This window comes from Echeneis naucrates, chromosome 22 (assembly GCF_900963305.1).
Source record: "Echeneis naucrates chromosome 22, fEcheNa1.1, whole genome shotgun sequence".
NCBI lineage: Eukaryota > Metazoa > Chordata > Actinopteri > Carangiformes > Echeneidae > Echeneis > Echeneis naucrates.
This window is the reverse complement of record NC_042532.1, coordinates 3,098,160-3,170,248: the sequence shown is the minus strand read 5'-3', so window position 1 is coordinate 3,170,248 and position 72,089 is coordinate 3,098,160. Positions and strand designations below refer to the sequence as shown.

The following is a 72,089-nucleotide window of genomic DNA, read 5'->3' as shown; positions in this document are numbered from 1 at the left end:
GATCGCTACCTGGCTGTGGTCCACCCGTTAAGGTAATCTCCAAAAAGCATTGTCAACATTACTTTTCCTTTTCATTGTACTGTTTACTTCTCACTGCCAAGCTCAGGTCAGATCTGTTGGTAATACAAAACACATGTTTTGCATTTTGTATGTACACCAGACTGGCTCTGAGGAGCCATAAACTGGTATTCTGGTAAAAAAACATCAGGAGGTAATGCGACTGGCTGCCGTGCATTGAAGTCTATGTGAAAATGGGCCTACTTCTCCCTGGATTTATTAGCTCAATAAATGTTTTCCTAATGAGTTTATAGTCCCTGTCTCTAGTTTCAAGTATTCAATATAATATGATGCTTGTTTCTGAAATGATGGTCCATTTAGAGGAAAGTAGACTATAAAGCAGATGATGGATTAGATGGCGTGGCTATTGTGTGACTGACAGACTGAAACACACAATCAGGATAGTGCACAGAGCAGGCCAGATCCAACCCTCACTCCTCCTCAGCTCCACCTTCGCCAAGATATCTGACAGACCAATTACAAACTTCTACCCAATGGGTGGCGTCATGGTGGGCTGGCACTTGTATGCAATACCTAAAAAAGGATTATGTGTATCTTAAATGATACATACAGCTAATATAAAACAGTAATACTAATTACAGTCCCTTGTTTGCAGGTTCAGCTCCTTCCGCTCTATGAAAGCAGCCTGGATTATTAGTGCCATCGTCTGGCTGAAGGAGATTGCCGTAGGCGTGGTTTTTTTCCTCCACAAAGAACTAAGCAAAGACCGCAAGAACCAGTCAGTGTGCTTCGAACACTACCCCATGCAACCCTGGGAGTATCCCATCAACTACTACCGCTTCATTGTTGGCTTCATGTTTCCATTGGCTATTTTATTGGTAGGATAACATCTTCATATATATATATTTTTGATGAGAAAGTTTACACACGGTCACATTTTACTGCATTTCCTCACATTTCAGTTGATTCATGAGAATTTTGAAAATAGATTTTTAATGGTCAGGTATTGAGAGACGCGCTTGGCGGCAGCACCGGTTAGCTGGAAGTCATTTAAACGTCTGTAAACCTCTGTAAACAAGTAAACTTCTGACTGGGAGATGTGAACGACCATGACAATGCAGAAGATCAAGCTGAACATGACTTCTGACAGCTTTAGTTAAAGCAAATCCTGATCTTTTTATTTGGTTCCATGGATGAATCAGTATATATTGGAAAAAGTTGCTCCAGCCAAATTTGAAAGATGTCCAAACCTTAATGTACTTGCATTTTTGTATCTATTATTGATTCAGTATATCCTAATTTTTTTAAGTACTGATGCATTTTTCCGGTCCATACAAATCTGCTAACACTGAGAGAAAGAACCAGGATAAAGTCTCTGACAACATAATTGGTTGGATAATTCTTTCCAACTGGATGTCACATTTCTGGCAATGTTTGTTGTTGAACCTTTGCCCAGTAGTTCATCATCAAATGATTTTTCCAAAGATGGACTTATTATATAATCTCTCCAACTTCTCAAACCTGACAGAATATTTTGCTGATACTCCCTTAGTCAATCACTGCTCCTATCAGTGCGCTGCAAATATTTTCCATTGCAGGCCTGTGTACGCCCCACTCTGATACTGTTCCATTCCATTCCACTCTGAATTGTCCCATTTCATCTTTTTGGACTTATTTATCTCATGTTATGTCCATCTTAACTGTGTAGCAAACCACACACACACCTAAAGACTTTCACTGTGTGTCAACATCTTCCCTTTAGTGGACATCACTTTTTTTTTAACTGAAAGGCTAAAATCCCTCCTATAATTCCCCACTATATTGTTATTGGGAGGCATTCAGAGAGGTAGTTTTCTCCACCATGATCTGAGTGGATTTGTTGACCATATCTAATCTTTTTTCTGTCTAGATCAGCTACCTGTGTGTCCTTCGAGCTGTGGGTCGGTCTGCAGGGACGCAGCCAGTTCAGAAAATAAGGATCCGGCAGCTGGTCAGCAGCACCATTCTTATCTTCCTCATCTGTTTCTCACCCTACCATGTCTTCCTGTTAGTGCGCACCCTGCTGGAGCGGGATTGTCATTTTATTACAGGTACTATGTTATCTCTGCAAAATGTTCCAGTGAGTAAAAATGGAAACCTCTCTTCAACAAGTGTTCTTATTTCCTAGGAATATTTAACTACTACCACTTGTCATTGCTGCTGACCACCCTCAACTGCATTGCGGACCCTGTTCTCTACTGCTTCATCAGTGAAAGTGCTCGTTGGGGTCTGTACAGGGCCATTATTCGACCCTTTGTCAGGATATTCTGCTGCTGCTGTCGCCATGGCAACGCAAGTCCTACCAACCCAGCGACTGATTCAAATGAGGTTGCCATTGAAGGGTACAACGGCCACCCAACTGTTACTCTGCTCACGCACACCAGCACACTGAATAATGTTACATCTAATCACACAGGCAAATGAAAAAGCTATAATAGCCTTAACAGACAAAGACTCATGTGCGGATGCTAATGGAAAGTTCAGCTGTGTGACGGTCCAAGTGGAGCAGCCTAAAGACGGACAGGACAGAGGAAACAACAAGAATCAACTAGACCCAGGACCTGATCAGAAACCTCATAGCAACAGAAAAAGACTGAATGAATGACGGACAAGATTTTACCACTCATCTTGTCAGATGACCAGAGCATGCATTCATGTTAAGACCACATCCTGCTGGTGAATCAAAGCAGTGACTTTGAGGCTTACTTAGTAAACCAAGATTTATTTTCACTCCTGTTTTTTTTTTTTATTCCTGGTTTATTAATGATCTCTAAAGCACAGTCTTAGTTATTAATTGTTATCAGTTCAATTTATACTTTTTTAATAAAGGTGAGCTATTACAAAGGTTAAATCTCAGTATGATGACAGCCTTGTTGACATATAGTCAGAAACTATTTAGACCACTTGACTTTTTGTCTGAGTTTATTGTGTCTACATTTAATTTTAAGGAGATTTTATAATGACAAGGTTAAAGCCAAATCTCAGAGTGTGACAATAACTTGCATCCCCCCATCAATTAGGCCTCTGTGGTAGAATAACTCTATTTATCTAGTTCCATTGGACTCACTTTGAGTCCAATGGAACTTTAGACAATCCGCTGATAGAATGAAACTGTCCAAATGCAGCCGTGTGAAGCCTCGTGAACAACTGTTTAACAGCCATGAATTAAATGTTTTGCTATGATACATTTGCATTAACAGTTTCTAATTATGTCTTATTGAATGTGGGTTGATGTACAGACTTTTTTATCCATCTGAAGTGGTTATATTTCTCCCTTCAGTTATACACATATATAATTGGTATATGTGGAAATACAATGCCAGAGCAGGATGTAGGTCTCTGCATAAGTGCAAATTAATATATATATATGTATATATATAAACAAAAGTGCTGATGTTGAAAATTGGATTCACTCAGTAATCAATGAAACCGATCTAGAACAAAGTGGTCACTTCACTAGAAGGAATTACTTTTCTTGTATTTGATGTAACTGCACACAGACTTTAATGGTCATAACTCATGGGTCTATTTTCTGACTTTATCATTACACATTTGTTTCTGATATACCACCCAACAACAGCACGCAACACACAGTCACAGTATTAGAAAAAAGTATAACTTGGCCTTTACTTGAAGTTTAGCTGAAATAACAAATATACATATTTTGAGGGTATGGTGGTTCATTGTTTTTATCAGTATATTGATATGTTGAATTAGAAAGTTGAATATTATACCATATACTTACCGTGCAGCTTTAAAGTTCCTGACATAGTTAATCTGAGGAATTGACTGATGATTGGTAACAAAAGCACATGTACAGAAGAGTGAGGTCTGCCACATGGTGCTGTCTACCTTAGGTTTGGAGCTTCCAGCATCAGCTTTCTCATTCTCCCCATATCATTGCTCAACATAATGAGCACCACGGTTCATTGAACTTATATACTTGTTTATTATTTGGAAGAGGGTGAGTGTTTCCTTTGTCAAAAGTACAAATATGCCTTCCTTATTTCAACAGACTCACTTTCTGAACTTATTGATTTCATAACTTCAACCCTGACTTGAACTTTTAAGATAAGGTTTGCAAAAATGTGTTATTTATTTTATTATTGTATTTTTTTATTTTTTTGTACAAATAACTTACTGGTATCAGATGTGCAGCATGTGCATGTCACTCTGTTCTGTCCTGCTCTGTGTCAGTCGGACAGGATAGATATCAGGAAAACCTCCGATGTTTACATATTGCTATATGCATGAAAGGGAAAGGCGCTATATTGTTCTGGTGTTTATTCTCAACATTATATTACATTACATTATACATAGATATCCACAAATTTCTTAATGAAGCTGTAGTTGTGATGGAACTATATAACATGGTAACCATATATTTTATCGTACTGACAAATGTTCAGATGACATAACTTATGTGATAAATGTGATTTTTTTTATAAAACTCTGCAAAAAAGGACTGTGTATGTTTTTAATGATGTGTTTGCTGTGTAGAACCGTGCATACAGTGTGCATAGGATGTATGTGTGCATGTGTGTGTGGTCTCTGCAGGCAGCAACTGCCAACAGCAGCTCTTGGGGTTTGGAAGCAGACAGAGGGATGCAATTTATACTGAGGACTTCCTGTTGCTGTCAAGTCTTACTGTCTATACAGCTACAACTGAAATCCTCAACCAAATTACAGACTGCATGTGTCACGGTGACGTCTGATGCTTTCACTTTCTCATGCCACAGTCACCTGCCTGGCAATCTCCTTCATTCCCTGCACCTGGTTTGCCCTCCCACATCTCCTCACCCGAAGCTTTCCCCATCAGTCTTCCTGTACATATACCGGTCCATTTTCCCTTGCTCTCTGCCAGATTGTCTAATGTGTTTTTTCTTGCAGAGCATTCCAGCGTTCACTATCTACCTGCCTGTCTGACCCCTGAATCCTGCCTGTTTTTTGAGACTGATTAAAGCCTGTTGGACTCACGACTGTCTCTGTATTCCTGCTTTTGGGTTCCTCTGTTCTGAGTCCTGATAGCATGCAATGAAACTTTGTTTTAGCATTCAAGATCATCAGACCCTTACTGACTTTTCCTCAAATGCCAGCAGCAGGTAAATATGCCTGTCCAGCAGCTCCACAACTGGGCTGATGCAATTTTCAGATCTAGAGCAGATCTAGGTCCGCAGATGAGTTGAAAAAACAGCAGAAGACTTTTGGTCTAGATCTGTGAGTAGCATCTGACATTCACGCTGTATAAGGGATGTATTTGGAACAGAGGACCTAGGATTACACTGTGCCTGAAGAAACACAAGCATGTGGTCCAAGAATCAACCGGATGTATCTTGCTATAAGTGAAAAAAAGAAACATGCCACATGCTTGTGTTCGTTCTGGTCCAAATACAGCCTGATTGTCATATGCTGCTTTCAAATCTGGACCACTTCGCTTCTGTGGGGTTTATTCTAAGTGTCGGAGGCTATGCTGTGTCTTTCTGTCACTGAAATAACTTAGCTTGACTCCAGCATCTGCCTTGTTCTCCAAGATTGCAATTTCATAGTTAATTTAGAGACATAAATTTTAATGGTTTTGAAAAATAACACATCTACTCTAATCTGTGGTGAATTGTGAATTATTAGCAGTCGCTGACTCTTGTGATACATTTGGTATAAACCTGCCAGATAACCCAGGTACAGTTGATCTGAATTACAGGATCTTGTGACTCAAGGTGAGGTACCCATGAAGAAGTCCAGCTCATACCTTCTATGCCACAGTCATTTTGTTGGAAGGATTCTGGTTCTATTACGTCTCTGTATTTCACAGCTTCTGTTTGCTTTTGTTTCACCCACATTTATTAGTTTTGGCAGATTAGTAAATACACTTGTCAGGTGAAAATGAAAATGACTGTGTGAGAAAATTAAAATGTTCTTTGTGTGTCATCATATTTGTTGTTGTAACAGCATCCTTCCTCTGGAGGTACATATGAAACAGTGTGTGTGTGTGTGTGTGTGTGTGTGTGTGTGTGTGTGTGTGTGTGTGTGTGTTTGTGTATGTGTGTGTATTCTGATGGAGGGAGAGAATGCATGTATGTGTGCTTTTATTACTCTTGGCAAAGTCATCTGCTCCTGGCTGCTGCTATCCTCCAGCAGGAAGTTGCATTAACCTTTGCATTAACATTAGGGGTCAGAGGTAACTTCTCAGAGGGAGATTAAGGGCGATGAGAAAAACAGAAACACAGAGGTTTGTTCAAACTGGCTTTACTTTACAGAATATTTATTTCTATTTCAAATGACAAAATTCCTGTTAAATTCAGCCAAACAGTGACATTTCTTGTATTTCCGGTGTGAATTTATTGTAAGAGCAGAGCAGTAGCCAACTTTAGCTTCCAGGACTGGGTTAAGAGCAACAAGAGGAGCATATCTAATGAACTGAGACTGTTCTAGAAGAAATCAGATTCGAAAAGGGAACAACAAAGAACATTTATGCTTACATTTCTCTTTTTATGTAATTTTTAACTTTTGAATGATTCAGCTTTCTTACTTTTCAAATAAATGTTTACTTCTGAGTCTATTCATTCAGCTATTTCACAATTGTTTTCGCAACATCCTTTAATCTTTTGGATCCATGTGCTTTTCCCACAGAAAAAGCACTGGTAGTCTTAAGTTGGCGCTGAAGTTGTTAAGGAGTGTGTGGAATGTGTTCATATATCTGTGTATCCCAGAGGACCACATCCACATCATCAGAGCAGCAGCAAAAACATTTTAAAAATAAAAAAGGGAAACCGGTTAGTTAGTTCAGCCATTTGATTAGTTTCAAGCGCATGGTCCCATACTGCACTTCTTAGACACAAGAATGGCAAGGTGAAGGGAACCACACTGTATTTTGTATAATTAGATAATGTTACATTTATATTGTGTAATACGCTCTTACTACATGTAAAGATCTCTCTTTACTTCAGCTCTTTACTTGAGTATAAATGTAGCCTATTTTTATTAGGATAAAGACTGATGCAAACACAAAAACGTACTTTGTTTAGCCTCATGCCCTGAGAGCACAAAACATCTGCTGAGAATTGACTGAGCCTGAGCAGTTTAGATGGTGGTGTAACAACACTTCCTGAATTCTCCTGAACAACAAGCAGAACTATGTTAACAACATGTTACAGATTTTGAAGGAGCATTACACAAATTACTTGAGGTTTAGTCCTAACTGTACTCACCACCATCTCTCCCTTGTAACTTACTTCTGCAAAGTACAATCCCCAACAGGCAGCATGCGTTTACAGTTTGAAAGCTGAAAGCAAAGGCCAGCTGTGGCTGAACATACGGAAAGGGATTGTGTTGACATGTTAGTGAAGGAAATTTATGATAGCATGCCTCAAAGACATCCTTGGATAAAGGTTTTTAAACTTGATATTTTCATATGCCATTTTTATATCATATGATGATGACTGAGCATTTCCACCTTGAACTGCAATAACCAATCACATCACAGTCTCATAACAACAGACCCAGAGAGTTAGGGGGTAAATAAACCTAAACTCCAACACAGAGGCACTCAGTGAGTGAGTATTCCCACATGGTGCCTCACGTCTTGGGCAAGAAGAAAAGAGTCCAACCCCTATCAAGGAGCACGGTTCCAGAGCCTTGGCTGTGCGTGGAGGCAAGCCCCACCAGATCCAACCAGCAGCGCTCCACCTCCCACACCAGCGTCGGCTCCTTCCCCCACAGCGAGGTGACATTCCATGTCCCCAGGGCCAGTCTATGCCACCTGGGTCCAGTTCACCAGGACCCCCTGCTTCCACCACCACCATTTGGCAGCGCACCTGACCCCATTGGTCTTTCCTGCGGATGGTGGGTCCACAGGGTGGCATTTTCCATGCGGCCTCCCCCGTCGGACCCTTTGGCAGACCCGACCTCCAGGCGCTCGTGTACAGGCTTCCTATCTGGGCCTGGCTCCATACGGGGGCCCTGGACTTCCTCTGGGCAAGTTCCTCTCGTTCCCTTTTTACTTCTTCATGGGTTCTTTGTGAACTATTCTTTGTCTGGCCCTTGCCGGAGACCAATTTGCCATGGGAGACCCTACCCAGGTTCAAAGGGACATGCAAACCTCTCCACCATGATAAGGTGATGCTCCCTGGAGAGGTTAGCTATATAACATTGATTGTTAATGGCATATTGATGGCAAGCAGCCATTATCAATGTGATGAAACTATAAGGTTTTTAATGAACTGTGAACAAACTGCAATAACCTCTTGATGTCTAGACATGTGAGGGTTTCATTAAGGGATACATTTTTTTTTTTTTTCCACACGTCTTCCAACTATTTCACATCAAACTGTTCTGTTCTTATGGGCTTCAAATTATTAGCAAATCAAATTAGCATCTGAGCTCTGACTGTTTCATGGCAGAAAAGGGTCTAACAAAGACAGAGAGAAAGAGAAAAGAAGCAAGAGATGGTTTTATTCAGCTACTGGTTGTCAAGGGAGAGGACTGAAACCATGGCAGCATCTTGAACCACACACAGCTCTCTATTTTATTCTGTTACTTCCTTCCATCAGTCTGAACAGATGGGGAGAAGAGGAGGAACTGGTCATTGTTTTCCAGCAGTGGAGCCAAGCCAGCATTAGTCTGCTGATTATTATGACTGTGTGGGGTAAAAGGTCAGCACATCCAACTCCATGGCCAGGTTACCAGTCTTCCCACTTTGTATCCCAAAATGCACCAGATTGGAAAGGAAGGACAGAGAATGCTGTATGTGTGTAAATGCTTGTGTGTGGGATTTGTTACATTTGGATGTTTTTTCTTAATGTCTTAAAAGGTTTCAGTCAGCTGTGATCTCAACCATGATTATGTGAGCTGCTGTTTAAAGACTTGTTACTAATTTGGATGTGGGACATGTATAGACAGTCTGTGAGTAGGCACTGTTGAACTCACTCACTCAATCACCTATCTTCATCTGCTTCATCCGTATCCGGGTCGCAGGGCTGCTGGAGCCAATCCCAGCTCACATCGGGCGAGGGACGGGGTACACCCTGGACAGGTCGCTAGTCCATCGCAGGGCCAACACTCAAGGACAAACAGAGACAAGCAACCACTCATATTCACACCTACGGTCAATTTAGAATCGCCAATTAACTTATACATGCATCTTTGGCAGGAGCATTTGTTTGCAATGAGAATGCTTTATTCAAAATCAAAAACACAATGGAATACCTAATCAGAAACGCAAGAAACCACCAACAGCACCACCACAACTCACACACACAGCCATGTGCTGCAGTGGGAGGCCCACTCGCCCTGTCTGCTCTGCAATATTTAAGATGCACTGAGTGCTAAATAAACTGCAGGAAGAGGGAGGGACAAGGCAGGAATCACTCAAAGAAGATACAGGCTCTAACACCCATATTATTAGTTGCAAACCTGCAGAAAATAAATCATTGATCTTACACATATACTTGTGAGTACTCTATGAAATACTTCATTACACAGTTCAGAATGTTTCTAAAGGGCAAAAATAAAGGCAATTGTAGCCAACACTCCAAGGGCACAGGTTCTGCTGGCCACGGTCGCATACCAAATGTGTTTCACCTAAGACGATTATGATGTAACTGTAAATGGAAAGGGACACAAACAATTACAGATTACAATTACGGGACTCCTGCAAGCCGCAGTGTGGGACTGCATACTGACCATGGAGAAGCCTGAGATAAAGAAGTGTGTGAGACGGATCAATATTAGGTAGGTCTGTTTCACCTGCCTCTTGCTGGGAATTCACAGATAAGAAAGATGGAGAAAATGTCAACCATCCCCAAATACAGATCTTTGTCACCTCTCTGGCAACAATGCTGCTCAAAAGAAGAAATCTGTGGACATCTGGACCAAAAACAACGCTGTCTCCTTCACCTAACAACTGGTGGACCAAACTTTACAGGGACTCTGCAATTAGTGAAGGTTTCTGCCTGGACAAAAAGGCCTTCAAGAAGATCTCCAAGACGATCTCCAAGGCACCCCAGCTTCCTGCCTCCTCTTCCCAACGCATCTCCTGGACCACCAGCTGGTGCCTCTGAGATGAAGTGGCCTTGCTTCAGACTGATGTGCTGGCTCAAGGCCAAGAACACTCCTCCCTCGCCACTGTCAGCCCACAATGTTACTGTATCTGAATGCTGCCTTTGCCTCCTCAGTTGCAGTCAGTAGAGTTCACTTTCTCCCAGTGGCCAGGAAGGGGACAGCTAGGGCTACCAATGGATGACTTGAATTCAGCTGCATCATCCCCAGTTTGACTTTGGTGCAATTATATTCCTCTGATATTCTGGAAATGGGCTGGTCTAACATCCCTTTGCCGTAGAACACAATACTGCGTGAGGCGTGACAGGAGCAGTATGATGCATGATACTGCATCAAGATGCTGGGATCATCACCTCCACAGCCAAGACAAAGGCCAGGGTTGTTAGAGCAGCTAAGACCCTGAAGTAGTGGACGACACAGGAGGCTGTGAGGGACTGAACCAATGGTATTGGCAAGTTCCAGGAAAGCCACTTGAAAGTCTGCTCCCTCCTTCTTGGCAACCTGGATCTGATGGCAGATGACACTAGCATGTTCCACACAATGAGAGAAGCCTGAGATGCCTGCTTTTCGGATTGACATGACAATCAGTTTGCTTTTTTGCAGGTATCCTTTCTGCCTCTTAGCAACACACTGAAGAAGATTTTTTCCCTCCACATTTAGCAGACTATCTTGGCAGAGTTGGCTGACCTCTGATGAGACCTTCTCCTTGGGGACAAGGATCCCTCTGGCTCTCTGCCAAGATGCTGGTATCTCCGGTTGACACACAACTCTCATCAGCTTCCAGAGGAATCACAGGACATCTGGTGCATTTTTGTAGAGCCTGTGTGGAACTCCATTGGGACCTGAAGCTGATTTGGCCCTTGCTCTACGCATGGTGTTTCCTACTTCAGTCTACTACACAAATCAAAACCAAACGTGTAAAAGTTGCATTCTGTATATTTTTTTATCTGTTACACTTGTTTCACGCTGAGGTAAATTAACTTAAGATGTAAAATAAGTTCATTGACAGTGCCATAATTATATATATATACATCACCCCCAGGGCTGATGCCAAGCAGAGTGACTTCTGACGTACAGTTTTTCTGCTGTCGGCCATAACTGCTGTGAGTCACTTCCATGTTTTCCTTGAAAATGCCTGCAGTAAGAGACAGAACAGAAAGCTGCAGTTAGCTCATTTTCATGCCATAGACGGTACAAGTTTGATAATTATTATGTAGTTCAGCTGTAACTGATGAATACATCATATTTTAATGGTGCATTTTACATTTTTTTTTTTTATTTTTAAAAGTTGAGTTTAGAGTGGCATTATTATGAATCACAATCAAATCAAATCAGATTTATTTGTATAGCGCCAAATCATAACAAAGTTACATCAAGGCACTTTACATATAGAGCAGGTCTAGACCAAACTCTTTATAAATTTATTTAAAGAGACCCAACAGATCCCCCGATGAGCAAGCACTTGGCAACAGTGGCAAGGAAAAACTTCTTTTAAGAGGCAGAAACCTCGAGCAGAACCAGGCTCAGGGGGGGCGGCCATCTGCCTCGACCGGTTGGGTTGAGAGTGGGAGAGAGAGAGAGAGAGAGAGAGAGAGAGAGAGAGAGAGAGAGAGTGAGACAGGCATTGGAGGGGGGGGCGGGGGGGGGGGGTGTAGGCAGGAACATGTTGTTGCATGAAGTTCATGGAGTTGAGCTGTAATACAGAATTCATGCTATATGGGACCAGCAGGTGTTGCATGAACATGGGATGGAGATGAGTCACCACCTGCAGGATGAGGACAGGGAGAGAGAGGAGAGGAACTGGGAGAGACAGAGACTTTGGCAGAACATGGTTAGTAAATGCAGTATAAATGCTTAGAACTGGGTGAAACTGTTGTTTTTATTTTTTGTTTGTTTGTTTGTTTTTTTTAAGAAGGATGGTTTTTATCAGCGGATGCAAGGAGGGAGTTAGAGAGAAAGAGGGAGAGGGGGAGAGAGGGTGACAGGGAGAGACAGAGAGAGAGAGAGACAGAGAGAGACAGAGAGAGAGAGAGAGAGAGAGAGAGAGAAGCTCAGTCCTTCCCCCAGCAGCCTAGGCCTATAGCAGCATACCTAAAGAGTAGAGGACTTTTTAACTGTACGCTCTGTCATACAGGAAAGTTTTAAGCCTGGTCTTGAAAGTTACTAAAGAGTCCGCCCCCCGGACCGATGCTGGGAGTTGGTTCCATAGAAGAGGAGCCTGATAACTGAACGATCTGCCTCCAGATTTACTCTTGGAGACTCTAGGAACCACAAGTAAACCTCCATCTAGAGAGCGGAGTGGCCTGCTAGCACAGTAAGATAGTACTTTATTATGAGATAGTACTTTATTTATCCCACATATGGGAAATTCGTCGTTACAGCAGCAACCACATGTATAGAAAAATAGAAGAATAGAAGTATGAGAAAAATATAAAGTGGCAGTGATAATGATAAAGTGAAAAACTTACAATCAGTGCAAAACAACATAATAGTGTGGATTACTGCATCGACAGAGTGGAGTCTGATAACTGCTGGAACTAATGTCCTATGGTAGTGCTCCTTATTGTGCTGCAGATGCAGCAGTCAGTTGCTGAAGGAAACATAAAGTCAGCAGCAGTTCCAACACTGATTGAGAGCATTAGAAATGTGCGGCCATGTCACAATGAATGGGAAATGGAATCACGCAGGATCTCAATTCCAAGTTTATTCAGACAAAACTAGGCTGGCAGTAAAATCAGACAGAAGTACACAAGGAAAAGAAGGCTGATACCACGAAAGAGACAATCTGGCACAGAATGGAAGGAGATCACAGCTTATATACGTGAGGGAGAGGGCGATAATAAGACACAGGTGAAGCACATTAGGGCGGTGGCAGGGAATCACACAAGAGGAAAGTTTGTGTGGAGGAAGACAGCTAAACACATGGCTTCAAAATAAAGAGGAAGTGAAAAGGCAAATACAAGAACTCAACTAACAGGAAGAAAGAGACCTTTAGGGGATCATGACAAACCTGAGAGGTTCTGACAAAGACTGTCACCAGCTAGAACACAAACATGTCTGACCAAAACAAATCCTTCCTCAGCCAGACTTCTGCTCTTCATTTGGACACAGTTATAAAATTAACAGCCTACATGTGTTACTTGTGAGCAGAACGAACAGAGGGGTTTCCAGAAAACAGGTTATGTGAAAACTCTGAGTATGTTAGCCATGAGATGAGGGAAACTCTGAGTTATCGGTTCCAGAAAGAGGGGTATCTGAAACTTTGAGTCAATCACCGTGGTAACAGACTCTGTGAACATAACCTGCTTGCTGGCAGGTTTTCTTTAAGGGTTAAGAGTTTCTATCTGTCTCCTCCCATACAAAGACAGCAGTTGGACATGGTTTGCCCATTCATTCCCAATCTGATTTATATCAAAGGCTGAGTAATTTGAAATGCTTTATGTGGCGAGATATTAGATGTCCTGTCGTTTCCAGAGGAGCATCTGTCATTTATCTCAATAACATTCTCCGGCCGTACAACACCAACCTCACATACCCTGGACGTGCGCTCATATTCCAGCTAATTTTATAATTTTAGTTCTTTTTTTTTTTCTTTTTTTTTGTGCAAAAAGTAGTTTTCTTTACATCAGTGATGCAGAGCACTTTGGAAAGGCAACAGTGTGTAGAGCTGTGAGAAAAGTAACTCTTGCACTGAAACGGCTGTTCCCAATGATGGTAGTGTTCCAGAGACACAAACCTGTAAGAAACATTGAAGAGGAATTCAACAGGATTGCAGGTGACTGATTTAGAATTCATATATTGTATTATTTTAAATGATATACATTCTGCTGCTCTCCCTATGGCAGCAGACAGCGTTTATTCTTTATCATCACCACCACCATCATCATCCTCCTCCTCCTCCTGTGATGCAGGAAAATATTCCGTTTCAGAATACTTTGAACAGCCATCTGAGGCAAGTTCGGAGTCTGGAATACTTACAGCTACTGGGTGTTCACTTGTTTCAGTCGGAGGCTGAACAAGGCAGATGACACCATCCACAACTGTTCAGGGGTGTGAAGTTTATACTTACATCTGATGTAGGCACTTGTGTTCTGGGGGGGTGACCCCGGGATGCCCTCAGCTCCTCAGCCTCTGTCAGAGGCGGTGGTGGCAGCTCCACTCGTTTTTTGGGCCTCTGCCTTCTACCTGTTGGCTAAGCAGAATCCAACTGTTGTTCTTTTTTTTTTTAATTAGTAGATTTTATTTCGTTAGTGTACACAGCGTCTCTTTTTGAATTACTTCAAAATGGGTAAACATTGTATGATGTGGTTATCTACTCAGTGGGATATTAAATGAGATGACGTTAAAACATTTTGTTAGGGGTTTAAATTAATATTTACTCGTTTCATAGCTTAAGTCAATAAAAAAAATAAAATCAAAGTGAGGTACAATCATAGCCTAACAAAATACCCCTTACCTCTTTGAATTATGTTTTCATATTTATTTTTTTACTGCTTTCAAGTACGCTTCTCTCCTGATGGACTGCACCTAAATGAAAATCAGATTTTATTCCCATTTATATTTATACCTGTAAGCTACGATCTCTCACGGTTAAATGTAAAATCAATCGAAGAGTACATCCAAACTTACGCATTGACTCGGGTAGTAACTTTTTCTCCTGCTGTTTCTCCTTCGCTGCTGCAGCGGTGTTACATTGCTCATCCTCTCCATGGGCCTGCATTAAGACCTCCAACTCCATTGGCTTTTTGTTTTTTTCCTCAGTTGTCATGGCGACTCGTGGTATCGGGGCTCCATTGATGATGACTTTTTATAGAGGTTGTGCACGCGCGCAACTCAAAGTGAACATACTCAGAGTTGACCGAACCAACTGAGATCAGCTGTTCTGGAACCGGATACTCAGAGTTTGCTGAACCTCCTACATGGAATACTCCTCTGGACTATCAAAGCGACAGACATGTCCACTGCACAGACAGCGCAGACAGTAACAATGCTGACGGGCAGTCACCCTGCTGTCATTACACATTTATTGCAAGTGCTTTATCATTTCCAACAATGTATTTAGATAAGTAGATAATTTATATAATAGCAGTCACTTTGCTTAAAGTCCAAACAAGACAGCAAAAGGAAAATGGCCCGTAACTAGTTAAAATAACATATTCGTGATCTACTCCTATCACTTTAACACTTAGCGTTCTTGTGCTGAGAGGTTATAGTCACGATTAACAAAATAGGGCACAAACAGGTTCCTTGCTGAATAAAAAGACAGAGTCGTGTTCTAAACAAATAATAATTTTCATTTAAAATAGCAGGCTAAAAAGGGGAAAAGGGACTAAAAGCACAACAAAAGCCAGGGTGGCAGTTAAAATATATTTATTAGAATTCTTTAAAATGTTATCAAAACATTAACACTGCCGAAAGTAAATTGTGAATAAAGTAAGTAAATTACAACAAATGAAAAAAAAAAAGAGCTAAGCTGAGGTCACTGAGGAAGGCGGTCTACAATGAGGAGTGCCAGGGGTGCCACCAATACTCACCACCTTTAGTGCAGCACACCCTATTTACACACACACACACAAAGTGAGGGGACCCCAACTTAAGTGCCTAGCCTTCCTTCAGATGACCCTCGGCTTGCTGAAAGAAAAATTAAACAAAGTTAATGAAACACTAGAGGTGGACAAGTGAAGCCTCATGAAGCACTGAGGCTTTCCTAACAATTGTGCCGATCAAGATTCAAAACTTCCAAGACTTCAGTGACTGTGACATCTAGTGGACAACTGAAGCCATGCCAACCTTTAAAGAGCACGAATGAAGCACTGGCACTGTTTCAATCCCATGACAGCAATAAAAGTTCAGAAACGTTTGTGTGGGAGTGTTTTATTCATTCATACCAAATAATGATTATATCGTCATTGCAATAAAATATGCAGATGCTCTCCCCCATACACTAAAACACACTCCAGATTTACCCAAAAAATAAATGCAAATTGTATTAAGGGTTTGTTTAAAGCTTTAAACTTTATTTAAAAACTGTACTAAAAGTCCTAACCCTTCTGGCTGACCAGCTCCATGGGATGAGCCATGAGCCATCCTCTGCAGGATGAGGACAGGAGAGGAACTGGGAGAGATGGGAATTTTTTTCTGTTCATGTGAACATAGAAAAGAATTAAGGCCAAAAATCTTGGATAGTCTCCTTCAATGATTTGGTTATTGGGTGTGAAGGCACCCATAACAAGAGTATTGGTCTTTCGTTGAAGGATGCCAAACACATCCTGTATGGAACCACCTTTCACAGGCATCACAAGCGATCTGCAAGAAAAAAAAAAAAAGGGTAGCATAAGGCTAACTCATAAATCTGTGCTAGTTCATATAGGCTGCGTGCCAAACCTAGAGCCACTTACCCATGTAACATTTAACACATCATCAAATGTGTTTGCCTCCTCACAGAAATTGCACAGGTCACTCCAGTCATCTACGGATTTAGTTACATTTTGTGTAAAATAAGGCTAGGTTACACCATTGTCTACATAGTCCCAATTAAGCGGTAGAGCTCGCAACTAATATGCCACTGACATGAGTTGGAATGTTAATCTAAACACTTGCGAGGCCTGCGCTTTGACATAGGCTGAAGTGCTTACCAGGCTCAGTGATTATGGTTGTGGCTTGTTCATCCTGATTCTATTAAGGTCTTCTATGCCTGTGGGAAATTCCATTGGACTGCCAGTGAAGATGTGATCCACAAACTGAAAGTGTGAGAATGAGCCCATAATTCAAAGGTCCTCCAATGCATGATGATGGCACATGTCACGGATGGGCATTGGGACAATAAGAGCATAAACTGGAACTGTGAGTTGAAACAGTGACTGAAAAGGGCATATTGAATGGAGCTTCGGGGCAGAAATTGCGCTGGGATGGGTGTGTTTCTGTTGGATTGTGCTTTTGTCCACAGGTGAGTTAAGTTTGTGAGCAGGGTTCCCCAGTGACGGGACAGCTTGACTGAAGAGCCAGAGGCAGCCCAGCAGCCTGAAGGGATGGGGCTGGAGAGTGTTATGTGCTATGTTAGCCATATGTTGGGTTTCCCTAAAACTCTGCTCTATCCCAGCAGAAATGGACAGTCCTTCTGAGACCCACATTGTGAGTGAGTGAGCTAATGTTGGTGTATACCTGTGTCGGACCGCATGCCCTCTCTGCTTCCCAGCTGTCACCAGCTCCAATTTCAGATGGGTTCCCTCTGCAACGTGGACAAAGGCTGTTTGGAACACTTGCCCTCATCGCTGCAGTCTCAGCAGCGTTATACCCCCCCCAACCTTTGCAACCTAGGCAGAGCTTACCAAGGACTGTAGTGAGGATATTGTTCTTCCTTCCTTTATTCATGTTCACCTGTTGTGATATTTTAAATATTGTAAGTGTTCTGAGCAACTAACTTAGCTATTTTAATTTTGATTAACAGTTCATTGTTTTCTTGAGCGGTGGGGTTGGGGAATGTGGGAGTGGCAGTTGATAATCCTCATACCTGCTTTTGCATATTTTTTGCTCATGTTTGCATGCCGTGTGTACTGAGTTTTTCTAAAAATTATGAGTGTTGCAGTGACCCATGTCTATGTGTGTATATTATTATTATTGTGTCAATTTATGCGTTTCCTTATGGTTTATTGCCGTGGCGTATTACTCAGGTCGAGGCCTATCTCTGGCAAATCTATAGACATTTCCCTGCCACTCTTCTTCTATTTAGTTATTTGCTGAGAACCCAGAGTAAATAGTGAGCCCAGGGAGTTTTATTGTGTTTTATAAACTTTTGTAATAAAGAGGATTAGTTATTTACCTCTGTGGTCTATTGGGGAATTGAAAAGAACTCTCACCTTCTTGTGACACATTTACCAGAATGTGATTTAATTTGCCATGTCACAGAGCTTTCTTTCAGCGCAAACACTCCACAAGATGTGTCTTGCTGCAGCGGGTGAGGCACAGTGTCGCAGGTCCACCATGACACATTGACACCCAATTTTCTCATCAGGGAAAAATTATTTAATTTGTTCTGAAACAACCAATTCAGTTACAGATGAACAAGAATGTGACCCAATGTCACTGGTGTGTGTAAATATAGTATACCATGTCTACAAACACCTTTTTTATCTTTGTAAGTGACTTTCCCATTGAGTCAACAAAGCTAGATTTCTTGCCTGGAAATAAATAAATAAATAAATATATTTATAATTAATAATGTAATTTGAATGCAAAAGTAACCTGGCATAAGCGAGACACTTCATATGGATAACATGCCTCAAAGCCAAACATTAAGTTGGGGGAGAACATTGTGGTAAGGTGTGGCTTGGTGCGTAGCCCAAACTTAACTGCATCCAAGTAGTTGTCCCATACCTTGGGCTCGTCAGCAACAGCTTGTCGTTTGCATAATGCAGAGTCAAATACAAGTAGTTGTCAGTCATGATTTTCAAAATGACATCAATATTGTCGAAGAGTTACTTTTAGACTGTTCTGATACCATTCTTTAAATTACAGATTCGCCTCTGAATTGTCCCATTCAGGTTTTCAACAAGTCCATTTGTCTGTGGGTGGTTTGGAGCACAGAGACTCCTATCCACATCCAAGAATTTGCATATCTTGGGGTTCAGCTGTTTAAAAAACATGAGTACAATTTAGCAACAAAGCATTGCACAGAATGTAGACAGTACCATTGTGGTTCTTTCACCAAGCCAACACTCACCTCACTGACAAATTCTGTGCCCTGATCAGCCAATATACGCTGTGGTGCACCAAATCTATAAAAAATGTAATAATGCACTTTTATGTAGGATAGCGTACACCTCTGCCCATTTGGAGTAGTAATTCACCATCACACATGTAGCAGTTGCCATCATCAGTGGCCGCCAGTTGTCCCACTAGGTCCATTCCGACCAACTCTAGAGGACGGTCCACCTGAAAATCAAAAAATATATGCAATTGTTATCACAAAATAATCATGTTTGTTTTTAAGTATTCAGTAAAATGAAAGTCTTGTTACATACATGTATTGGGTTATATTCCTGCTCCTTTTTGATGGAGAGCCTGCTGAATTGGCATTTCACACACTGTGAAACCTGATGGTTCAAAGGCAGACATGGGCAATGCAGTCCGAAGAGCTACAATATATGAATAAGCTCAATATATCATACATCTCAATCAAATAATTCCATTTACCCATTTGTCCAAATCATCCCCCATTCCAAGCCAGTAAAACCTGGCACTGATGGCATAATTGATTTTTTGGGTTCCACAGTGGCCTCCCTCAGCACTATCGTGGAATTGCTTAAAAATTTCATTGGCCTCCTCCACGCCAACCACCACTCTCCTTAGGACCTCCATATCATTTTTAGATTAAATGTAATGCATAGTATCAACATGAAACAGCATGAAACGCCCATCCTGGCCACCTGAATTTATCACCTCTGAACACCTGCAAAATGGGAATGAAGTTACGCCCTTGCTCATGTCACAATTCTATTGTATCAATCAGACAAAACAGACAAGAGCAGAATAATTGGTTATGATAATTAATCATAATAAGTTATAATTTATACAATTTCAAAGGATCTAAGCAGCACAGAAGGCTACAGGGGTAACTTGTTCCCTGTATCACTCAATCAGTAACATGACTTGTATCTATATTCCTATTGCCAAATTTTATTTCTGTTTGTATGTCCCATGTTGATAACAGAGAAGGCCTACACCCCATTCCATTATGTTGGGCCTTAATATTGTACCTACTCATTCATGGTCACCCAAATCAATGATCCATTCACTGAACACTTTTTTCCTGAAAGCCAAACCATGTCTGCTGCACGACATGCCCATAATAAGGCTATAGGCCTACGTAGATACCACTGATAAATTAAACTGTTGCATAGACAAAATCACAATTCAACAACAAAAATTAATTCTAAATTATGAACAAAACAGGTGTGAACTTGAAGCTAAGAAATCACAAATTTGCAACTAACTCTTTTCCATTAAAAACAATGACTGGCAGTACCGAATTAAATAACAAATGATCAAACCAAGAGGGAAGTCTCGTTTTCGCTGCAATCTCACGCATATTTTCGATCTTTTCGTAGCACTAAGCTTTCCGTAGATCCAGTTGTTCTGGGTTGGTTCTGTGGGCGGCGCCAGTTAACAGGGCTTTTCGAGCGGGAACAGGAATTGCTACGGTGAACCGAATCGGTTGACGCACCGCCCACACACGTGCAGCCTCGGCCGGAAAAGCAAATGCCCTCCGATTTCAGCAAGCCAGGCAATTAATGCGCCGGACACGTATCGAAGAAGGTAGGTGATTTGCTGCAGCAGGAGTCAAGCTGTCTGAAAAAGTCTAACCGAGTCAAAGCAAATTCCCCTCAACATCCCCGGTAGCCCGCCCAGAACCAGGCTTCAAGCCGAATTAAAGCCAAATTAAAATGGGCTGACAGCCCACAGACTCTGGATAGTATTAGGAGCATGTTAACACAGCTAGGTAAAACACAGACATATGGCCAGCGGCACCATTCAAAAGGCTCGTCGCTGTATCAACTTTATTTAGGAGCAAAACATTTAAAACATGTAAAAACACCGTGGGTAAAGTAAGACTAAGACATACCGATGAATACGAAAGCCTTACTTAGCCAAAGTAGGAATGGAGAGTGATGTGTACCTCACCTAGCAGGTGTCCACAGCAAACAGGCTAACGGACCCGAGCGCCCGAACATCCTAAATTGGTGGAATGTGTTTGCGCATGCGTGAAATTCACCCCCCCCCCCAAACAGGATGTTACACGCAAATTAGGACGAACGTAATTTTTTTCATTGAATGTAATTGAATACATTACGATTGCCGCAATTTTGACATTTTATGTTGGAATTACTTATATTTTATAACTGTGATCAATGAACACATATATTTCTCCTAAAATATGCTTGATTTTTACTAGGGGTCAGAATCACTTTTTTCAGTGTAGATATTGCCTTTTTGTTATCTTTACAGTGCCTTTATTGCTTTCTAAATAATTTACATCCAAAAATTTCCTGAATTATAAAAGTTAAGTATTAAAAAATTTAAGCATATCTGTTAAGTCCAATTTTGTCTGAAGCCATTCTTCATTTACACATAACATCTGCTGTGTTTTTCCTTGATTGATGTGATTGCTCTTCTTGGTTTAATGCAAATGTCTCTGACTTCTTCTCCTTTCAGATTTGTTTCTAGATGTATGGCTGCTGGTTTTTGTTATTATTCTGTCTGATCTCACTTCTGTGCTTTATCCGCTGCTTCAATTCACAAAAATCTAATTTACCACTCTCATTTTTTGCAGCCTCTTCATGATCTCACAACTGTCATAGGCAGCACTGTGTTGCCAGTCTAAGCTGCAGCGTTGCAGAGAAACCCTCTCCATCTTCCTAATCTTCCCCAAATCTTCTGTCTTTTCTGTACTTCTGTTGCTACAGAACCAAATATCTGACATCATACTGGTTATTGGATGTTTTCTCATTTCATTTTGCATAGACTTAATTTGTGATTGAATTTATTTAAAAGAAGTGTGTTTTTTTTTTTTTTTTTTGCTGCATTAGCAAACTTTTATTCTAATGTTTTTTAGTTTAAACTGGTCTACAGTAAACAGCTAGTTACAGGTCTCCATCAAATCGACTGTAACATCCAATATGAAGTGCAGTAAAGACAGAACTGGTCAGGTCAGTTACAAGCTGTATTTTAATATGTAAATCCTCAATAAGCTCTATCACCTAGGTAGTGCTTTAACTCAGGCAATTGCTACTTGAAATGTACTGTGTGTTTCTATTTCTGTATGTTCCTTCTGATTATTTTTTGCAATCAAAACAGATTGAAATGTTCGATCACAGTGACAAAGTTAATGAAGTTAGTCTTCTGAGTTTTCTGCATTCTCATTGGTCTTCAGCCGCTGAAGCTCTTCCTCCAGTGTACTGATTCGCTGCAGCAGCTCCTCTCTGTCCTGCTGGGATCTGAGCTCCGATTGCTGCGCCACCTCCATTATCTTCCTCTCATACCAGCGTTCCAGCTGATTCGACACTGTCTCAAAAAAACGCTGAGTCACCTGATGGGAAGAAGACAGCACCCACTAAGATCCCTTTGAATTCAGAATTCACATTCAATCATTTTCTTTCTTGCTGAGGTTGAGATGAGAAGACCGATATCAGGCTGTGTATACAAGCTTCGAGCCATTACGACATTAGCTTAACTTAGCATCGAGCTAAACTTGGCTTACCCCAGCCTCAACCCCACATCAGCACACTAACCTCCATGGCATGCAGATTCTTCCTCTCTTGGGTGAATGTTGGTTCAGTGGGACAGTCAATGAAGAACTCCAGGATTCTGGTTCTGTCCTCAGGTATCTCTGCAGGCCTGCAGTGACTCATTGGCTCCACAAAGTGTTTCCTATACTGTTCGTCATATCTGTGTCCCTGATGCATGATGAATCCAGGTCCCTCGTCACTGATGCTGGACTGGCTACTGCTGACGCTTGAGAAGACCCCTCCATGCAGTTGCACCACTACGGCCTTGGGACTCTCCTGGAGTCCTTGGGGCTTCCAGTTGGGGTCAGCAGAGCAGCCCGGGAGGAGTGAGGTGGGATTGGATGGCAGAGGAAACAGTGCTGTGTTTTCATAGTCATCTGATTGTAGGGAGAGTGGGATTACTACAAAATAAATGAACCTCATTGTTCCACTGTATGCTAAACACTGATTAATTCACATAAAATTTCAAACTATCCCTGAATCTTTGGACTGCTTGTCCTGGTCTTCCTCCAGAGATGTGCTGTAATCGAGGTGTCTCAGTTGTGACTTACTACTATAACTAAACTCCAAAGAGACTGTCCTGTAAAAAGGCAAGCCCACGTAGCATCTGTCAGCTGCATGTTGTTTCTATCATCCATGATAGTTCAACTGAGTCAACCATGTTGTTTGTTTTGTAAGACAGTGTGGGAATGCAGTTTCAGGAGAAAGTTGAAAGAAACAACTTTCAGGTTGGCTTCAAACTGTGACCCTGCACTGTAAAGGCTGCATCCATACAACTACAATGTAATGTTTGTTTTAGCTGTGTATAAAAATTATCTCCATCCACACTGACGCATCTGAAAACAAACGCAAACATGATCATGCACATACACTGGCATGTGTAAGCCAGTATGTTATACATAATCAATACTGCACTTAACTAGCTGCTGAAAGTGCCACATTAAAACAACGAAAAGAAGTGATTAATTCACAGTAGAAACAACAGTAGAAAAAGAGATAAGTTTAAGACTAAAACACAGAATAGTGGACAGTCTAACCCTAACCTTAACTCTTTCCATAAAAAATGTATTAAAATTTCACTTCAGATGAAACCTTTTTAAATGTACCATAGACTCTTATCTTGTACCTGGTGACCTGTCCACTCTCATTTCAAAGTATGTCCTCCTGGCTGCCTGCTCTGGCTCCAGGATCTCCAGACTGCAGGCAGACCTGGATGGCAGGATGTTGACGTAGTTGGCCAATGAGGTGCTGCTGTCTCCAGATAACACAGAGAGGAGAGGGACTGACTCCAGATCAACATCTGCCACAGGATGCTCCAAAGGTGGCGAGGGGAGGAGTTTATGATACTGGGCCTCGACTGGGACGTGGACATCCATGTCTTTCAGGTGAGACATAAACCACCTCTTCAGTTCATGACTCATTGCTGCCTTCTTGAGGTGAGAAACAAAGCTAAATTATGATCAAACCTGGAGGTTGTTAGATCTTATCAACAAATACAATCCACAAACCACTGAGTCTCTCTTTCTATTCTTTATTTTCCATTCTCTTCATTGTTGTTTACTTCTCACTATTTTAAATTGAATCAAGAATATCATTATGGGCTGAAATTCAGTTTCTCAGTCTGAATTTCCAAAATGCATCAAAAAATATTTGACTTTCATTTTATTATTGAAATTAAAGTCCGACCACAACCATAAAACATGATCCTGTCAGAGTCTGATGTGTGTTGAGTGATACCTGTGTCCTCAGTGTGTCCTCTCTGTCCTGGGCTACTCTTTGTTCAATCCTGTAAAATATGCGCTCCCTCTCTGCTGCTGCTCTCTCCTGGTTCAGTATGTTCAGGACTTTAATCTAAAACCAAACCCACAGAAGATAATTTTCATGCTTTCATGAACCTCTGGATTCTTAATTTAGCCTGAAACAATTGTAAGCAGTGCGTGAGGTGCAGTTTCGGTGAAAAAGATAAAAAATTCTGAACAATTAATAACAATAGATAATAAATCATGTTTTTTTATTAATCTTGATCTTTAAAAACATTAACATTTTTATAGACCTGGTGGCTGTTCCTTTTGGCCATTTCGCCCATTGTGCTTTTGACCTGCTCCTTGACATTTAGGATGTGCAGCCTCATCTCCTCCTGTGTGGCTTTAATTTGACCCTCCAGCTTCTTGAGCAGGGGCCTGCAGTGACATCCATTGGCCGGTGCCTGAGGAGGGGCAGCAAAAAAGGTTTCGACAGATGGCCCTGTTAATGGCCTGTCTCCAGTGGCAGATGTGTTCAGTGCGGATCAACATGTTTAGGTTGAACAGCAAGATGCTTTTTAAACCTGCTCCTAGTCAGTGACTAAGAGGTCTGAGAGTAAACAATGTTTGATGAGGTTTGCAGTTTTAACCTGTCTGATGATGCCGTCCTTGTCACGGTATAGTGTGTAAAGCTGGTAAGTTTTTCCATTGTGAGCAGACCCATCGCCCTCATCATCAGGGAGGTCATTCCTCGCTTTCCTCAGGTAATCTTCATTCAAGGCCTTCAAAGAAGTAAAAGAAACACAGTCAGTAAAACCCTTCAGAGAGTCATGACCTCTGCAAATCGGAATTTCACATTTGGTTTCACATGCAGAGGCTCAAAGTATTTACTAGCTTTTATCTTATTTTACTAGCCACAAAGCAAGATGATTTTTTGTAAAGAATAACTTGGATTTAACCTTGATTTAAATATGTACCCACTTCCCGAATTGGACCAATAAGTGGGACCATCATTGAAAAAAAGAACATAACGTTTTATTGAAGACTTGAAACTTGACACTGAATGCATAAACTCATTTGGAAATGGGGAAATAGGGCCATTTACACACAGACTTTGATACAATTTGACTTTGTTTTAGAACCAAAATGCAGATTAAAGTCTCCACAGCATTTAGGAGAGAAAATGGTGTCTCTTTCTGTATCGTTTAGCAGTCTGGCCAGGGTCTTCTCTGAGAAAAGACTGAGAAAACAGTGCACTTCCATTAGAGCACTTTTCACCAAAGTTTTAGATGGCCAGGAAAAAAAGAGCACAGAGTGTGGAGAGTCCTGGTGTGTCTGTCTGCTGACCCACCTTCTTCTTGACTCTTCTCCTCTTGTGGCAGCTGTGCGGGCTGCTGATGGTAGCATTGGTCCTGTGATTAGACTTCTGCAGCTGCTTCTGAGGACCTTCCAGAACAGCAGGTCTACTCTCCATGTGCTCTCCACTACTGGAACAGCCCTCCACCACAGAACTGCTCTCCCCCTCAGGACACACGAGCAGAGGGAACAGTGTCATAATCAATTTAATTGCAAAAATAAAACAGAAAACAGATGAGCGTTCCATTAACTGTAAAGAATTTTACTTTGGGATTCCTACTTTGTTGGGTAGTATTCCTGCTCTGGTGAGAGACTGAGTGCTGCGCTCGGTTAACAGCCTTTCTCTTCGCTTCCATATTGTTCTTCCTCTCATGAAGCGATGTACCTGAAGATAATGACAACGCGAACAATAAGACTGATGCAAATGTACCAAAGCACACAACATCATGTGATCAGTCTAATATAAAAACCTTAGCAAATGAAATCTAGTTTCAAATTTACAATGAGGATAATGATGAGCCTGACCTGAGGAGCTCTAGCCAGGAGAAGTGCCACATCTTTATGATTGTTGTCTCTGGCTTTGTCAAGTGCTGTTTTTCCTTTCTGGATACACAACACAGCCTTAGTTATAATAAAGATCTCACTATCCCACAAAAGCAGCTTCAAACTGTTATTGTCCTGAACAATGGGGCACAGTACGGATAGTGCCAACAAATGTTATTTTTCAAATCAGAAATGTACTAGATTGATGACATACCCTGCACCCACCCAGTTTTACCCACTAAGAAAACACGAGGGACACATTTTAACCCAAGGGGACAAAGATTCACCAATAATTTATTTAAAAGCATCAACAAATATAGTAAGTAATTTTATTGAATTATTATGACTTCTCTTCTGGTTTTATAGTTTATATTTTTTTTAGATTTGCCTCTTCATTTCATCATTCAGAAAGATAATTTTCGTCTATTTTCATTGAAGAAAACGTCTTTCCTCTGTTGTTAAATGTTATGGGTGACAGACAGATATAAGTTTGGTTGATCTCAGTGTCAGTGAGAGAAATGTAACAGGTGCAAACTGCCCCAGTCTCTATTGCTTAATCTGTCTTGAAATAAGAAGAAACAGGAGAAATAAAGATAAGGATTAGACATTAGACAGGATCTTCAGGATGCCCATTATAGTGTGTTTAACTTAATTTAATTGAAATAGAACTCACGATATTTCTGATTTTCCCATCAGTCCCTGCCTCCAGTAAGAGCTGCACTGTCTTCTTATGATTCAGAGCAGCAGCCACATGAAGAGCTGTGTCTCCTCCCTGCAGTCAAACAGAGACACACAGCCTGCCTCTTAGAAAATACAACTATGCACAACAAATTTGCAGTGAAAAATGTGTCTGAATGGAAATGCAATTGTGACAGAATAAAAAGGAAATGCGGTCATTTTATTGGTAAATGTGTTGCACCTTGCTGTTCAAGACAGTTTTATTAAACAGCTCATAGCTCCTGGTTCAGGTTACAGACAGATTCTGGTCTAGTTTTATACAGAAAAAGTTCAATGAACCTGAACCAAACTAACCTGATCAGAGATGGGAGCACCATCTACCAAACTCATGGTGCCTCAGTTCCCATTAATAAATGTAACCCCACTCATTAAAAACATACATTTTAGTTGAATATCCCTCTGTTGAAGTCCTGTACCTGGTTTCTCTCTGTCACAGAGCACAGTGAGCTCAGCAGGATTTTGACCAGGGCCACGTTGTTATAGCGAGCAGCCATGTGCAAACAGGTGTCACCTGCCTGGAAACAAATCAGATCTCTTAGTCTATGGACGCCAGGGAGTGATGCAGGGAGGAACTATGTGTAAACAATACCTCAGCGACCTGACTGTCTGTCCCTGGATAACTCACATTGTTCTTGGTGTCTGGTGTGGCTCCCCCGAGCAGCAGAAGGCGAGCAGTCTGAGCATGTGCATTCTGACAGGCCAGGTGAAGGGCGGTGTTTCCTGCCTGGATCAACATAAAACAATCAGTACAGATGCTGATCAGTTGTGGCCTTTTACCTGAACTATTGGACTTGTGATGCCATCAGCTGTAACAGTTTCTAAAAAGTTGAACCATTAAAAGCATGGGGCCATGACATTCAGCTGTTGATGGGCCCAGGTGCCACACACTTATTAGGGTTACACCAGCGTTAACAGATCTGCTGCCTGTTAGGTAGTTGGAATGTTTTGGTGGCTTTTTTTAGGGAGGGGTGTACAGTGAATCGAAGCTCAGGTCCACCACCCCAATCAGCACACTTCCTGTTCCACTACCAGGAAGTAGCACTACCACTACCATCTACACTACCATCTATTCCTGAGCCAGCCTGGCAGATTCCTGTGAGTGATCTGCTCCCAGTGGTCCAGCTGACTCCCTTACTGGTCCCCAGTCAGTGATCTGCCAGATGTCAGTCATCTTTGCAGCTGCCCAATCATATCCACACTATCATGGATCTGACTCTTCACGTGCCAGCTGGCCTCCAGGACCTCTAGCTGACTCACCAGTCTTCAGAGCAGTACTGCCTACATCAGTCTCCTCCTGACTCTGCCAGTGATGCCAGTGATCCAATTCAGCCTCACCTTTCCACTGGAGATCCATGGCTGTGCTTCAACCTCCTGTATGGACTGTAAAGGGATCCTGTCTTTGAGGTCGTCCTCCAGCTTCGCTTTCCTGTCTTTGTCCTTTAAATGAAGACGTTCTGTCTTTATTTTGTATTTACTACCAAGCTGTCTGGCCTCTTAGATGCCCCCTCAGGGATTTCTGCTTTGTCCCCATCCTGCTCAATTCTCCAGCTAGTTTTGTTGTGTTTTGTTTTTCTGTGACTTGCATGATTGATTTTGTTAGAGTTTTTACGCCCGATGCAACCCTCCCCATTAATCCAGGTTTGAGACGGCACAAGCCCACCACTGGGGTGGAGTGACTTCTGCATGCAAAGCAAGCATGTCCCTGGGCTGCACAATACTTCGGCAAGTACATGGACATAATTCTTTAAAATGCTAGACTGCTATTTTATAGTATATCTTTATTTATACTCAGTGAGGAACTGCAAGCAGCTGTACCTGTGGTGGAAGTCCATAAAATTTCAGAAACACAGAATAAGTGATTTTTGCATTGTTAATTATTGCTGTCCTACCTTGTTCCTGATGTGCACGTCAGCTCCTGCCTTCACCAGCAGCTTGACACACAGAGAGAAGCCGTGCCAAGATACCTCATGCAGCGCAGTATTGCCGTCCTGAAACATGCACACCAGCGGACAGACTTACATTACCAACTGTCATACCATACACATTTAAGAATGCAAAATGGATTTTCTTGTGGACATAAACTGTGTGTAAAGCACTCACTCTGTCCTTCAGGTCAACAGCACAGCCTCCTTGAATCAGAGCAGCCAGGACGTCACTGTTCCCCACCTTGGCTGCTTGGTGCAGCGCCGTCTGGTGACCGGGGCCCAGGCGCGATGAGGCAGGGACGTGGACCAGTGCCTTTTCATCCATCACTAACTGGCCAATGATTTTGAAGCCTTCTTTCACAGTAATCCTGCTCCCTTGCCACTCCTTCACTGCACCCAACTAAGAAGGCCTTATTGTGTCTCCTGGATGATGAGACACACCAACAGCAGACATACATGCACCTGCACAAGAATCTCAGATTTTGTTTAATATGTTTTGTTTCTATTCGTTCCTTCTTGTGCTGATTATTTTTTTTAATTAAAAGAAATTGAAAACTTTAACATATTTTTGACTTTTATGGCTCCTATTTGTTAAAGCGAAGGTTTCACTGGTGTCAGACTTCACATTCTGACCATGCAGATTTGATCGCTAGTTCACATAATAAAAATTAAATCAAAAAAGAAATTAAATGCATTGAACCCATTTTGGCACAGTGGGCACAGTGGTTAGCGCAGTTGCCGCACAACAAGAAGGTTGAAGATTTAGTTCAATTCCCGGTCGTGGGCTCTTTCTGTCCGGAGTTTGCATTTTCTCCCTAAGCATTAAAATGTTTTATTTAACGTTCTATAATTACTAAATAATTACTACCAAAATTAAAGCAAAGGCCAAAGTTGTACCTCCAAGGGCTCCAACACATGATATAATGCTCACTGGCACTAGATGGTAACTAAGTGGAGGATAAAACCTTTTTCCTGTATTGTGGACTGCACCTGTGTAGTTATATGAAATTTGTATTTTGATTTTGTGGTCAGGTCTGTGAAAATGGAGCTTTGAACTTGTTTCCTATATTATAATCTGGCTTTCTACTTGTTCTCTAACACTGAGCTTAGTTTCACACTCTGAGTTTCATGGTCCTTTACTGTTACAAATCTGACCCAAGTGACATAGGATTTCATGTCAATGCAGCAGAGCTGATTTCAGATTACGCTCTGGGTCAGAGATCACACTAATCCTTGCTGGTGATTATAAACATTATAAAAAAAAGGTCTTAAACCTAAAGTTTGTGACCATGCAGCACTAAGAGTCCCAGACTTATCAGTCACTTTTATTCCATTCTCTTCTCTGATCTTTATCACGTACTGGTTTTCTCAATATAATTATATACCGTGATATGGGAGGTTTGGTCTACATTGGGGTCACCAGCATTTGTCAGTCTGAGAGTTACTTTGAAAAAATAATATTATTGGTTATATTTGTCCACAAACTGGATCAAAACAATATTCAAAAGTCATCAGATATCAATACCCAAGAGTCACATTTTTTACAAAAAACCCGTTGAATCTCATATCACTGTAAATTTTTGTGTCAAAAATCTGAGCCCCGATTTATTCAAAACTGAACAAACAGACATAAGACCACTTCATATAAACAAGCACACATCTGTTCTGAGGCAAGGTTGAAGTTTCATATCAGTCTTCTCATGACAGTTAAGCATATTAAAATTACTATTACTGAAAGCAAACAGCAAAGTAATTAAATGTGTGTTACAAATAGTAACCAGCCCTTGTATGTATAAAAATGCTTTCAGAGAAGGTTGTGTTTGCTGTTGTGAAAAGATCTTCTCACTGTGATAACTGAGAATGACATTGTTGATAGCCACATGAATCGAACGTGAAATAAAGATTCAGTTTCTTCACCTATGGATTGTAAGAGAAAAACAGCGCTGTACAATATGTTTTACCTTTCCCTCCACGGAGCCAACAGACCTGTGCTATTTTCTGTTTGAGAAAAAAAAGGAGCATCCATGTAAAATCCAAGCAGACAAGCCTTTCCAAGTTTTGCTGGTTGTGTTTATATTGTGTAAGAGGATGATGCTGCTGCATCAACAGCAGGCTCTCTACTCAGCCTGTAAACATGTGCAGAGAGGATGCCAGCTGTTTGCTGTGGACTACAGCTTAAAGAGAGAGAGAGACAACTGAACCTCCATCTGCTCATGCTCACTGTCGTGTTCAAAGGTTTATGACCAGTTCATCTGGAACAGGAAATATAATGGCTGACTGGGGAACTGCCTGCACGCAACATATGCAAACACACACACACACACACACAAGTCTTTGGTGAATCTTGAGCTGAAATGCATTCATAAGGATTAGGATCAGGACAAATGGATGAAATCTCTGATCAGCCCTTGTTGTCATTTTAATCTACGCTTTTATGACACACAATGGAACAACAGGGTAGAAAAAAACAGAGACCTGAATTGAAATTAAAGTCAAATCTTGATATAATGACCGCTGGTTACATGTATAGTTGCTCCCAAACATGAGAATCTGATGGTCTGATGATCCCAAACTGTTAGATGTGAAATTCATTTATGGATACGTGTGTGAGGTATTTATCTATCATCGAAGAAGTACCTGCAGTAGATTCAGATTAGCTTCTATCTTAACAGGGAGTGCACTGATCTCAATTTAGTGCAGGAAATACACTGACTATACTGTCTATTCATACGATATAGCCACTTCAGAAACTCTTAAGTTGCTTTTCAGCAGACTAATATTAGCTAGTTTCTAACTTGTTTACACTTTAACAAACCCAGTGCACTACATATTAAAATCCAGGTTGGTAATTATATTACCAGTAGTGGAAAGTGAACTAAATAAATTTACTGCCCAACCTATCCAATGTTTCTTTGTTCACCCCTTTGTTTCAGGTTGTACTTTCTACTCCACTGCATATTTTTTTTCTTTTCTCCTTGTTTGCATTTGCACTCATAATTTAACACCACATGGAGAGTCAGCTATTTATGAGAATGATGCACTTTTAGTCTGAGCCTGAGATTTTTTTTTATTTCAGTTATACTATTCTACTACATACATACTACAGTTTTTGCTTATGTTTTTTTTTTTTGTTGTTGTTGTTACTTATTGTTACTAAGGTTAACATTTTATAAAATGGATAGTAGAACAATCTTTTAATGTCCACAATTCAAAGCACTGGTTTCTAACCTTTATTATATAAATCTGGTTAAAGCTGAGTCAGTGGTCAGATGACTGTAAGTTAACAGTTTACCAAGTGACCATTTCCCCCTTTGATCTTCTATTGAAATCTTGCTAAAAGGAAAAAGCTAATTATAATCATCTACAGATTGCACATAAAATGTTAAATAAACCAGACTGTAGGAATTTTAAAAACACAGTTAAGTAAAGAATACCACAGTTCGACAGTGATTGGATGGTGTCTGTCTCCACCTGGTGGCTGCTCTGGTAAGAGCTGTTGGTTGAAGAAATGATCAGGATCTGTTTAATGGAGTCGTAACTCATGATTTGTGAAAATACAATATGACTTTGCTGGTAATACACATGACTTTGAGGTCATTTAGAAGTAGGCCACACATGTGGTTATGGTGTTTGGTTTGAAAGTGTGATGTGTACCAGATAGGCCACACATCACGCATACACATTCAGACAATGGGCCTGAAGGGGTTTCAGCTGAGCTGCAAGGAGATACATCTGTTGGCACATGTTCTTAGTGTCCTGCCTTTCAGTCCAGGACAATCAGGAGAGTCCCTGTCCCAGCAACAACCAGGTGTTAGCTAACACACAGATGCAGCAGTTTATCCAGTGGCAGACAGCTGGAAGCTTTGCCTACTGTGGTGATTAGCACATGAATTTACAGTAGTCAACAATGTGAGTAGAGAATTAATCCTTTAGTGTCCCTCTGTGTCTGCCTTTAATTTCTGTTTTTGTACAAGAGCTGAGTGACCTCCGTGATTCAGGCCCTCTTGTGTTATTAATGTGGCATAATTTTCTTCGATGAAGTTAGATTGCAGTCCAATAAATACATTTATTGTGTTGTTACTATATAAACCATAAACTGCACAAACTACCGTGTTAAATAATGCTTTTATCGTATATATTTTTTTCTCTACTTCATAGTTACTTGTTTTTAATCTTGTGAATTGGGGTTTCTTGCTGCTACCTTGCACTTTTCTTGTTGTTATTTCTTTACTCTTTGATTTTTATCGTATTATTGTGCAAAATAGAAAGTGTGTGTTGGGAGTGATAGGGAGAGCAGTTGTCCTACCCCGGATCCTGCCCCCGTGTCTGCGGTGAACCGAGCCGGAGCCGGGAGGGGGGGTGAAAGTTCACCAGCATGGCTCTCACATATCAGGTCACCGGCGGAGAAAGCTGGACACCACCGGCGGCCTAGAGCCACGGCGGAGACCCGGGCGACGGGAGGGGAGACCGGCATGACGACGGAGCGGGTCTCGGCTCCGAGCGGGGACGAGGAGGACCCGGCTCTGGGATATTACGACAACGAGGACGAGCTGGAGGCGTTTTCAGCCGGAGAGCCGGGCTGCGAGGACGGAGGTAGGGGAAGGTCACAGCGGGGAGCTGGTGTGTCTCAGACCGCCTGTCCTCAGTGTCCTCCGGCTGGGACGTCAGGCTTTTAAATTGGGACACATTGTTATCCTTCTTCTTTTAGTCACATGTACCGCATTACATTTACTGGGCGTGCCGTCACTTGTCTTCATCTTAACTATAAACATTATCACAGTTTAGTTTTGTCTTTATTTCCAAGTTTTCTTACAGTTTTGCACTGAAAGCTAATTTATTGTTTCTGAAAACCTATTAAACCAGTTTTAATTAGCCCAGAAAGCTACAACTTTGTTAGTATATGCCGGTAAATCAGTGCTATACAATGTGCACCGTGTGCACTGCCGACACCAGGTTCGCTATTATTCTTATTTTTCTTTTTTCTTTTTTCTTTTTTTATAAAAAAGAAAGGAAAAAGAAACACACCTTAAAGAGGAGACAGAACTGATTCTGTGTCAAATTCACACTTCCTGCTTTATGGTCTGTTTTCCTCTAAATGGGACCATCACGTTGTAATGAAGACATCAAACTAGAGACTGAGACCTTGCACTAATTGGGAAAACATTTTATGAGCTTATAAATCAAGTGAGAAGTAGGAACATTTTTCGATAGACTTCAATACGATCTGATTTATTTTCACATCCAGTGAAATCTCCTCCGATGGTCATTAGACAAAATGAAGGTTCAAGGCTCTTCAGCACTGACTTCACCTTTCAGAGCCAGACTCTGTCTACTTTTATATGCAGTCTATGATTACTCCTCCATTTAATGTATTTAAGCACAAGATTAACTTAGCACTCATTGGCTCATGAGTGCAGAATCCACATTAATTGAACTGCTGGTAAGAAAGCATTTTCTCTGCAACCCAAAGCAGTCAGAAAGAGGTCTATGTTGAAGGCCCTCCCTCTGCTGACTTTCTTTACAGCTACCTCCTGCTCCATCGGCAGTTTACCAGGAGTGAGGCAGCTCTACTGTAAATCAACAGATGTGCCACTTCACAGTGCCAATTAATAAAACTCTCTGCTGAGGACTATTCATTCCCTTCTCCTTGGTGACGCCACCCAAAACACAGGGTAACCATGGCAACAGCAGTGTGCTGCATCTTCTTTCTAATGAATCTTCTCAAAGCAACACCTGGAACTCAGCTTTTTTATCCTCTAGATTTATTTTAGCAGCAGGTCTTACCAGGATCACATGTATGTTGCAATTTCAAGATTATTCCATCATCAGATCAATGATTACTTTTTATTGTAAAACCAAAAAATCTCAACTGAATTAAAAGCCAAAACTAATTTGCCATGCCCGATATCCCTATGAGGGTGGTGGAGGCATCAGCTGAAGACATGGGCTGAAGATTAATCAACCAAACTGATGATAATCAGAATCAGGTTTTTACATATGAAGAATTAACTTGACCGCACTTTAGTTTATAAATACAAATACAGCCTTCAAGTACCACACCTTGTTTTTACAGTAACTGCTTATGTCTCAATGTAAACTCAGCACATAGTGTAATAACTTTCCTTCAGTGTTTCAGTGGACACAATTTTGATTGCTGTGTTGCATTCAATTCAATTCAAGTCTCATTTTCCTGCAGCTTTTGTATTGACTACATATTGTTCTGCTCACTTCTTTCCTCTCCTTCTGCTCAGTTTAAATATTCCTCTGCCTCCTTTATTATAAAGATATATCGATGAAAAGTTTATGTGCCCTATGGAGTTGGTGTAGATGTACAGAGAAATGGTGGACAACAGAGCATTTTTCAGTATTTCACTACCCTGAATATTGCTACCAAAACATTACTCTGCCATCTAATGATATCATATAATGCAAGCTCCTGTCCCGAATAGTGCTGGTTTACATTTACCTGACCTGATTTACTGTGTCTCTCTTACTGTTGTGTAGTGTTGGGCTTCAGTCATTCACTGAGTGGAGAGGTCAAGCCTCGTATCCTGTTGATGGGTCTGCGGAGGAGTGGAAAGTCCTCCATCCAAAAGGTGGTTTTTCACAAGATGTCCCCCAATGAGACCCTTTTCTTGGAGAGCACCAATAAGATCTGCAGGGAGGATGTCTCCAGCAGCTCCTTTGTTAGCTTCCAGATCTGGGACTTCCCCGGGCAGATCGACTTCTTCGATCCCACCTTCGACTATGAGATGATCTTCAGAGGCACTGGAGCACTGATCTTCGTCATTGATTCACAGGTCAGACCATAAAGCCTGAAGTCTTTAAGGATTTCTCCTGGTCCTGCAGAAGAGGCACCACTGCAGAGACAGTTGTTTGTTTCAGCTGTAGGAACAGATTTTAATTCAGAGGTTCACTAGTTAGCACAGTGGCCATAAGGTCACAGTACGCTGATACAATTCAGTCCGCAAACTCAGAACAATTCAACATCAAAAGGAAAAATACACAAATTCTCCCACTATGTTACATATGGATGGATTTATGGTGAAAATAGTGAAAAGATCCCAAAGAACCCCCTCAAGGAACCCTGCCCTGAAGAATTCTGCCAATTCTGCCTTTTGAATTTTGAAAAGATGGAGTACTTTAATCAGTTTTTCTTAATTTTTTTTTTTATCCACAAACAAAATAGATCAGGCTTTCACTCATCTGATTTGAAAAACCTGTCAGCCATTAAAAGCTCTGTTAAAATTAATCAAAGTAATACACTCTCACTGTGAAGCGTTTCTTGTAATGCAGTTTGACAGCTTAATGTCTTCCTCATTTGAAAAGTCACAGTACAAACTAAAAGCCTGGGGGAAAACCTTTCCAGATAAAGGCAGATGCGTGACATGAAATTAAATCAATATGATAAAAATATACTAGACGTGTGCAAAATGTACAGAGGCTAGAAATACAGTAGTTTATTTTAATTTGTTGTCCATGTTCCATGCAACTGTAGCCTTACAAAACATGCCTTACAAAGACTGCACAATTAACTGAAATATTTAAAAAAATTGACACGGCCAAGCACAATGTCCAAATTGCAGGAGCTGCATAGAGATGAAATTTGTTAGGATATTGTCATGCATCGTTAGTGTCATCATTTTAATGTGTACATGTACAAAAAGCATCAGGTCAACTAAAACCCAGTTGTGACATGATTGTTTTTGCATATACTTCAGCCCTAGTTGCAAATAACAAATTCATTCAGTGAAAGGTAGAGTTCAAAGGTTTAGTTCAATTTGACATCTTAATGTTCTTTTCAATGCTACAACCTGACTTAATTTTCTGATGCTTGTCTTGTTGGTGGAGGAGACAACCAAGAGGAGATGATGTTCCTTTTTTCAGTCAGTGCAGAAACTTCTATACATGCAGATTTACACAGCATGGTGGATGTAAAATGCTGCACTTCTTGGTAACGCTTTATGGTCTAGTATGGGTTGACGCTGTGCCACTCTTCTCCTGTCAGGACGACTATGTGGAGGCTCTGAGCAGACTACACCTCACAGTGACCCGGGCCTACAAAGTCAATCCGGACATCAACTTTGAGGTGTTCATTCACAAAGTGGATGGGCTTTCAGACGACCACAAGATCGAGAAGCAGAGGGACATTCAGAAACGAGCCCGAGATGACCTTGCGGATGCAGGGCTGGAAAGAATCCACCTGAGGTCAGCTTCACCTGCAGCTACAGAGACTTTCCATAGTTTCACAATAATGGAGACTGGCACAAGCACCATTCAATATCATCACATCATCAGTGATCTCCATCAAGCTCAAATTAGAGTTACGATCTAACAGTGCGCTTAGTCTGGAGACACACAAACTCATTCATCAGTCAGATGGTTATGAGTCAGCCCACTCCATCAATCAGAGTAGAGCAGCACAGCCCAGTCCCTTTAAAATAAACACATTTGATGCATCACAAATCCAATCAAACCTTAAGCATGAATCATTCAGAGTGAATTATCATATAAATTACACCGACAGAAACAACTCAGCAACTCATGTTAAAAAACTAACACGGTAGAAACTGGATTGTTGCCAATCTGAGCACCCATGGGTGTGTTGATAAAAAGTGATTGAAATCAGTGTTATTTTTATGATGCATTATGGAGAGAACAAAATGCTCAAAGCTTTAGTTTGACTCAAAACATTTAACAGACAGGACAGCATGGCGGCATAGTGGTTAGTGTTGTTGCCCCAAGACAAGAAAGGTTTGGTTCTCAGGCCTGGGGCCTTTCTTTGCGGTGTTTGCATTATCTCCCCATGCCTTTGCAGGTTCCCTCCAGGTACTCCAGTTTCCTCCTACTGTCTGAGTGTGAGTGGTTGTTTGTCTCTGTCTGTCTCTGTGTGTTGGCCCTGTGATGGAGTGGCGACACATTTAGAGTGTACCCCGCCCTCACCCAGTGTGAGCTGGGATTGACTCCAGCACCCACTGCGACCTGGAAATGGATAAGCGGTAGAAGATGAATGAATTAATGTATTTGCTTATCTATTCATGTACTTATAGTAGAAAGATGCATGTTGTAACCAATCAGGCTTGAGACCGATGCTTTAGGCCTGCCCACCTAATGAACATACAGAAAAAGAAACACAGAAATAAATATTTTGATATAAATATATTTACATATATTATAAATATATTGATCAATACATACACAAATAGCTTTTTGTTAGAGTTTGTGAGTAAGGTTTCAGAAAGAATTGTGTTGTGAAAGAGAAAAAATAATTAATTAATGTCTTCTCTCTGTCCCCTGCAGCTTCTATTTGACCAGCATATACGACCACTCAATCTTTGAGGCTTTCAGTAAAGTGGTCCAGAAGCTCATCCCTCAGCTCCCCACACTAGAGAACCTGCTCAACATCTTCATATCAGTAAGTAAATGCAGACCTAACCCTAACCCCCACAGTTGTGCTGCTGAATGAACAGGAGTCACTGAATGTCTATGGATTGTTTCCATCTGTATGTCCTCCACATGTTAATGAAATGAAGTATATTACTGTGTAACATGTATCTATGTTATCCTGTACTTTACAGCTAAGGCACTAGATGGCAGTGATACATAATACATATTGGGGATTAAATGTGGCGTTGTTAGCACTGTTGTCCCACAATAAGAAGGTTTCAGGTTCGGTTCCCAGGCCTGGGGCCTTTTTGTGCGGAGTTTGCATGTTCTCTGGGTTAATTGGGGTAATTTGTAACTCCAAATTGTCCGTAGGTCTGAGTGTGAGTGTGAGTGGTTGTTGGTCCCTGTCTGTCTCTGTGTGTTGGCCCCGTGATGGACTGGTGACTTGCCCAGGATGTACCCCGCCCTCAACCAGAGTGAGCTGGGATTGGCTCCAGCTCCTCCCAGAAAACGGAAACGGATAAGCAGTTGAATGAATGAATGGTGTAAATGAAGAAAAATGTGTAAAATGTTATTGCAATGCCTAAAAGACATGAATGTGTGAGAAAACTAAAGCTTATGTTTATAATATTTCTTTATATATTTATTTTCAGATTTTATTATTATAAAATACTAACAAGTCTCTGATGCCACCAGGTCCTTCATGTTACAGTGCATAGTGTGAAAATTGTATAATTATACCCACCATCTAACCTTGCAGGAATTAGATTGTGTTTACCTGAAATCTGCTATATTTTTATTGGATCACTCAGAAAACAGTGAGAGCCAATTATAAAAGTCACTCAAAACATTTGTACTTAACTTAATTGTAACCCACAAAGCAAAACTGAAAAAACAAAACAAAAAAAAACCTCTGGGTAGAATTAGTATTTTAGCCTAGTTGATGCACTGCAGCCTCTTGCCTGAGTGGAGGGGGTCAAACAGTCCATGGCCAAGGTGGTTGAAGTCCCGGTATGCCTCCACTGCTCCTGCACCTAAAGATATAGATGTCCTCAGTGGAAGGAAAGTTTAACACAGTGAATTATGGTAGTTTCTCACACCTGACGCACTATTCTGGTCCTAGAAATTGTGTGAAGTTTGTTATCATCATGAGTTTTTCATGAGTAATTTTTTTCAACTCATAACCCTCTGCTGCACAAAGTATCTGATTTCACACATTTTTGTCTGTTTTCTATCAACACAATAGACCAAGACCAACTTCTCTTTAAACTCAGACTAAGAAGATTCACTTCCCATTCAGTTTGGGTGTACAAGCAAATGACGGCCAAGGCTCTGAAGCATACACCCCATTTGGCTCTGACAGCAGCCATTAGCAGTGTTCAGTTCAGTTGCATAGTAACGTCTTGACATCACACTGCTGCAGAGTTCAGATGCTTTTAAGACAGTTATTTGGGCTTCAGAGAGTTTCACACCTGAGCTAAAATGATTCAGGTTAAGCTGAATTTGATACCAATCAATGAAAGTAATCATTACAATGACACAAATTCATGAAACATCTGAGTCACTTACATACATTAGTGACTTTCATTGGTGTGCAGGGAGATCAGTGTCAGCTGTCTGATTTTATCTCCAGCAGCTGAGGGAAGCTGATGTTAGTCGAGGTGAAAGTCTGCACATTCAGATATGAACCAGTCAGCTCTAACAACTGAGTATATGTCTGTCTGCTTGGACCATGGGGGAGCTACTCCTTCCCCACTCCCAGGGAAGACCAGAGCCGCTGCAAAACCACCATCCAAACAAGAGTTTACTCATTCACCAATCAGTGTAGAGGTGGTGTCAGGGTGAACATGTACACAGTAATAAACACTAGGGCTGTAACGGTACACTAAAGTCACGGTTCAGTATGTACACTACTAGTCAAAAGTCAAAAAGTCACTTTCTCATTCAAATGAATAGGAGTAGTTGGGAAATCGGGAGAGAGCATCATTCTCCAAGGTTAAAACATGAAGCTGGCACTAAATTGCCCAAACCCGTCTGTGTCCAACAGACGGTCAGTCCCATAGTCACTGTTGTGCAACAAAATGTCCAACTCTACAGCAGAAGTAAACATGAAGATGTGGCCTCTGAGTCGGTCAGCACTGGCTTGTTTATTTAGCTGGTTGGACTGCAGTAACACCCAGAACTTCAAACCGTCATCTGAAGTATTGACCTTATCTCAGGGTCTACCAGAGATTTTAGGATTACCTCCTTTACAGTAATACAGATTATGTTTTTTATAAATTGTCAAGGCAATTGCTTGTCTAATGATCAAATGTTGCTTTCTGATATTTTTCGGACATTACTGTTTGTGTTGTCTGCAGAAGCAGCTGTCCCTTGAGAGAAGCTGGTATTTAGGATTTAGAGTCAAACTCTATTAGCTGAAATTAATTACAATCACATTACAGTCTGTGTTTCTCTTTATGTTGAATGTCTTTGTCAAAGGGTTTGAACTGAGTTTGAATCTGTAATAAAAGCTGAAGCTTAAATGTTAAACACCTGTAGGAGTCCCTCAATCAAAGCGATACAAGTAGAACACAGTGTTGGGTGACAACATGTAGGAGCTTTCTGTTTCTCCTGCTTTGGTTCCATCTGTGTCAGCAGTTTATAGGTTCCTTCTCTTTAGAATAAACACAGGGTGCAACAGTAGTGTGCAATATATTTATCAATGACTGACAATGACACAGTGGCCATGCAAAGTGCTGTACTTTCCAGCTGCAGTGTTGTTAATCTTTACTGGCTCAGGGGAGTTACTCCCCCTGTTTTGTCTCAAATCTCTAAAACTTACAGCACTCTTGCACAAGGATGACAAATCTGTGTAGTTAGCTAATATACTTGCTACTGCTGTCTCTTATAGTGATACCAAATGTGCAAGTTTAGTCTGTACACACATTTGTGCAAGATGCTGCAATGTAATAAGTGCTCTGTATTGAGACTTAGGAGTTCTCATTGATGTCTATTTTTAGCTTTAGCTGGTCTGACACTGTCTTGCTTGCCGTGACAGCATGCCACTGATCTATGTATCCTTAGCCCTTACATGTGTAATCTGAGGTTGTCATAGTAACATTGAGGGTCTCTTCTGTATTCGCAGAATTCTGGTATTGAAAAGGCTTTCCTGTTCGATGTGGTCAGTAAGATTTACATTGCCACAGACAGCAGCCCTGTTGACATGCAGACCTATGAATTGTGCTGCGACATGATTGACGTGGTCATCGACATCTCCTGCATCTATGGGTGAGACACTGAACACAACACTACGGCATGCAGGCTCAATTACAGCTCTCGTGGGAATCACTCAAGGTGACTGCTACATCGCAAATGCTGGTGACCTCCTACATGCTAGAAGAAGAGAAGTCATGGTAAAGTTATTCCTTGGTCACAGTTCATGTGTCTTATGAAGATGAAAACATAGAACTGCTGTGTAATATTCCTGTGGACCAATGGGAGTGGATTATGATCCTATGCTATGCTAACTGCTGCTCAGGTGCCACAGGCATTCACTGTGACTTTAATCTGTAGTAATGCCAGATACACACAAATCTAATATTCCAACCAACAAGGAAACGCTTTCCCTTGTTTATGATCTAAAAGATACACATGGACACAGTAATTAGTCCAGTACCCTACTACTTTAACTGAAAGTGGTTTGTATGTTCATTTGCTAGGAATCAGTTAGAGGCATGACATTTTGGGACAATGCTCTTTCTTTAATGAGGACACAGTTTTCACAGTTCAGTTGTTTTTCCCTTGCAGATGTACTGATTCACAAGGATCAAGGTAATGTTTATTACCTGCGAAGGGCAATTAGTTGCACAGCCAGCAACAATTAAATACCATAATTGCACACACACACAAATACAATTTAAGCAAAGGACAGAACGTTACAGAAGGTTCTCAGCAAGATCCCTGGCTCCCCCTCAGTTTCAACATTCCTTCAAAACATGGTTTCTTCTGGTTTAAAAAAACCAAGATTACCAATAATCAAATTACGAACTGAAGTCTTCAAAACAGCAGCTCAAAAACCAATGGGTGAAGTCACGGAGGATTGACACTGGATCTAGAAAGAATATGTCTGAACAGAGTGCCAGTATGGATAATCTGTACTTGGCCATAATGAGCTCTCATAATGAGCTCTCTGGTTCTCTGCTGAGACTGAGAAGTTACTGTGGCTCTACAGTTCCTATCAGAATAAACATATCCATCAGTCAACACAGATATTTGTACATAAACACACATCAAGGTTACTGAAGGACATAAGGAAGGACCACCAGACAGCAGTGTGTGGTGCTCTCAAATTTGTGTCCTGCACCTTTTGTCATGAAATAAATCTTCATCATTTGCTGTCTGCAATATATATTTGAATAGTGTACGAGAATAAATCAGAAATCAGGGGCACAGGAAATGAAACACAAAAAGGTCAAAAGGCCCACATTTCCCAATCTTCCATCCCTGTCAGGAAGCAAATTTTTCTTCACTGCGTTTATTCCCTCCAGTCTTGCCTCTAGTCATTTTTATTTAGAATGCAGGCAGTGGAATAATTACGTCATATCCAAATGTATTCTGTGTAAATTTGTGTGGTTAGTCAGGTACACATGTGGAGCAGCTAAAGGGTCTGACACACAATGACTCCAGATGAAGGATTATGATGCTCCACAAGAGCTGGTTCAAAAAGGTTGCCTAACAACTCAAAAGGTGATGATATAAAACTTTCATCACAACATCTAACTGGAATTAATATGAAAAACCTGGTGATTCGGATTAATGGATAGAATTCAGTTGTAAGTTCACATCAAACACATCAAAGTGAAACATTTTATTTGCAGGGAAAGTGATACACTTTGAGGTTTTCAGTCAGTTTTTAATGTACCCACAAAGAAGAATACATATAGACTGGAAAAAATGTGAGTTCTTCATTGTGATCTGGCAGCTTTGCAATGGGGACTTAGTGGAGAATGTGTGAGAGGGGGGCTACTGCAGGCAGGCTGATGGAGGCAGAGGCAAACAAGGGCAAACAAACAAAAACCCAAACAACCAAAACGAAAAGATTTGGGCCAAGGGCACAGGAAAAAAAAGGTTAACAACAAGTTCAAGGAACACAGAACATAAAGTTGGTGAGATGGAGCAATAATCCCCAGACTGTGACAGAGTGAGAAACAAGGCTTGCTTTAGTGCTGCTCCAGGCAACACACACACAAACAAAAGCCAAACAAGCAAAACATTTTAGTATTTTATCATGCAAAAATCTGATATGTTAATTTTATACATTGACTTTTGTGAAATAGTCACTGACTGAACACATCAAAGAAGTCAAACACCAAAGTTGTCCCACTTTTTTCCATGTCACTGCCTCAGCATCACGAGTGAATCCTTTCCAGGTGTGCTCTCTCCAAGAAACAGCTGCATTCTCATTTTTCTGAGCCCTGAGTTAGTGGGAACAACTTAGCAGACAAAGACAAAGCAGTAAAACATGATAATACAATTTACTGAATTGCACTCATAGTGAATCAATGTGATTATGGGGCACAAATATTTTGATCAGATCGGTTCAGTGTGCTGACCTGTGTGTCGTTGTGGTTAACCTTGATGAAGATCTCTGAGAGGTGTCAGGGGTGGCACAAGGCTGTGGTCATTAGAATGGCTAAAATCACTGTCCTTTTCTATGTGAATTGTGCTGGCTAGTTGAATTGGCAGGCTGGATATAATAGTGGTGCAGAGCTGAATGTGAAGCGCTGCACTGGTCTCTTTTTAATAATCACTGCAGCTGGGAGGATAATGGGTTCCTAATCCAGATCTGTGTGAGTCTGTGGGTCAGAGCTCCTGAGAGTTCCCTGTCAGAACCTGAAAGAGAATTCATGTGAGATGTTGAGATGCCCAGAGAGAAGCTTCTCAGTGTTTATCAGCGTAATCAATGTAATCAATATGAAAGAGGACTAGAGAGCATTTTCACACCATCAAAAATATTCAGTCATCCTGACTTCCTGGGTCAAACCACAGAGTTTTGTGTCTGTGTGTGGCAGTTTGTGATGCCATGGCGGAGACAGGAACTGTCTACAGACATGCACACAAACATACCTGCAAGTCCTAAAAGCCTCTGCATTAGTTTGTCCTGCTACAGAAGGCATCTCCAGGGCCACACTCACTGGCAAAATGTTGTTCATGCCAATAAAGCAACGTATTCGTAGAGAATGTAGTTCAGTGGTAGGGCTGCATGCTTTGAAGGCAGATGCCCTGGGTTCAAACCCCAGCCATAATGCAAACCAGTAGTGGGCTTGTAGTGGTCCAAAGTCTGGATAAATGGGTAGGGTTGTGACAGGAAGTGCATCTAGCATAAAATCGGTGGCCAAATTAATCATCCAAGACAAGTGCCGACAGAGAGAGTGACAGAGGAAAAAACAAAACAAAAAAACATCAAACTGTATATGTTGGACAATAATCAATAAATCAATAAGTTACTGTAACTGTACCATGAAATCATTTGTGTTGGAAAGTAATAGAAACAGCTAATAATCGATATGCTGTATTAAACATGTTGCTAACCTGATTTTCAACCACCCTCATTATTCATTCATCTTCTACAATGTATCCATTTTCTGGTCGCAGGGGCTGTGGGGCCAATTAGGAGGAAACCCACACAGGCACAGGGAGAGCATGCAAACTCTGCACAGAAAGGCCACAGGCCGGGAACCCAACTCACAACCTTGTGAGGCAAAAACATTAACCACGATTCCTCTGTGCTGCCCGCCCTCATTATCTTCCCTTCTAAACTCTGCCTTTTCTACCTAATTTAGAAACAAATGGCTTGTGCTGCACATTCAGCCTATTAAACCTCAGTGTAAGCCAACATGTAGCAGTCCAAGGAGTTTGCACGGGTTAGCAGGACACATGAATTGACAGTACAGGAAGTATTTGCTCAGCTGCCCATGCCACCTGACTGTAGTCGCTGCTGTGCTTCTCATTCTTCAAATCCCTCCAAAAACAAACTATGAGCCAGTGGCATGCAGCAGACACAGCCACCACTGAGCTTAAAAGAAACATCCCTGACCCCTTGATATAGTAATAAGTCTTTTAGAATCTATTCTGTCATGTTTGCCTGTTGTCAGTAAAGTTGTATTCAGTCAATAGATTTGCAGGATTCACTATCATAAATTAAATTGTAGATTTGTAGTTTTAGAAGTCATGATGGATGGGTGGTGATAGGTCTGCCAGTCTCAATGTTAATAATTTTAACCACTACAACTGGGGTTCAGTACACATACCGCCTTAGTGGTAGTATTACAGAAGGCATGTCTATAGGTTGTACAGTATCAGAGGGGCCTTAGTGATTTTTTTTTTTACAGTTGAGTCATATATTTTTGTTTCACACGGTCTATTTAGTGTCAGAAAACTATGACTCATTTCCAAGAGCCTGAGGTGACGCTGTCAAATTACAGTCACTAATCTACTTACGAACATTCGTTTTAACATTCAAAGACAAACAGACAAGAGTACACAAGTTAAAATTGTGTTTACTCAACTTGGCGACTGTGAGTTTTGTTCTGTGCACCACTTCTTCCTAGTACGGATCTTTTTGCTAACTACAGAGTGCGGCACCGTTGCCTATGCCTCTCCCGGCATCACAATTCTCTGTACTTGCATTAGCACCAAGATGTGCTCGGCAGTTCGGAATGTAACTCGTTCACAACTGTACTTATTTTGTCAGTCGGCAGAAAATCCAGGGGTTGTTAGTCAACAATAACATGGGATGGAGGAAATTTGAATAGCAGCTGGACACAAAAAATGTCTCCTTGAGTGATTTTAAAGGTACCTGTGTCTCTGTCACTTGAAAATGTCACTCTTCAAACAAAATAAACAAACAGAAGAAGATCGGCAATTGAATGACATTTCACTTCCTTTTTACTAAATTCTGTGCATTTCTAGTTCTCTTAAGTTGTTTTAGGGCACTTTTCATGCCTTTATTTGATAGAGAAAGTGGAGAAAGAAAATAAATGGGGAAGCGATATGCAGTCAGATGATTGACATGTCTCTTTATGACCATGCGTTAGGTTGGTTGATAATTCGGTCATCAGGACATTCCGTCCTTGTGACTTTTTTGATTTCATGTTGAACATCCATGTAGGATCAGCAGTTGCAACACATTCCTAAACATGTGAGGCCCATAGTGATGCTGTTTCCTCTGAGCAGGTTTAAATAAGATGAAAACATGAGGCTGTGTGTCTCCACCATTTGCATACTTGACAGCTTGTTTCTTCCGTGCATTCTGGGTAGTGGGATAAGTTTGATCTCATGATCTTTGCAGATATCATGACTGCAAAAACTTTCAACTCTGATCTGTTGTTGGGGATTGAGCTCCCTGAGGCTTTGATCAGTGTTACCTGCTGTTCTACACCTCCTGTGGTTGCGAATATCCACAATTTACGACAATTTGTCTTGGTCCAAAACTTAATAGTTAAATTATATATTATGCCCTTTTTTTGTGTTTTGTTATCCCAGTCCATTGTACAAAAAGGTTGTTTCTCTAAAGCTTCCCCATTAGGAGACCCATGTGTCTGGGACACCATGAGTATTTACAGTCAGATCCATAAATATTTGGATATTGGCACAGTTTTCCACTGTTTGCTTCTGTACAGCCCTACAATGGATTTGAGATAAAACAGTCAAGATGTGCTTTCACTACAGACTTTCAGCTTTGAGTATGTTTGCGTCCAAATCAGGTGTATGGCGTAGGAATTACATCACATCTTATATGTTCCCTCCACCTTTTTTAGGGACCAAAAGTAATTGGAAAAAGTCATAATAATATAATATATTATAATATATATATAATAAGACTTAATCGCAAATCCTTTACATGACAGCCTGAAGTCATGATCCCCTAGACATCACCAGACACAGATTTTCATCTTGGTGATGCTCTGCCATGCCTATACTGTGGCCGTCTGCCGTTAAAGCTAGTTCTTGGTGTTTTCCCCCTTCAGTTTTGTCTACAGCAAGTGAAATGCATGCTCAGTTGGATTCAGGTCAGGTGATTGACCACTGGCCACTTCTTCTGCCCCATGTGACTGTCCATCTGCATCCTGAAGTGCCGTCCATTATGTTCTGATGCATTTTGCTGAATATGAGGAGGTTATATTGCTTGAAACCCTTCTGAATTCATCCAATTGCTTTTGTCAGCAGTTACATCGCCATGGAATATAAGACAACCAGTTCCATTGACAGCTGTGCATACACACACCATTACACTTCCACCGCTATGCTTCACTGATGAGGGTCTTGACAGTTCCTTCCTTTCTCATTATACTCTTTTCGTCCCATCATTCTGGAACAAGTTGATCTTTGTCTCATCTGTCTGTGAGATGGAGTTTTAGAACTGAACTCTAAAACACTAATGTTTTACACCTTGTAATTAACACTCTGTATTCACTCTGTTGAAGTCTTTTCTTAATTGTTGACTTTGACGTGGATATGCCTACTTCTTGGGAAGTGTTGTTGGTCGGGGGAAACGATTCTTCTGTCATCTATCTTCTGTGGTCTTCTGGGTTGTTTTGTGTTGCTGAGCTCACCAGTGCGAGTGTACCTAACAGTTGGTTTGGCCGCACCTAATGTTTTTACTATCCGTCTGATGGGTTTGGTTTGATTTTTCAGCCAGTTGATGGCTGGCTTCACTGTTAGTGACAGTTCTTTGAACTTCATATTGAGAGTTAACCACACCAGATTTCAAACACAAATGCCACACTCAAAATGAACTCTGACCTTTTTATTAGCAAGCCTGGACATTGAATAGCTGAGTAGCCAATTGTCCAATTACTGTTGGTCCCCTAAAAAGGTGCATATAATGTGTGTTGTAGTTCCTAAACTGTCCAACTGATTTGGATGTTAATACTCTCAAATTAAAACTGAAAGTCTTCACTTAAAGCAAATCTTCTTTCTATCAATTGTGGTGGTGCACAAAGCCAAAATGCTGAAAATTGTGTCAATGTCCAAATATTTATGGACCTAACTGTATCTCTGCACTGACCATGGATGTCTTGTATTGCATCCCTACACTCCTCCAGGTTTATGTCTGTCTTCTAGTTTTTTGGGGTGCCTGGGCTGCCTTTTCCATTTGGTTCTGTTTCTGACCATCCTTCAGGACCTGCTTGTGTCTTTCTCTGACCGCTGCAGGGATGGACACACTAAAAACTATCTGGTGCCCCATTCTTCATCTGTGCCTCTTATCTCTGCAGGGCCAGATAGATGTCAACAGTCGAGAGTTGAGTCCAGTTACGTCCAGTCTGGCCCATCCATCAAAGGGCTAATATAGAGGGATAACCCAGAACCATCTAGGCAACAGTGCTGTCCACTGAAGCACAAAACCAACCTAATTATTACTTCCCTGCTTTAACTACAGACTCAATGATTTTCTTATTGTAATTTGTGAAATGAATAGCCCAAGCAGCTATAGTCAGTGAACATGTAACTGTAATTACAAGTTATTGAGTTGATCATCAGAGAGAACAGTGAAGTGGTAAATACAGCAACAGATGTGATATCTGAGTTAGACACATTGGCTTTAATGATTTTAATTAGCTAGCTAGAGTTTCTGTTGAAATCAACATAAATCTACTAGATGTCCTTAGATAAGCCTCCTGTTGTTTTCTACCTCAGCTGTCTGCAGTTACTGCATGACATCTGAAGCATCTTACTTCTTTTCAGCTTGATTTAACTTTGTTATTTGTGTAAACGAAATAAACATCAGTCCAGTGCTGCCGCAGAGTTAACCTATCATAAAAACACCAACACATAAACTGGGTGGGTGGAGTGGCCAGACAGAGCAGAATGTGTTTGGATGCTGACGTGAAGGAGTCCAGCGTGCTCTGGCTGACACTACAGCCTATTTTTTCCACATCAAGTCCAGTCTGTGTAGCTGCAAAATGGAAAAAGTCCAAGGTCCCCTATTATCAAAGTAGACATTAATTAAACTGAGGTTGTTTAAAGATGCTCTCTTTGTTATGATGTTTATGGATTACTCTGGAATCAGTCTGAAAAATTTCATATCGTAGGTCAAATTGATAAAATGGTGGTGAAAAAATAACACCACATATTATTCATAGAGTGGAACATTTACCACCTTCACATGTTCCATTGTCTTCTCTCAGCTCATCCTTCTTGTGACAACTGAAACTGCTGCACCTCTGTTGCATGAAATTAAAAGTTAACTTGAATATGTAAAATCCTAACAATTGATCTTTTTACTAAACATTGTGTGTAGTCCTGGTTTTTAAGTATGACCTTGATTTTTCAATGAGACAAACTATTCAGACAAAGGCTTTATTTCCTGCTGTTATATTTTATTTATTTACCCTCTCCTCTAAAGCTGCACTTTAGAGGAAAATATATGCCAACAACTTCAATAAATTCCCCTGCTTTTCGCTGCATGCTCTGGGTTAGCAGGGACCACTTCCACATACTCTGCAAGGTCTAAAATGTCTTTCACCAACTCCCGAGAAAGTTGAAGCACATTGTGCGTAGCTGCAATGTTTTGAAAGACTTCCAGGTTTCACCAAAGCAATTGATTAGACTCGGTTCGTGTTAGATAAAATTAATTCATGAAGCACTGCAACAGGACCATGAAATAATTCATTAAACAGTGAAATACATATGTTTTTATATGTAAATGTATATGTATATGTATATATGTTTTTTCATTAAATGAACTGGCATTTTAATTAATTTAGGACACATTCAATAACACATTTATGTATTTAATTCCCATTTTAATAAATTAATGACACATTTAAGTAATTATTTAAAGATACATTCATATATTTCATTCTGTGCCTTTGATCCCCCATAGACCACTAGTCGTAGTGGTGTGAGTTGATTGTCCCATTTTATAGGCTTCTTCAGATGCGACCTTGACGTAATGAAAGATTCAGGTGTATCCTTCATGGTCCAACCCATACTAAGATTCATTGTGTATGTGCTGAAAATGAAATGTAAATATTGGGTTTCAGTAGCAACTGTTACAACAGTATTCTCAAACTTTTCAAACCTTCAAAAACCTTCTTTGTTTAAAAGAAAAAAAGTTCCATATTGCTAAGGTTTCTAGAAAAAAGGAGTTGGTCTTTGTGCACCAGCAAGGGCAGGAACAGTTGCTAATGCAAAGTGGACCTTTAGGGTCTATGGTGGCTAAAAAGAGCCACACCGTCATTGATCATGTCCTCCCGAAGTGGGACACCGTTATATTGCTCACAGCATCAGTTTTTCCAGTCAGGAAGTCAACACACAAGTCCATCCACTGTCTCCTAGCAACGCCAGCTCTCAGTTGTCAGTCAGCCAGTGCCATGGGAAACACCCACTCAGGGTCTCAAGGCTGAGATGCTGTGTTCACTGATATGTCCAACGATCATTTAATCCTGTTTAGCAATGAATGAAGTAGAAAACTGACTCTGTGTCTAGATGTAGTATTAGCATTAAACTGGGAACACAGCAGATGTGGGAATAATTAGTAAAGGTCGTTCATTTTATCCATCTGAATTTGCTTTTCTTTACATTTCATTGTACATAACATGATCCACATCACAATTAGACTCACATCATTTGGTAGATATGGAAGTGTGTCTGCCATGCCAGATAAAGAAAAAATGTATCAATACAGTGATCGTTTGAAACATTCACTGTTACAATTACATAATTTTTACATTTTGTGACAGAAAAACTTAGACTTTCTTGATTTCACTAGATTATGTAGTTTTTTATTTACTTTTTAAACTTCCTGGTTAAATGAATCATATCTGAGATGTAACAACATGAAGGATTCCTTTCTCAAGCTACAATACCAGTAAACTTTTGACTGGAAGTGTAGATCCTTGTTTTCATCATAACATGCTTGAGAAATAATCCTGGTTTGTACCTGCAGGTATGAATCAGCGGCAAGGGACCATCGACAGACTAAATGCACCAAATACAAACCAACCAAGGAAACTATGCTGATGTGTGATGACATATTGTTGGTTCTACACGCACAGTAATGTGAGAATTGTTCTAACAGTAATGTTTTCACAGTATGACATGTGCCTGATCCCTTTTCTTTTTGTGGCCTGGTAGTGATTTTTACATGGGTAAAAAGTCAATGTGGTAAAAATGCCCATGTTTATTAGTGTTGGTGTTAACATTATTATATGGATACAGGTCTTGTGAGGGTTTGAAATTATGCAACCTGGTTGATAAAAGCATTTACATCCTTTGTAATATAAAACCTATTATTTGTGTCCTTTTTCAAGTCACTCTAATTATGACTTATTTGCTTTTATTCTATACTTGGACCTGCTAAGACACTGTAGAGGACCATGTCCAACAGACTCACAGGAGGAAGCCTAACGGAAGCTGTTGTCAGAATGAAGTATGGCCACGATGCCTGCCTTGGGTCAGGAGATCCTCATTTGACCTATATTTATAATTAGAGTTTTGTGAGCATGTGTGTGTGTCATATGCTATTTCAGGGGACAGTGCCAGACTTAAAAAACAGGTTAAGAGCTGAGGTTTAAAGTTTGGGACAAGCATTTGTCATTTCCTGAGACTGTTGGGACAGTCACAGGACCATGTCTGTTGGAAATCACAGGAAATATATATGTTAGTCTGTGAAATGTTCTCAAAAGTGACCTATAACAACTCTGTGTGTGAGAGCAGCTGTGCGTGTGGACGTGTGTGATTTACCCTGGGCATCACAGCAGAGAGTTTTTACTGATCTGGGCCACACTTGGCTCGAAGTCAGAGACTATTTAACCATGGCAGCTGTTCTGAGGAGGGCAGGGCCCAGGGCAGGGCCCAGGGCAGGGACCAGACTCTGCTGATCTCATGGCCCGGCCGCAGACAGAGATAGACTGAGGCCTGATGTCTGTGCACCATGTTCTCTTTGTGAACATACCTCTCCCTATTAATCTGTATTAACTCTTGATGATGAGTGCAGTCACAGAGTGGTTGTGGCAGCGCTGAAGGTGGTGGACAGACCTGCTCTCATGAATCAGCAGATTGCAGTGCAGACGGCTGTTGTCGTTATCGTGAGAAAACAGCTGGGATATTATCCTTAATTAGAGGCTTCAGGAAATGAAGCCTTTTTTCACCTCATTTAATTAACGAGCTCTGGTGGTGTTAGAAACCTGGCATGCTCCACATTTGGAAAGCTCAAATGTGACTGAAATATTCCTTAGATGACAAACTGAGCCAACTCTTATTCTCAGTGAAATGTAATTATCTCTTTTGCTCTTTGATAACATTGATCAGTTCACATCTCACTGAGCTGACATGAGTTGAGTGTGTTTATCTTCTGGCTGCTCCAGCCTGTGTAGTCCATGTGTCATCCACAGAGGCTAATGGCCACAGCAACGCAAGATTAAGTGACAGTGAGCATTTTATTCATTTTGATAATTATGTTTAATCCAACATCTGCGCATGGGGAATTTTTATTTAATCATATATCCACTGTATGATGTGTTTGTTGTCGGGGTGTCTCATGTGTAGATATGAGTGAGTCATAATTAATAGAGGCTCAGCTCAGCGTTGTCTTCATACTTAAAAATAATTCCCTGTCAAACTGTTTCAATTATTCACAGCTATTTGTACACGTTTCATTAACTTTATTCCAGTAGCTCAAACTGTTGCAGTGAGTTTCCAGAACAAAATGCCTGAACATCTGTAGAAATCCCACAAACATGTGGGGCCTGTATCATAAAGCTGGATCAACATGCACAGGATCTCTTTTCGTTATCTGGCTTCACTTACCCAGTCATCGCAATCCGAATGAGCGGTCTGAACTCGGTAATCGAACCCAGGGTTTTCCTGTCTAGATCTGTGCGTGTTCACACAAAAGGGGTGGTATTTGCTGCATGCAATCAGTCAGACCATGGAGAAGATACAAAGAGCTGCATATTTCACAAATGAAATGCAAACTATAACATCAAGAAAATATGAAAAATATCAATTAATTCAAGCAAAAACTCACACTGTTTTAGCTGCCAGAAGCCACAAAGGATGGTGCGAGAAACACTGTTTAAACTTCCGGGATATTAAATCCCCTCCACATTGGCAAGATTTACTGTATGTCTGTCCCATAAATTTATGTTTTTTTAATCTCTTGTTTTACAATTTTAACCTCATTATTTCAGTTCCAACCCCAATGGAATAAAGAAAACTGGGGTGCCCATTTAGGTTGGCATTCCACATAAGTTACCATGGCAATATATCCCAATGGAAAGTTAACCACCCTTGTGAGGCTGAAAAGCCAGGGTTAACACAGAGGCTACCTCGCTAAACTGAAATCCAGCTTTTTGATACAGGCTTCTGACACTACCGGTCAAAAGTTTGGACGCACTTTCCTATTCATTTGAGTGAGATGAGCACACAGAGTTGACGGACCAACCATCAGTCATCAGCTGCAATAGTGACAAAGGTGACCAGCAACAGTTACCATGCATCATGTCCTGGACTGACCAAGCATAAACACTTTCACACTGACAAGACAAAACCTACAGTTCCTCTTACGACCACTAGAGTCACTTGACAACAGGAATAAAAATTTTTATATCGTGGTTTTCTCGTATGACAACACAAGGGTGTGGCCTCAAAGTAACAGGTCTGTAAGTGTATGCTTGCCACAAAGTTGAAGTCTTGGCTCAATATGCCAGGCCACGCATTACCATGACGATGTCACAGAGGCTCCATCCTATTTATTTACCGTCTATAGTTCTGACTTGATCACTAGATGCAAGATTGAGGTAATCAACTGCGAGATGAACCCTGGCAAAACTGCTCCCCACCCTTGAATTCATGTACTTGTCATCTGCAACAAAAATTGACAGCAAAGACAGTGAGGTTGTCCAAAACAACAGATAACTGTTTCCTCAGGTAGATGTTGCCCCAACAAAAGCATGTGAGATTCATTGTATGGTGGCTCTGAGACATCAAAAGTGGCTAATGCTAATTGATCGAGTAGCTTATGGGGATTGCTGGCCTTCTTCCAGCATCTGCTGCAGGTTGACAGTGACCAGCAATTGTCACTGCCCCCATTTTGGTAGGTTGAACTAATTGTTCATTTAAATTACATTTGTGAATAAATCAAGAACAGGTGCAGAATCAAATGAAAAAAAAAAAAAATCATTTAAATTGTGTTGCTGGGTAGGAAAAAGCAATTTCAACATTAGCAATGACTTTGAAATGATGCTGCTCTTTACCTGTATCAACGCATCAATGATAATGACAAGACATTGCTGAGAGAGAGTGAAAGACAATGAACCATCAGCCATAAAAATCCTCCATCTGAGTCAAACACATACTGGCGTTGCTTTTTCTTTGCTTTTAAAAGCTGTATGGTTGAGTATAGTTGTGTTTCAGTAATGTGAAAACTTTTGAGCTGGGGATGGAGGAGGAGTAGGTGGTTCTGCTGAAAAGCTTCCAACAACTTCACAAAAGAGTAGAAAAAGAAGAAATGACAGAGAACAAGTCAATTTCAACTGAACTTGTGTGAACTGCCAGTCAATACACTGATGCTCTGAGCTATTAGCACTATGGAAGTATTACTTAGGTCCTTAGCATTATGGATCAACTAAAGTCATTCTCTGATTCAACGTTTTCATTGCGGTAAGTTATGCAACCAGGTCAACTTTTGCCCACAAAACACCTGCTTGACTCCTCACAGCCAGCTCAGTGTAGTCACTGCAGCAACTTTCTCCAGGGTCATTTAGCCAAGGAGACACAAGGTGAAAATATGAACCCTGCTGTCACCCAGAGCACAATATATAACACCCATCCCCACAGAAAGTTTCATCTGAAGAGACATCTGAAGCAGGTGAAGTTGGAATCTTTTCTGTCTTCTGACATATTTAACAGCCCATCTCCGTAAGGCTGCGACCCAACCCCGGATAAGCGGATGAAGATGGATGAATGGATGGATGGATCTCTGTAAGGTCACTGTGGTCACCTGTCTAGAGTGGCCTTCAGGACTTAATACACTGATGCTTAAAAAAACACAAGCACCTTCAACAATCTGATGACAGGTGCTCCAATTATTTCACGAAAAAGTGATGTGCTGCACCATGAGGGTGGACAATCAACTGCAAATGCCATGAAAACTTGTGATGCTTTGCTGCATGTCATCCTCTATCTCCTGATATTTGTGTCGTATAGTATAGTGTAGTCCGTATAATGCATGATAGTATGCACTTGCATAGATGCATCATAATACATGGGCCATAGCATGTCACTGTGACTTTGACTTGAGAATGTATCCCATGTGTCCCAGCAGGTGCAGCACCTCCTACTGTCCCCTGAAATCACCTCTATTGTGTTGTCAGTGTATTCAGCACAAATGTCAAATTGAAGGTTATTAATATGTCTGTTTTTGTTTTTTTCTGTTTGTGTTCGTATTAATTGCACAGCGTTGAGCCCTGAAGGCCACTGTATTTAGTCAAGACTTTCATTATTGAGGCCCAGCAGTGGTTCCAATAATCAGGCCCCTACTGAGGCGATAGCAGCAATCAGAACATGTTCAAACACAGTGAAAATAACCATTATATCCTACACATAAACAACACAAACACACTAGCAGGCCCCTGCAGTGTTGTGCTCTACACACTGTTAGTTGTGTGTTCGAAGAGGACACCTCATATGGAATATGAATACACTCAATCACAATCAGAAGAGCTGAGAAAATGGTTGCTAGTGATGTGGTCCTCGTGTGCAGGTGAAAAAGTAAAACTGTACAGACGATATTGCGTTATAGGAGTATTTATCTGTGTTTATCTTTAACTGACAGCGTGATGTGAGGCTGTTCCACAGTGTGATGGAAGAGTCTTTAATGAATTTGTTATTGATTTGGCTTTTTCAGAAACTGGAGAACCATGAGCTGACCCTACAGCTGGGCAGTGTGTGTGTACTGAAAAGAAATAAAGCTTTAAGGAAGCTCACATACATAAAGCAGGGAAATTCAAAATGGGCTGAATACAACTGTGTCTTCCTTCACTTGTTGGTTTTCTCAGTGCAAACAGAATACATTACCAATGAAAACCAAAAACAGAACATCATTTTAGTCCAATAACAAGCGTCTTTCTCTGCTCTCCTACTCCTCTTTTTCTTCTTTACATTTCCTGCTCTGTTTATCTTTTAACTTCTCTTCACTGCTACACTTCTCCACGTTGCACTCTGCATCTTGAACTTCCTGTGGGTGAATACTGAATCAGAGGTCTGTGTCGTTTTCCTGAAGAGAAGCCGTCATGTGCTTGATTTGAAACAGTCCAAAACAAGAAGCCTCAATAGCAGCAGTGAAACAATAGAAAATGCTCCCCCAGTGGAAGTGTTCTTCATGTCTGAAACAAGGTCCGTCATGTGCGCCAGAGGATGCAATATTTAAATATTATTACATCTACTCACTGCAGCATGTGTTTCACCTTCAGCCTGGCAGACACTGAGACTGGTTTACCCTATGACAAGGAGTCTATGGCCATTATCCATCTGAACAACACCACGGTCATGTATCTGAAGGAGGTCACCAAGTTCCTCGCCATGGTCTGCTTCCTCCGCAAAGACAACTTCGAGAGGAAAGGTCAGTACATGTACATGCACAGAAGAAACAAAATGTGATGTTCACGATGCTATGGGAGTGCCAGTAAAAGGAAAGAGAAAGAGAAAACACTTGCTTTTACCTCCTGTTTTGCTTCTCCTAAAAATGCCACATGAATCCTGATTTGGGAGGAGCATTAACAGGACTCAGGAATTAATGAATTGCACTGGCAAAGTCAGTAGGTAAAAGCAATAGGGTTAACATTTCTTATAGTATTCCTTAATATATTTCTCTATATCCCTCCATATTTTTAAAGTACTTATTTGTTCCACATTTCTTCTTCAAAAGGTTTAATCTTTTTTATGGTGCTCCCATGATTCCTCCAGTAACTGAGCTCATTGTTGAGGGATGAATATCTGATAGGAGAAAGGATGAGCCATAAGGATCATTGTGCATTGATCAGAATGACTGTCCATTATTGTGGACTAAGCTTTTACGTGGTGATAAATGTAAGGTTTGAATTGGTCATTTTAGTTCTATTGTGAATTCTCAATTATTTCAAAATCCATACTCACATTTCCTGTATTCATGCCTTATGGGTAAGGCCTTGCCAAAACAGAGCAACTCGTGCTTATTGGCCAAATATATTGATCTATTAACAAGGAATCTCATACACAGCTAAACAACTTGCCTTGCTGTGCCCTCACCTGTTTCTGAGGATCGGGTGGGCTGCCCTGGAACTGGGTGTTTACCGCGTCACTTTCCACTGGCCAGGGAAAATCCTGTTGGGCAAATCCTGGCAGGCCTCCCCTTGCTTGCGTGTGTTTCCTCCAACTATCCAAAGAAATGCATGTTTAGGTTAATCCGTGACTCTAAAAATGTCCGTAGGTCTGAGCGTGAGTGTGAGCGGTTGTTCATTTCTGTCTGTCTCTGTATGTTTGCTCTACGATGGACTGGAAACCTGTCCAGGGTGCACTTGCTCAATGTGACCTGGCTTTGGCTCCAGCATCCCTGGGGACCTGGAAATGAATAAAAAGTAGAAGATAGATAAATACTGCCGTGCTGCAGCGATGGGAATAATGCCAGTAAAATACACACTGTTAATAACAGGGTTATTTTTTTCATTAAAGGGTAATCTAACTGTTTCCATAGTTACATCACTTTTGACCATAACCAACAATTGCATGGGAAGCATTAGCGAGGATGATAAGTGTTGATGATTGACTAAGCTACAGGAAAATTTCATGGCAAGGCATTCACAGGCAGCAGTGTGCAGGTGTCCACACACATTTTTTCATTAATTTAAACATGTATAATATTCAGTTTTAATTGCGATAGGAAGAGCATCAGATATAAACACTAGCGCCAAATCATTCATGCAAGTCAAAGAGCTGACTTGCTGTGGTGACCCTGAACAGGGAATGCTGCAACTCAGCAATGCTGACTCTATTACTTTTTGGGGAGAAATAAGTAGCTATAACTAATTATAACTACTTTTTTTAAAGTAACATGCTCAATAGTACTGTGCGGTTACAACCTCACAGAAAAACACTTTTTGTCACAGGTTTAGGCAGGACCTTTGCAGCAACTCACTAACAATTCCCAAGAATTGTTCATAATTTCTAAATCAAATCAAATCAAATCAGATTTATTTGTATAGCGCCAAATCATAACAAAGGTTGCTACATGAACGCTGTAACATGTTGCCACATGAAGTTCATGGATATGAGCTGGAGTACAGAATACATGAAGACATGGGAGCAGCAGGTGTTGCAGGAACATGGGATGGTGATGAGTACCCACCTGCAGGATGAAGACAAGGAGAGAGAGGAGAGGAGCTGGGAAAAACAGAGACTTCGGGAAAACATGGTTAGTAACATGGTTAGTAAATGCAGTAGACATGCTTAGAACTGGGAGAAACAGTGATTTAGTAAGTGTGGTTATTGTGGTTATTAACTATAAGCTCTGTCATATAAAAAGGTTTTAAGCCTGGTCTTGAAAATTGCTAGAGTCCGCCCCCCGGACTGATACTGGAAGTTGGTTCCATCGAAGAGGAGCCTGATAACTGAAAGATCTGCCTCCAGATTTACTCTTGGATACTCCAGGAACCACAAGTAAACCTCCATCTAGAGAGCGGAGTGGCCTGCTAGGACAGTAAGGAACTATGAGCTCTCTGAGATATGATGGAGCTTGGCCATTAAGAGCTTTATATGTTAACAGGAGGATTTTAAATTCTACTCTGTATTTTACCGGCAGCCAATGAAGAGCAGCTAACACAGGAGAGATGTGATCTCTTTTCCTAGTTCCTGTTAATATTCGTGCAGCAGCATTCTAAATCAACTGAAGGCCTTTCAGAGATTTGTTTGGACATCCGGATAGTAATGAGTTACAGTAGTCCAGCCTAGAAGTTACAAATGCATGGACTAATTTTTCTGCATCATCCTGAGAGAGGATGTTTCTGATTTTCCTCGTTTTATGTGAGGGACAAAGGACATGTCCTGGTCAAAGGTTACGCCAAGGTTTCTTACAATGGAGCTGGAAGCCAAAGTAATGCCGTCCAGACTGATTAGATGAATAGATAGCATTTCAATAAGGTGAAGACTTTTATGTCTTCAGGACATGTCTGCAGTCTGACTATCTGAGTGACTTCATTTGGCTTCATTGATAAGTACAGCTGAGTGTCGTCTGCATAACAGTGAAAATTGATGCTGTGTTTACTACAGTGACTACAGTACATGAGGAGGAGCTGTTTTTAACATGAACAAACTGATGTCTATCTGATAAGTAGGATTTGAACCATCTTAGTGCAGTTCCTTTAATTCCAATTTCATGTTCCAGTCTCTGTAGTAAAATATTATGATCTATGGTGTCGAATGCAGCACTGAGATCTAGAAGAAGTATGGAGGCTGATCCATTGTCTGAGGCCATTAGAATGTCATTGGAGACTTTAACCAGTGCTGTTTCTGTCCTATGATGGGATCTTAATCCTGATTGAAACTCTTGAAACAAACCGTTCCCATCCAGGTGGTAATTGTCTTGCTACAACTTTCTTAATTATTTTAGATATAAATGGAAGATTCTATAAGGGTCTATAGTTTGCCAAAACATCTGGATCAAGGTTATGCTTTTTAAGCTGGGGTTTGATGACTGCGGTCTGAGGTACATAACCCAAAGATAAAGTCAAATTAATCAGCTCTAGAATGAACGGCTCAGTTAAATAAAAAATCTCTTAGAGGCTAGTTGGTACTGGGTCTAATAGACAGGTTGATGATCTGGATGATGAAACTATAGAAGCTAGCTCTGAGAGATTCAGAGGTGAGAATGATTCCAGATGTACAATAGGCCTTGCAGTTGATTCAGGAGTTGCTGTATTCAGTAGAAGATTATTGTCTAATGTAGGTAAGAGCTGATGAACATTTTTTCTCTGATTGTGAGAATTTTACCTGTAAAAAAGTTAATAAAATCATCACTTCTTAGAGCTAAGGGGATCACTGGTTCAACTGAGCTATGGCTCTCTGTCAGCCTGGCTACAGTGCTATGAGTGCTGAGTAGTATGAAATTCTAGCATTGCTGAGAGCTCTTTTATTTGTTTTTAAGCTATCTTTCCAGGCTCTGTGAGACTCTTCTGACTTAATGGAACGCCAATTTCTTTCTAATTTCCTTGATGTCTGCTTTAAGGCACGGATTTAGGAATTATACCAGGGAGCCAGCCTCCTCTGTTTGATGACTTTCTTTTTGAGAGGGGCGGCATCATCAAGATTTAAACACCATGGCCATAGTACTAATCACAAGGTCATCAACCTGTGTGTGAGATAAATCCTCATTTGAATTTAGATCATCTTCTATAGCTGAGTTTATTCCTCAATGCTGTGGAGCCCATTAAAGTAAACTCAAATGTAATAAGGTAATGGTCGGTCAAAAGAGAGTTTTGAGGAAAAATTGTTAGCTTGTCAATTTCAGTGCCATATGTTAGAACAAGATCAAGGATATGATTATAGAAGTGAGTGGGTTCATTCACATGCTGGGAAAAGCCAATTGAGTCTAGTAGGGAAAGAAACCCAGAACTAAGGCTGTCGCTTTCTACATCAACATGTATATTGAAATCTCCCAGAATAATGATTTTATCTGTACTGAGTACTGACTCTGATATACGGACCAGGTGGATGGTATACTGTAACTAACAGAACTGGTTTTTCACCTTTCCAGTCTTAGTGGGAAAGACTAAGAGTGAGGCTTTCAAAAGACCTGCTTCCAGATTTTGGTCTAAGGTTGAATAATAGGCTTGACTGAAATATTGCAGCCACCCCTCCTCCTCGACCTGCGGTACGAGGGATATGAAAGTTAACATGAGTTGGGGGTGTAGCTTCATTAATGCTAACATACTCATCCTGCTGCAGCCACGTTTCAGTTATACAAAATGAATCAATACGATGATCAGTTATGAGATCATTTACTAGTAGAGATTTTGATGACAGTGATCAAATATTCAAGTCCACATTTAATTGCAGTCTTATTTAAGACCAAATTTGTGGCTGTTTTTATTTCAGTTCAGTTCTGTTTTTGTTCTTCTGTTTAATTTGGGTTTAATAACTTTTCTAAATTTAGGTGGTCGGGGGACAGACACAGTTTCTATAGACCTAAACATAGACAGAGACTCTATTCTATTCTCGGCAGGTGACCGCTCTGACTGAGGCGCAGAGGAGCGTGTTAAACTGCGGCTCTGCCTCCTGGTCTCGACCCGGGATTGTCAGGGTTTTGGATTTCTAATAAAATCGGCGATATTTCTAGAAATGAGAGCGGCCCCGTCCACGGTGGGATGGACACCATCTCTCCTAATTAGACCAGGTCTCCCCCAGAAAGACTCTCAGTTAACTATGTAGCCCATGTTGTTTTCAGGACACCACCTCGACAGCCAGCGGTTAAATGACGACATGCAGCTGTACATGTCTTCACTGGTCCGATTGGGGAGGGGGCCGGAGAAAACTACAGTGTCCGACATCGTTTTAGCAAAAGTACACACCGATTCCACATTAATTTTTGTGACTTCAGACTGGCGAAGTCGGGTGTCGTCACTGCTGACGTGAATAACAATATTAGCATATTTACGTTTACCCTTAGCCAGCAGTTTCAGATAAGACTGGATGTCGCCTGCGCTGGCCCCCTCTCAGAGTTGAGTTGACATCCCTGCCAGGATATGAACACCATTCTCTAAAATGACAAAGAATGATAATACCACTAAGCCACCGGGAAGACTGACTAAGGTGGCAGCAGGAACAGACTCTCAAATGAGATAGGAGGCAGCTCCTCCCAGGAGGGCCAGAGCCACCAGAACAAGGAGACACACAGGCAGAACTCACAGTCAGGGACAGAAGGCAGGTCACATTTCCAGGGCAGAGACGAGGAGACATGGGCAGGGACAGACAGAGTCGATACCAGGAGATCAGTCCGGAATAGAGTGCTGGAGAGCAGTGCATGATGCAATGACAACCTGACTGCACTGATTTGTTCTGCATGAAGTAATGTTAGTTGTTAGTCAAGTTAAGGAGCCACTTTGATGTCTGGTACATGTAAGAGGTCTACAACAGTCTAATCCAGTGGTTCTCAAATGGGGTACTTGAGGGCACTCCAGGGGATACATGAGATTTTTAAAAACCCTAACCCTAAATGTTAAAAAATAGGAACCAATTAAAAAGCCCTTAAAATGGTTTAGGGGTTTTTAGCTGAAAAAATTATTGACGGGGAACTTCACTGAAACAAGGTTGAGAACCGCTGCTCTAATCCATAGAGAGATCGCATTCACCAGCAGGTAATTTGGTAACTCAGCAAAGTCAAAGCAGACAAGCAAAATATATTAGAGATGGGAAAAGAATTTCCGAAACAGAAAGAATACAACATTCTGTTCTTACTGACAGTGGATATAGACACGGGTACATCCTGATTTCAAGACCTGCTCAGTGGGGTTTAATTCAACACAACCATTGACCTTTCCTGATCTTCAGATCAGCAACAAGTCTATGATCTGACAGTGTGACAGTGTAAGTGACTGACTGATGTGATTGTAGATGTTAGCCTTGTTGAGGGACAAGCCCAGTTTAATGTCCAGGTTCAAACCTAGGCATTGTGCTTGGTGTGATGAGCTTGTGAAGAGACCACACCCTCAGGGAGGACAGGAGGGAAAACAACTCCAATGTTTCCAATGATTTGCATCGGGAAGCTTCTCATTAAACCCCCAAAACATCAATGCATCTACAAATGTCAAATTAGGCTCAGACTTCAACACTCTGTGGCACGAGGATCTAAATGTCACAAGCTCTGTTACCTTCCTATGTCTGATCAAAGATCACATTGTCTCACCTTGATGCCCCTGGTGTCAATATCTCTGCCTGTGAGATGAAAACCTAGATCTAATGGAGTCGTTGGGTGGGCTGTCCAGATTTTTTTTTTTTTTTACCAGGAATTGTTTCCTTAAGGTATCTAAGAGGAAAGGAGAATGCACTTCACCCTCATCTGACACTGTTTCATCATATTTTATTCCTCATAAAAACCCCAGTGACCCAGCTGCATATGATGAGTCTGCTAACACTGCTGCTGTTGGTTTTTGCTGGTTTTGATTACGACTATTATTATATTTATATCTCAACACATGGGGATGTAAAGTCACAGTCCTCTTTAATTTAACATGTAATTTTCATTTGTTTCATTTAACCATTGATGGTTGCTGACAACTTCATTCATACCTAATTGGAGGAAAGAGCATTGGAGAAGGAGAAGAGAGAGATACCAGTGAAATTGCTGTCAGTATGCTCAGATTTGTTCCTGTGCTGAAACTGATGGTGTGGGGAAAGAATTGATAAAGCAGTATCCTACACACAATCTTTGCCTGCACACACACCAAAAGCATTCTAAGTCAGCAGCCACATCTCCTTTGTGCAAATGTCACAGCAGCAGCCTTACAAGGTCATACCTGTACCTGTTCCTTCAAAATGACAGAAACCTGAAATAACCCAAGGTTAAATATGTGTTTCTTCTCTTTATCAGGAGGCTCACTAAACACATCACAGCCAGCCTCCAGTTAGATATCTCATGTGTTAGAGAGATTGATTCCTTTGTGTTCCTCACAGATTCATCCTGATATGACAGCATGCTTATGCTTATGGAAAGTGACACATTCTCATGGTCTGTGTGTGTCTGTGTGCATGTCCGCAGTGAGTTTTAACTGCTTTTGTTCTCTTAGGCTACACCTCTGATGGATTTTGAAATCAATTTTTCTCCTGAAGCTGTAAGCAATGGCCAATGTGAGAGAAGCACCCCAGCGACTATCCGCACCCCCCACCACCTTCTCAAAGTGAATCCACATTTATTAAATCAATTTCACACATTGATGTTATTACACTGCCGGTCTTGTTACTTGCTTTATGATATCTGACAGTATTTTGCCACCATTATGGTGCAGAGAAAAAGAGGTTAAAACCTGTCCAATGACAATTACAATGAACAATCAGACCAGCTGTAACCCTCCTTACATTTCCATTCACATAAGCTGAATTCTAGAAATAATGAATATCCAGTAGAATGCTACAGGCACATATAGTCCCAGATTGCCATCAGGCATTATAAGCATTATAAAGTAGGTGGCTGAATCCTCCTTCTAATAAATGTTGGGATTTGCTGTGAGGAATGGACAGAGTATCACCCATGCTCTTGATGGTCATTTATTACAGCAATTCTAAAATCCGCCAGGGGCCCTACCTGGCGGGGGGGGGGCCTCACCAGCATTGATAGAGCTTCCTCTCTGGTCCATGAACCATGTGACTGTATGATCAGGTGCCAAAGCTAGATAAAGCTGCAGGGGGTAGTGCTGTGTCAAAACAATAGAAAAACGACCAGGCTGATATAACAAAGATTATTTCAGAGGCTTTTACTTGGAGATGTTGAGCTACCCCTTTTTTCCCTTTCCTCAATAACAATCACAACAAAAGGTATGTTGTTGGTAATGTGTTAGTATTATTTTTAATGGTGAATGTTTTGTACAATGTATTGATGGTAACGATAATAATAATGTGCTGTGACAGGCGGGGTACACCGTGGACAGGTCACTAGGGCCAACACACAGAAAGAAACAACCACTGACACTCACACTCAGACCTAAGGACAATTTAGAGTCACTAATTAACCCAAACATGCATGGGGAGAACATGTAAACTCTGCACAGAAAGAACAGAACCAAACCTGCTGCCTTCTTATTGTGCGGCAACAGCACTAACCACTATGCCGCCATGCTGCCCCCAAAGACATGAATGTCTAGGTTAACAAGTGCGACAGATAAGTGGTAGAAGATGAAGGAATGAATGGATGAATGATTAACACTCGCCTGGTTTCCCCACCCCTGGTCTATAGCCACTTCTCCTCTCACTAGTCACCTGATCCAATCACCTGTCTCTCATCTGCAATCAGCCCAGTACATAACCCCCCCTCACTCCAGTCACTCATTGCCACATTGCTGCTGTCTGTTATGCATTACTCTCTAGCCTTGCTTCCCTGTTTCCAATTGGTCTCCTCTGTCTGATCCCTGGTAAACCCTGCTTTTTGTCCTTCACCACAAGTATCACATCAGCCCTTCCAGAGTCCCATCTGCCTGTCCCCAGGGCTGCGGTGAGTTGACACGTGTTGTATTTACCGTTGTAGGGACTCCTTTTTCCCTGATTCCTCCCTCCACTGGATATGCTTGAGACTCCCTTTCACCGTGTGTGTGTTTCTTGCTTTGGTGCTCAAAACAATAAAGGTCATTACAAACTGAACCTGTGACTGTGTGTATTGTAGTTGGGTCCTAGAACACACGTTTAAACACAATATTAATAATAATGCTAATTGTAAAAATTTGGAATATATATTATGAATTCTTCTTCATGTTATCAGGAAACACAGCATCAACCTCCACTCTTATGCAGACATCTTCTTCATGTCACCCATTGATTTGTGAGCTGTGTTTTGAAACCAGAAGTAACCATGTTTGGAAAAGTTGGAGCTGAGAAGGAGTGAGGGCTGAGCTGCCCTGCTCTGTTCTCTGTTCTGAATTGGTGATAACATCTGTCAATCACACAGTAGCCACGCCCTAAGGCATACCCAACTTTATGAAGTTCATTCACCTTAAAGCGGGCAGCATGGCGACGTAGTGGTTAGCGCTGTCGCCCCACAATAAGAAGGTCACGGGATCCCAGTTTGAGTCCTTTCTGTGCGGAGTTTGCATGTTCTCCAAGTGTCTGCGTGGGTTTCCTCCCACCATCCAAAGACATGCATGTCTAGATTAATTGGCAAGTCTAAATTGACCGTAGGTGTGAGTGGTTGTTTGTCTGTGTGTTGGCCCTGCCCCTCGCCCAATGTGAGCTGGGTTTGACTCCAGCAGCCCCGCGACCCGGAAATGGATAAAGCGGTTGAAGATGAATGAATTAATGAATTCAGCTTGAAGACTTGAAACTTGAGACTGACACCATTCACTAATTAGGAAAACATTGACTGAGTTAATACATCAAGCGAGGAGGTAATCCAATTTCGCATAGACTTCAATACAATCTGTCTTCTGGACAGCCAATGGAGAGGGCCCCTGATGAAGACTAGAACAAAGGTTTTATAGAACTTTTATAGACAGACTGTTAATATAATTGTCATACACCGAGCCAGTCTGAAATCAGTCTGAACAAGACCGCAGTTCACCTTTAGGCAGCCAATGGCTGTTCACCTATAACTAACCCAAATCAATCATTTTCTTTGCTGCTTTAATGTAACAGTAACTGCCAGTGGCTCCACGGCTGAATTAACTGTGTAGGCACTTTTAAATTTCCAAGTAAAGTACCTTTTAATATGTGTGGTAAACTTTAAGGCTTAAAACTTTGTTTTAGGTCACTGCACAGTCTCCTGTACTCGCTAATCCAACTATCTTTATAGTACATTTAAAAACATCAGTCGACCAAAGTGCTGCAGACTACACAAATAAGTATAAAATGAGAAACAATCCCTTTTAACATAGAAAGGCAAGAAACATCAGCTCAGAGCAAAAAAATATCAAAACAAAATATCAGCTAGAAGCAACCTAGAAACGGAAAAGCGGTTGAAGTTGAATGAACAAATGAATAAATTGTGCTTGCATTATAAATCTGTGATTCTTACTCATTTGGACTAATGTAACTCGTTATGAATCGGCCTGGAGAAGTCCTCTCTTTAGAGACTGCAATTAATCCAAAAAGCAGCAACTCAAATCCTTACTAGGACGAAAAAGTGTGAGCAAATCACTTCAGTCCAAGTCTCACTGCACTGGCTTCCCTTTGTCATGTTTTGAGTTCTGTCTGGTTTTAGTTTCACTGTCAGGGCTCTGAGTTCTGTCTGGTGTCTAGTGTGCTCGGTTTGTGTTGACACGTCCTGTTTTATTTTGAAGTCTTGGTTCTGTCGTGTTGCCCGTTGCTTTACTTCCTGGTTGTTCCCTCCTGTTGATTGCCTTCCCTGCCTGGAGACTTGTGTTTTGTTTGGTTCACTGTGTATTTAAGTCCTGTTTTCTGTTTAGTTGGTGTCAGGTCCTTGAGGTCGTTTCTCACCTATGTCGTCTAGTTTGGTCTGCCTGCCTGGTTTCCTGACTCCTGCTTGTGTATCTGCCTGTCTCCCTGTTGTCTCTTTATCTCAGTTATTTAGTAGTTTTTGCTATTAAAAGTGAACTCTTCACCTCAACCTGGTTCTTGCGGATCCTGCATTTGGGTCCTCACATTCCTGTACCACCCCCACTAATTGTGACAGCCTTCAAGAGTTTATTGCTTGTCTCAAAGGTTTTAAATTGGTTGACACCTGTATATTTTTCTGAACCTCTTTTACATTCACATTCAAGCTACAGCACTGATGTCTGCTAATTAGATGGTTTAAATGTCCCTAGATCTAGGTTTAAGAATAGTAGCTGCTTCTAATTTGCGGAATCCTCTACCCATTCGAATAAAGACTGTCTGAACCATTGCAAGTTTTATATCCTTACGTTCACTGTCTTTTAACTTTAGTTAATTCCAAACATCATGCCTTCATCTTTTTACTGTTTGTGAGCTTGTAAAGCACTTCAGTAAAATTTTGTTGTTTTTAAATGTGCTATATAAATAAACTTGATTTCGGACTCTGTCTTTCTCATTGGGTTGATTAAAGCCTTTACAATATCAATATAATTTAATTAATTTTTGTTCCACCAATTAACCAAAGCCCCTAAGCTGGGAAGCGCTTGACACATTTATGTGTGTATAATAGCAGTAGATGTTGCTGTAGATGCGGCTACGGGTATAGGTGTAGATAGAAAAGTAGATGTAATGATGTAGGTATATATATATAGATATGGAGATGAGTAAGGATAATGTAGCAGCACGGTGGAACTGTGGTTGACACTGTTGCCACACAGCTAGAAGGTTCTATGTTTCATACTCTTTATGTGTGGCGAAGTGTGGTGACTGCTTTGTTGTGACAACACAAGTTCTGGAAGTCCTGGCAGCTTGTTCTAAGGTTCAGTTTCAGAATCCAAGCTGTGAGCGTTTCTCTGTTGACTGACAGCTTTGATACTTGACTGCATTAATGTAGAACCTGGATGTGAAGGTATGTTAAAATCATCCTGGCACCTTGTGCTGGATTTGAACACAGAGCTCTTTATTTCTAACACTTCTTATACTGGGATACTGGGAATGTTGGTCCAATCCTTCTGTGACTGCGGCATTTACCATCATTTAGTTTAAGAATACATCCAGCCAGTGACTTTCCTCACAGCTAAACCTCCTATTATGTAATCAGAAAGTCTTTTATTAATTAATTAATTATGTTAATTCCCCTAGATGCCTTTCGTGACTGTTGCCCCACATCGATAGGGGAAGCTAAACAAGAATCTCTTCACACTCTTGGCTGTGTGCAGATATGTGTGTCACACAGCATTTATATCTGGAGCTTTTCACCTTGTTCTGGTTTGTGGTTTGACAGCCCCTGTGCCGACCATACCTAGAACGTGCTTCGCATTTTTTCTCACCAACGTCATTATTGTTGAGTATAAACATGGACTAAACATACATTTTAATTTCTCTTTTAAATATTTATAAATGCACAGCGATGCTATGATGCACCGGCGACCTAACCCTAACCTTGTCAAACAACCTAACCCTTCATGTGTCAGCAACATCCTTTCATTTCATGTTCCAAACAAAACCTTTTAGATCTTCTGCTGTCTTTGTTTTAGATTGTCCTGATATTTTACAGTCAAACACGGAATCCGTGCACTGTTTTGAAAAGGAAATTGAATACATGTATTTTGAATCCGACATGTCATTCGGGCAAATCCAATCATGTCTGCTCTTGAATCTGTTTTATGGTCAAATTCTAAAAACAGATTTCATAATTATCTTTTTTGTTTTCTGACAAGTATTGTTTTTAACATTGTGTATAATGAAGATTGTGGAACTAATGTCATAATGTTCACACTAATAATAGTTAGTTTCTGTCCCTGTACAGGACTGATAGACTACAACTTCCACTGCTTCAAGCAGGCCATCCAGGAAGTGTTTGATGTTCGAGTGAAAGTTCAGCAGAACCGTAAACTCCTTACTAACAGGAGGTGGAGCAAACTGAGTCTGACCAACGGTGGGCTTAACAACCCCCGCTGATGACCAGTGACATCACATCACTCCTCTCAGTCGCTGAACTGCACTTGGACAAATCCAGAAGACAACATCCCCCTTCAGAGTCCAGTTGTTCATCTTACTGGGAAATGTCCTCCAGCTGTCTGCAGCGGAGAGGACAGTATCTGCACTGACTACGCTTACTGAACATAGAATGTTTTTTCAAAGTTTTCAAAGTGTATTTGCACAATATTTGAAATATAAGTAATAGACATACAGGGGGACCAGTTGTCAGTGACCGCTCAAACGACTTTTGACAACTGATCCCCTCCAAAATGATGACTGGTATCTGATATGACTGATATCCAGACTGCAGTCCACCAGGCCTTTGACCTGTCAGACCAGTCCCTTTCAGTCTTAGGCTGAGCAGCTCTGGAGTCTTGAGTTGTTTAACAAATAAAACAAAGGTCTGGTCTTTCCTGCTACAGCAGCTCATTGATATTTTCAGCTCCTGGTTTTCTACTCACTCTATTTCATATTAAGAAAACTTTCCTGAAGCTGAACTGCAGCATATGTTTTAGTCTCAGAGCCTGAGTGTGCAACTGCAGTCACCAAATCCTCCAAACACGTTTATCTGTGCTCAGAACCAAACGGGTCTCAGATTGGACATAAAGCCAATCACAATAACCACAGAGCTAATTGTTAATTACACACTACAAGTGGAAAAGAGTAGAGTGATCAGAGCAGTCAACTCAGGAAAAAATTTCTCTTTGTAACAGAGTTGTTTTAATTGAGTTAATTAAGTTTTGATTCAGCTCTCAGAAAACTCTGTAACAAATTACAGAAAACAAAAACGATAAATGACAACTCAAACTGATTCCTTCAGCCTCAACATTCATTTCCCTCCATTATTTCCTTAAGCCTTTACCAAGCTGTTTGCTCTAAACTGTTTTATCACAATATGTGTTGAGTCTAAACTCTGAGACTGCTGTAGCTGTTTTGAACTGCTCACCTCTGGCCACTATTATACATCACAGTGTGTTTTATTGTGTGAAAATGTGTTTTGAAAAAAGAATAAATGAAATATGAAACTTGCATCCTTCTCAGTGAAACCTTATTATAGTTCCGTTAAAACAGTAATTGATTCACTATATGTTTTTCAGACCATTACCTGTACCAGAATACATTTTCAGGTCCTGGTTGTGGAGGACCGTATCACATCAATCTGTTGTTGTTCAAGTGTGTATGGAAGTTTTATTAAATTATGATATGATGTATTATGTTGGTAAGAGAAGCTTCAGAGACTGTTAAAGGGCTGTGTGATGAAGATGAAGTGTTCTATTTTCCTGTCATTATGTGCTTCATCGCACCTGTTTGAACAAGTTCAGAAGGGGAGCAGAGTGTGATTTAGGATCTGAGCTCAGTGTTGGTTTCTTCCAGGTTTTCCAGCTTCCTTCCACAGTCCAAACCTGCAAGTTTGTGGTAATTGGTGACTTAATTGCCCATAGTCCTGAGTGTGAGCATGAATGGTTGTCTTTGGCTACCAGCCCCACCATAAACCCGATGGATAAAAAATTCAGAAAAAGTATGGATGAAAAAACACGTAGACACAGCAATTTCACTCTTCCTGTTTTCCTTAAATAATAATAATACAAAAAAAAAAAAAACGCAAAAGTGGATCTATAATTAGTCAGGTGATACTGGAATGTTTGAAAAGGCACCGTGAGAAAAAGTCCAGATACTGATAAACTGACAGTCAAAATCAAAGATTGCTTCAACAATAAGTCAATTATCCACAACAGGAAAAGGGTCTTCACTGTAGTGTATGTGAGGATGTTTATACATATTCATTAAGCGTAGGTATGCTCCATCATAGCAAACATTAGATCAAGCAATTACTCTGTGACTTTGGAAACAACACACATTCATTGGTCTCATCTTTTTATGGGTAAATCTTAAATATCATGAAATGGAACAAACAAGAAACAAAAAAGATGGAAATTTGGCCTGACCAAAGGTGAGCTAATATTGTCCTAACCAACAGAACTAATCTAAAGTATACTATATAAATATATGGAGAGAACATTATTAGGTAGGACCTTTAAGGAATATTATTGAAAAGGGCAACAAGGACCTTTAAATATAGGACACTTTTAAAAAGGTATAGAGGGCATTTATATATAGAATATTACTAAAAAGGTAAGAAAAATCTTTGTCTATATTTAATACAGAGTAGCAAATTTTATCTGACCAAAGATGAGTTAATGTTTGTCTAATTCAGTGCTTCTCAAATAGTGGGGCCTTTTGTTTTCTTATTGATAATAAGAATGCAATGTTATGCACAGGTGCTTAGGTACTTATAGCATTTTTATAGACAATTAACACTATTTATAGTCGTGGCAGAAAGCGTGGGGTGGGGGGGTGTAACAGAAAATAACTGAGAAGCACTGATCTAATCCAAAAGAACCAATCCAAGCTGTGTGTGTGTGTAAATGGATGAAAGATAGAGGAGAAGGCCAGCCATGCTCATTAAAGTAGGACGAGTAAAATGAATATATCGAAACAAAGAAAAACCTTACTCTGACCTAAAGATTCAGCAGAGGTCATGGGGAGAGGACTCAAAGAGAATTGCATCTACTGTTGCTAGGACACAGAAGAGAAAGAGCATTTTCTGGTAACAATAGGGTGTGTTGTAGGTGTCACAACTAAAACACAAGAAAATGCTCTGACTCTGACAAACACGACAAGCATGTGGTTGTTCTGAAAAAGGAGCAGCTCTGTGGTCTGTCTCACTCAAACAGTCATGGCCGGGAGATGAA

The 72,089-nt window shown here is 40.9% G+C and overlaps 3 protein-coding genes across 4 annotated transcripts in view; 2 read left to right on the top strand and 1 right to left on the bottom strand.

Moving 5' to 3' along the window:
• Nucleotides 1-4,936, top strand: part of gpr68 (G protein-coupled receptor 68) — a 9,181-nt gene extending 4,245 nt beyond the window's left edge. The window contains exons 4-7 of one of the 2 annotated variants that reach the window (XM_029493843.1): nucleotides 1-32; nucleotides 674-896; nucleotides 1,928-2,108; nucleotides 2,186-4,936. The exon at nucleotides 1-32 is cut by the window's left edge and continues 102 nt beyond it. In XM_029493843.1, coding sequence (XP_029349703.1) covers nucleotides 1-32; nucleotides 674-896; nucleotides 1,928-2,108; nucleotides 2,186-2,481 — 732 coding nt within the window. In that variant the 3' untranslated portion in view covers nucleotides 2,482-4,936. The remainder of the gene's footprint in view (nucleotides 33-673; nucleotides 897-1,927; nucleotides 2,109-2,185) is intronic. The other variant, XM_029493844.1, reaches the window with a different exon arrangement.
• Nucleotides 4,937-22,000: 17,064 nt separating this feature from the next.
• Nucleotides 22,001-29,023, bottom strand: ankrd6a (ankyrin repeat domain 6a). The gene is made up of 14 exons (XM_029494284.1): nucleotides 28,874-29,023; nucleotides 28,663-28,761; nucleotides 27,399-27,497; nucleotides 27,190-27,288; nucleotides 26,709-26,807; nucleotides 26,018-26,095; nucleotides 25,773-25,877; nucleotides 25,488-25,658; nucleotides 24,787-24,918; nucleotides 24,448-24,600; nucleotides 24,132-24,245; nucleotides 23,521-23,824; nucleotides 22,398-22,771; nucleotides 22,001-22,195 (listed from the first exon to the last, which is right to left on the bottom strand). The coding sequence occupies exons 1-14, from the start codon at nucleotides 29,021-29,023 to the stop codon at nucleotides 22,001-22,003; spliced, it is 2,172 nt and encodes a 723-aa protein (XP_029350144.1).
• Nucleotides 29,024-33,083: 4,060 nt separating this feature from the next.
• rragd (ras-related GTP binding D) lies at nucleotides 33,084-70,284 on the top strand. Its single transcript, XM_029494081.1, has 7 exons — nucleotides 33,084-33,291; nucleotides 35,203-35,498; nucleotides 36,707-36,906; nucleotides 37,999-38,113; nucleotides 41,213-41,355; nucleotides 56,547-56,695; nucleotides 69,164-70,284. The coding sequence occupies exons 1-7, from the start codon at nucleotides 33,171-33,173 to the stop codon at nucleotides 69,313-69,315; spliced, it is 1,176 nt and encodes a 391-aa protein (XP_029349941.1). The 5' UTR covers nucleotides 33,084-33,170; the 3' UTR covers nucleotides 69,316-70,284.
• The last annotated feature ends 1,805 nt before the right edge of the window (nucleotides 70,285-72,089 follow it).

Coding starts and splice junctions, on each gene's coding strand:
- ankrd6a (XM_029494284.1), bottom strand. CDS start 29,023: ATGGATGAAAAGGCACTGGTCCACGTCCCTGCCTCATCGCGCCTGGGC. Junction 25,878..26,017: donor TCCTGGCTAGAGCTCCTCAG/GTCAGGCTCATC, acceptor CATTATCTTCAG/GTACATCGCTTCATGAGAGG. Junction 22,772..23,520: donor GAGAGTGGACAGGTCACCAG/GTACAAGATAAG, acceptor CCCTACAATCAG/ATGACTATGAAAACACAGCA.
- rragd (XM_029494081.1), top strand. CDS start 33,171: ATGACGACGGAGCGGGTCTCGGCTCCGAGCGGGGACGAGGAGGACCCG. Junction 35,499..36,706: donor TCTTCGTCATTGATTCACAG/GTCAGACCATAA, acceptor TTCTCCTGTCAG/GACGACTATGTGGAGGCTCT. Junction 36,907..37,998: donor CTGGAAAGAATCCACCTGAG/GTCAGCTTCACC, acceptor TGTCCCCTGCAG/CTTCTATTTGACCAGCATAT.